The following is a 70319-nucleotide window of genomic DNA, read 5'->3' on the forward strand; positions in this document are numbered from 1 at the left end:
CCTAGGTTACGGGATTTGATAGCTTCCCAAATCTTCTTCGATGTATCATGTTCTCCAATCTGAAGTATTAGCGCCTCCGGGACTGATTGAAAGATTAGAGCAATCGCCATATTGTTCTTCTTTGCATCGTTAATCCCTGGATCAATTGTATCCCAAACTTCGTATAAACGAAGCATCACTTTCATTCGCATCGACCATACGGTGTAGTTGGTCGATGTTAGCATCGGACATCGTATGTCCTTCTTCATCTCAAGACCTTTATCACGTGCTTGAGAATCGTCTCCCATGTTTTGATCGAAGTTACAACTCCTCTTGTAAACGACCTTCCAAACCTGGAGCTCTGATACCAATTAAAGTTGCACAAACACAAAGATTATAAGAACTTCTCTTCTTATTAGATTTAGAAACTCTCTCAAAACTAAACATTTCAATGTGTTTCTCTTGATGGAACATCTCTCCATAAGAACTCTTTATATAGGAAGAAGCTACATCTTTTCCTAAGAGCGAAACTACATCTTTTCCTAATAATAATATGGAAACATTCCTAAGCTCGATATGTTTTCCTTTTTCCTTAACCCATCAAACTTCACTTTAATGAGTTAACTTGCTCCTCAAGTTAATTGGAATTATCCAACATAGATTTGGATTCGATTGTTTTTTTCTATGTCAAATTTTGGTTTACATTTGAAATTTATGTATCTTGATAATTGACACTGACATAATTAAGAACAGTATCTTTGTATATGATGAATATACAAGTTCTTGTTTGAAACGGCAACGTTTAAGTGTCAGCTTTTGTTCCTAAACTATGTGGAAGTAAGAAAATAATTGAGAGAAAGAGAAGAGCATTAGTAGTGCAATATTTGGCTCTCAGCTAAAGCTGGAAACAATTTATCAGCAAAAACACAAGAAATCATATCTTTTCAAAGATAAAGAGAACTTTATCACAACCAAATTTAAACCAACTTTAACCCCCAATGTGTTTCTTCTTCTTAAAAATTCACTAGAGAATGGCAGAGAGAGAGAGAGAGAGAGAGAGAGAGAGAGAGAGATTACAAAATGGAGCAGGCCTTTTGTACTTTGCCCTTCTTTTTCTTCTGCTTTGGAGGTTGAAGTACCACTCTAATCGCTGCATCAAACACCCCCTTCACGTTCTGCATTTCATTAACATACAAAAGAACAGTCTCGAGCTTAAGTAAAATACCAAACTCATATTCAATCTAATAGTATTCATCAAAAGGGAAAGTTTTTTTTCTTTTTGTTTCTTGCCTCCTGTGATTTTGAACTGCACTCGATGTACGAAGGAGCTCCAATTAGCTTCATCAGTTCCTCTCCCTTTGATTGTCCAAAGTGAGGGATGGTTAAGATGGGTTCCTTTAAATTAAAATAGATTTGAAGAGTATGTGTATACCTGAGCAGTGGTAATAGGTACAGCACCAGGGTGGTCAACGAAGAACTGTTTGTCATCCCTAAGATCTGCCACATTTGATGAACACACAAAACCATAAGCACAAGATGAAAAGCCAATTAATCAAAAGGGGGCTTAAATAGTAAGAAACAGAATCTGCTACATGGACTGTGCCAATCCTGTATACCCCTTTTCTAAAGGTTAAAAATTGCAATATCTAGAAATTGAACGGCTGCTTACATGCATATGATTGTTTCTTACAGTGGAGGTGGCAGGTTAACTATCAAGACAAAGTGTGAGATCATACAAGAAACCATTTGACCAATAACAAAGCCCAAACTTCCGAAAAAAGAAACATAAGGGACGAGCTTCTAAACCTAATAACTACCAAACCAATATAGACATGAAAAAAATAAAATAAAAAAAGACTCGATGAATGCAAGAGAATGCCCACTAGTGTCACAAATATCCAGAGAAGCTTGAGAGCTTATGTTCAAAAAAGGAATATGCAGCCCACATATGCATCAAGAAGACAAATGCAAAGAAGGGAAGGGAAAAAAACCTAGTTTGGTACCAACAAGAACAATTGGGACACCAGGGGCATAGTGAGTCAGCTCAGGGATCCACTGCAAACAGAACCGATGAAGACTTTCAATTCAAGAAACTTTGTAAAGCAAAAAGTAGTTAGCGACGCACCTTCTTGGAGACATTCTCATAACTAGCCTTACTGATGAGGGAAAAGGCTAAGATGAAAACATCAGCACCGCGGTAACTCAAGGGTCTTAACCTGTTATAATCCTCCTGCCCTGTTTCACAGACAAAAACAAAGTTCAGAAAGAAAAAAAGGGCTATAGCTTGCTGCTACTAAGATAGACCAAGCTTGAGAGAGGAGTACCAGCGGTATCCCACAAGCCAAGGTTGACAGTGGCTCCGTTAACAACCACATTAGCGCTAAAGTTATCGAAAACAGTGGGAACGTAGTCCTGTTCCATCAGAAAAAAAAAAAAAAAAAATCACAAGACTGAGTAAAGATCCATTCATATATAATAACTTTGTGCTCAGTGAATATCAAACAAAGCAAATTTAAATAGAGAAGACAATGTTACTCAAAGCTATGAGATAAGATAATACCGTAGGGAAAGTGTTGCTGGTGTACGAAATGAGGAGACATGTTTTACCCACAGCTCCGTCACCAACGGTCACACACTTTATGAACCTCGATGCGCTCATTTTTTCCTCCGAGTATCAAAAACCTCAGATCTACTACTACTACTACACCTGTGGAAACAATCTTCTACACAAACCAAATTTTTCCCTTTCAATCCGCCATCCTCCTCAACCAAGTAAAACCCTAAGATTGTTGTTTACAATTGGAAACCCTAAGCGAAAATCGGAAAAAAATGTGAGAACAAGTGTGATCAAATGAAAGGTGAAAGATGATGAATAGTATTGAGAGCCAAGTGATTGCCGGAATTTTATGCCATTGAATCGTTCACCATCCATCAACTCCCCGATTCTTTTGCATTTTTTTTTTCATGCCAAGTAATTTTATAATCCTTCACTTTGCAATGTTAAATTACTGTTTTTCTAATATTTTTCAGTGTCATTTGTAAATAGTATTCCACTGGGTGATTATCCGTGCACATGCACCAGATGAAATGTATATACTAATAACTGTTGAATATTAACTTTGGTCATTCAACCATTGTTATATCATGTCATAAGCCTTATATATTAATCTGAATATCTATTAAATGTGATTTTACTCGTATTGTTTTATGATCATTTGTATTTTATATAAAATTGATTACAAAATTTTTAATGTGAAACTTTTAGCACATTTCATAATTTATAATATTTTTAAAAATTCAAATATAACATATACGAAGAATAAATTCTTATTATATGGTTAGTATGATTTTTTAATTTATTTTAATAATATAACATAAAAAGAGTATATGTAAATTTTGATCATATCTTTATTATTAAAATCATTAATTGTCAAATACATATTGTATTCAGTTTTGGTAAATTTGTACCTTTTATTTAAGGAAAGAAAGAAAAACGTTAATTGTAGATTGTTAATTAATTTTATGGTTAATTTAATAAAAAAATATATAATATATATTTATTTAGTGGACTAACATATTTTTCTAGAAACTTTAATAAACATTTTAGCGATGACACGTGTCATAGTTAGAATGTTCTAATGCTTCTTTTTTTAATATATATAAGAAATAAAATTCGACCACAGTTCTATAAGTCCTTGAATTAGAGCTGTGTTGCGGGTTAAACTCACTCCGCTTAAACCCGCGGGTGATCCGCTAGACCCGTGGAATATTAATAATAATAAAAAATTATTAATTCAAAATATTTTTATTAAAAATAATAATAATATTTAATATTTTAAATTTTTTTATTAAAAATAAGGGTAATTCTTCTAAATAGACAATTTTAAAGTTTTGATCACAAAAATAGACCACAAGGAAAAAAAAGAAAAAAATGTTTCATTTAATAGGTAAAAAGAACCTAATACCCTAGATATATATAAGAAAAAAATAATAATAAAAAAAATATTTTTTTATAGTTTTAGATTATATGTTTTCAAATTCGAACTTTTTTATAAATTTTTTTTATAATTTTTTTCGAAATTATTTTTTTATTTTTTTTTCGAATTTTCTTTTTGTAATTCGAAAATACTTTTTGAAACTATTTTTAAAATTTTTATTTTTAAATTTTTAATTTTTATTTTATAAAATTATAAATCTCAATCCCCAATCCCAAATCTCCACCCTTCAACTCTAAATCCTAAGGTTTGGATTAGTTAACCCTAGGGGTATAAGTAGGCCTGGACATAAAATCCGGAACCCGAAATCCGAACCGAACCCGAACCAAAAAACCTGACCCGTTATCCGACCCGAAATGTAAAAATACTCGAACGGGTCTTGTAGGATGGTACAAAAAATATCGGAACCCGAAGTGTTATTAACCGAACCTGAACGAGTAACCCGAAAAATCCGAAATTAATAGTCAATAAATATATATAAGTATTTCAATTATTAAATTCAATATTTGTGGTAATATGATATATAATAATAAATATTAAAATGTTAATAAATACTTTAAATACACAATTAGTTTTTTTTTTTGACAACATAAGAAACTACACTAAGAGGAAACCATCGGTTCATGTAGCCAAACCGGTGGTGTGGAATCAACATATAACATAGCTGAGGGATTCTCCGTGCACCACGTGCAAGCTTGTCCGCTATAGTGTTTTGTGCCCTTGGAATATGTGTGATCTTGAAACTAGGGAAGAAAGTCTTATTGCGGCTGAATTCTTCCATATGTGTAGCAAACGCTGGCCAATCCTCAGGTGACGACACCATCTTCACCAGTTGAGAACAATCTGTCGCGAAAACTACGTCTGAAAACTGCAGGGTTTTCATGCACTCCATAGCCCAAATCAGAGCCTCACATTCTGCATATAGAGGTGATAGACTTCGTCGGAGATTCATTGCCCCCATCATCACGTCTGATGTCCCCCTCATTCGACAGTACCAGCCATGTCCAGTGAAGACATCTTGCTACCGCCAAGCCCCATCGACATAGCACACTCTTGTATGCTCCACTATTTGTCCGGTGACCCCTGTTTGGGCATTTGCATACTGGTTTGGCACCAATACTTGTGCCTCAGCCCAAAGGGTACTCTCAACTTTCGCTCTCCGTAAAATTTCCTGAGGATTCCCATCCTTATTCTGATAAATCTTATCATTTCTATTCTTCCATATATACCACATAATCCACGGGAAGCAATCAGAATCAAATTCCTTTGGAATTCTCCAAAAGAGATAATCTAAACTGGTGTAAATCGAAGAAGATGGGAATATTCCGCGAGGCGAGGGGATCCTAGATAACGCCCAGGTTTGTAATGCTGGTGGACATTCAAAGAGAACATGATTTATAGATTCCTCATCTGCTCCACAAATACTACATCTTAAATCACAATCTATACCCCGTGCCTTCAAATTCTTAAATACCGGTAGAGTCCCAGATAAAACCTGCCAAACGAAATGCCTCAGTTTCGGGGAGCATCTAAGTTTCCATGTAAACACCAACAGTGGTTTAACGTTTGGTCCATAAATAATTGTCCTTGGTTCCCTGTCTGGATATAATGACTCTGTCCTGAAACCTGATTTAACCGAGTACTTACCGGACTCTGTATACAACCAACCAGACAAATCTGGCCTCTGTGTCCTACTAACTGCTATCCCACGAATGATCTTCACTTCATCTGGATGAAAATATTCATTGAGCAAATCTACATTCCAGGATTTATCAACCGGGTTGATGAGATCTTCCACCGTAAGAGATGGATTTAAAAATTGAGATTGGTTTTTTAGTAATGCTGACCTCGGGCGAGGAGCAGGAATCCAGGGATCATTCCAAACAAAAATTGAGTGCCCAGACCCTACTCTTTTGATTAGCCCTTTTTTAACCAGAGATCGAACTGAACAGATACTTCTCCATCCATAAAAAGAGGAGTAAGATCTGTGATCATCCAAAGGATGAGAATTCCGAAAATATCATCCTTTGAAAACCTTGGAAAATAAACAATCAGGTTTATCTATCAAACGCCATAATTGTTTGGCCAATAAAGCTGTATTAAAATCTTGGAGATCTCTAAAACTTAGGCCACCTTCTTCTTTATGTATGCAAACTTTATCCCAAGAAAACCAATGTAAACCTTTTTTGTTTCCCCCTCTACTCCACCAGAAGTGCGGTAAAGCACTAGTAATTTTCTTGTAACCCGTTTAGGCAGTCTGAAACATGACATCACATATGTTGGCATAGGTGCGGCTGAAGATTTTATCAGCACCTCTTTACCCCCCCCCCCCCCCCCCCCCCCCCCCCCCTTGTAAGGAATCGAACTGTCCAACTATTTACTTTATTATTTACCCTCTCATTTAGAAAGCCAAAAATCTGTATTTTTGAACCCCCTAGACTCTCGGGTATACCCAAATACGCTCCCATCCCTCCCAGATTCGTAATGTTCAGTAGATTATGAATAACCAATCTCACTTCCTCGGGAACCTTATGACCAAAAAGAATCGATGATTTCGAAAAATTAATTTGTTGGCCTGACACTAACTCATAGTCTTTGAGTAGTTTTAGGATAACCCCGCATTCCTGCACTGTAGCCTTACAAAAGAAAAGACTGTCATCCGCAAACAGTAAATGTGAAATTTGGTGGACTTGCCCATGCTATTTTTAGGCATGTTAACTGTTTCCTCCTTTCCTCCTTCCGAATGTTAGCAATAAGAGCTTTTGTACATAGGATGAATAAATATGGGGACAACGGATTCCCTTGTCGTAGGCCCCTCTCCGGGACTATATGCCCTTTCGGTTGCCCGTTTAATAAGACCATGTAATTGACCGATGATATACATTGCATTATCAAAGCTACCCAGTCAATAGAAAAACCCATTTTCAAAAGAAGACTCTTGAGAAAAGGCCATTCAACTCTGTCATACGCCTTGCTCATATCCGTTTAGATCGCTAAAAATTCATCCTTACACGCCTTATTTGTATGTAACCCATGAAACATCTCCTGAGCAATGAGAATGTTTTCAAATTAGCCTGCCGGAAATAAATGCCGATTGAGTCTCCAAAATTAACATTGGTAATAAACCTTTCAACCTCTGGCATAATATCTTTGAAATAATTTTATAACCCACATTGCACAAGCTTATGGGTCGAAGCTCTGTCATCCTACTTGGTCTCTCCGTCTTCGGAATAAGACATATATTTGTCAAATTAAGTCTCGTATCAAAAATTCCTGTCCTTAGAAAGTCATTAACCATGGAGACCACATCATCCTTAATTATTGACCAAGACTGTTGATAAAATAGTGCAGTCATCCCATCTGGGTCAGGGGCTTTTTCCGGGTGCATCATAAATAAAGCGGCCCTAACCTCTTCTTCCGTAGCCATAGCCATCAGCCTTAGAATCTGGGCATCCGTAACCAATGTCGGTACTTCCTCTAAAAAAACCTCTGGGTCCGCTGGGGAGGATGTACTGAACACATCCGTAAAAAATCTTACCGCTACACCTTCCACATCCTGTTCTGAGTTCACCAATTTCCACCTTCATTATGTAGGCCAATAATCATATTTTGAATACGTCTTTGTTTTGTTAAAGCGTGATAAAATTTTGTATTCATGTCCCCGAGAACATGCCAATTAGTCCTACTTTTTTGTTCCCAATATTGTTCCTCGTCACGATATGCCTCTTGTAATTTCCTTGATACCTCCAGCACCTCTTCATTAAATTTTGTAAAATCATTTTGAATTTCCTCAAGTCCTCTTTGGTTCATCATAAACAAAGGATATAAGCTTGCCATTATATTCCGTTTCAACATCTATAATTCTATTACTAGATGATATAATATTAACCTTGTAACTAGAGTTATAAAATAAAGCCAGCCCCCCCCCCACCCCCACTTCTACCTTGGGGATCAACCGTATGGAGATGACTAAACCCAAAATGAAACTGAAAAGATCGTACAAACTCAAAATTTTGTTTCTTCTCCAATAAAAACAAAAACTCTGGTCTGTGTTTGTAATATATTTCTCGCAAATAACTAATAGTCCAACTAGTTCCAAGCCCTCGACAATTCCAACTTAAGATCTTCATATTAACAAATGTTGTAGTACCACACCGGCCTTTTAAATCCTTTCCAATAAAAATTATCCGCATATTTACATTCCACTAAGACCCTAGTGCACGATTCCTCATACCAATTCCAATCCATACAAGACCAAATTAAATAGCACTGAACTTGTCCCAAAAACACCCGAACTACTTTCAACCGTAATACTTTATAAACCTTTACAAAAACCGCATTTGGTAACAAAGCCGCATGCATTACTGGAGAAATTAATAACCAGCATCTATATCCTTGATCCCCACCAGCACCGAATGTTAAGATCATAAAAACTTGCTCACTGTTTAACCTTCTCACCAAGACCATGCAACCTCGCCTTTGATAGCAAAACGCCACCCACCCAAAATTAAACCGCATAAGGCACTTTGAACCATAGAAAGCCGAGTAGTTATCGTCATACCAAGACATCAACCAGCACCTTCCCACATCTATCAATACCACATGTGTCTGTGTATCAAAGAAACCTTTAAATTCATAGTGCATAGGAACATCTACAGCAGATTCCCCGCAGCTATCACCAGTCACTTTCATCTGGTTTAGAAGCAAAACATACCTAAATATAGGCAAAGCTAAACTGAGATCAGTAACATCTGCATCACCACTGATCGTGGGAACTAATAAGACATCCTTAGCAAATCCAATAAGACCACATGACACCAATGAAACAGAGCCACAGATATAAGCACTCCAATCTATAAACCACAACCTCACAAGATTTCTCATAAAATAGACAACATTCCTACAGGCAACTGCTATCGACTCCTCCCCACTTAATAAAATTTTGAGAACACCCCAAACTTCTAGTACTAACCCGTAGTAATACCCACGACAACAAATACCAGAGGAACGTAATCTTAAGCTCACTACAACCCAAGAATTAAATTCCTTTCTATCAGCCAAAAAGACCCGCAACTGACCCACACAATGACTGTGATGCATCTCCTCAATAGTAAGAAAAAGTGTTCCAACATCACCTCCAAACTCTATACACCAAAACCGCAGATAAATAAATATAAGAGCACTCAGTTCCTCCTGCTTATAGCTACTCTCTAACCAGCAACCAAGCAAAAGACACCATGAACACACTTTTCTACTTAAACGTAAGACCCTGTTACCTTGTATCCCATTTCCTAACCAATATTCTCTGTAAAAAAGAAAAACTAAGCAAGCATACCTTGCATTCAAGTGCATAAACACGCTGATTCCTATGTCTCCCCTCCCGTCCAACAACATCACCAAAGAAAAGACATAAATGAACTTCGTTACTTCACCGCATCTCCTCGGCTCATGGTTTGATGAGACAAATCTAGATTTATCCATCCATGAGAGGAGAATGCTCCAAATACTCCGAGACCTTAACGAAAGCCACCACAAACACCTGAGATCTGGACCATAGACTTTGAACCCGCGCCCAAATTATTTTTGCCAAGTAAAGATCGCATTGAGAAACCAAATACAAAGCCAAAACAAAGACCGAAACAAAAACATCTTATTAAAACCAATAGCCCATTGAAGAACCAGCCACAAAGGCTTACACCACAGACTGAGATCACCAACAAAAAAGCAAAACAAAGAAACCAAACCACTAGGACCAGACTCGATTCTACATGATTTTATCAGTGAATCCATCATTATTCAAAGCATAAATTAATAGCAAAGCCCAAAACCATTCATCCTGATGGATTCTTTGGCTTGGTGTAAGCCTTCTTGGCGCCTTTCTCCCCTGCCTTTGCCGCTGCCTTTGCCTGAAGCTTCTTGCGGGGAGAAACGAAAGTTGGTGCGAGACGCTTCTTGGCTGCTCCTCCCGCTGCATCGTCTCCAGTTTGAGCAATTTTCTTCTTGTTTGCTTCCTCACCGACACCATCTACCTGACCTTCCATCTCAATCTGAGCCTCCTTGATAGACTGAGTAGAGGTATCCCCTTGATCTCCTACTTCGTGTTTCCCCACATTCAAAACATCTTCCTCCGCAAAATCCATAATCTCTCCATGTTCACACTCCTCTCCTTCCTCCCCATCTTCCAGCAAGAGTTCAGAATCAGAGAGCATCACTCCTTCCACCATCAGATTAGCTTCATCCAAGGCCTGAGAGTGCAAAGTCTCCTCCGACACCTTTGCCTCCTCTACTTCCACTGCATTTTTCTCCTCTGCGTGTTCCTCCCTGCTCTGCTCCTCTCCTCTCACTTCCACCACTTGAACATGAGCAGCGTCTTGGACATCTATAGCCGGCTCATCAAACAACAACGCCTTTCGAGTCTTGGACGACTCAGTGGCTTCCAAAGTAGGCACACGGGAAATATCCCTGCCAGGAGACCTGGAAACTCCTTTGAAAGCATCCGCCAAAAGCTTTGGTTGGTTATTTTAGTGATACTCCCCAGCCCCATTGCGATGTTGCTGGTAACTTCTAGACTGCCCACCTTTCCTCCGATCACCATGACCTGACTGTCTTCTATTTACTGAAGAACCCTCACCATAGCCCTTTGAGAACCCCTCCCGGTAAGGATGGTAAGGACCCTCCTGTTTATAAGCGCGTGCCTATCTATCGCAATGCCCTTGCCTTTATCACCACCCCTAGTTCCCTGCTGATGACCTTGTTGTCCCTCTCTCCGATCATCTTGTGGCATGTTTCCAGTTGTAACCGCAACTTTATAGCTAGTTGCATTAGCACCATCAGGAACCCTCCCCCGGCCATACTACTCTCTGTATCACCTTTTTGGAGAGTCAAGCATCTCGATTGATCATGGGTGAGCCGAAAACACTGCCTACAGAAACCGAAAAGCTTCTCATACCTCAAAGTCACCATGATCTCCACACCTTCCTCGAGCTTAATAGTCACTGAGAAAATCAGAGGCTTGAAACCATCAAGTTCCACACGAACTCTTCCGCCAACAAGATCCACCTGCCCCTGGACCTGCCCAAGAGCCTCCCCCACACTTTGGAAAATTGGAGCCGCTCGAAACTGAAGAGGAATTCCATCACACGAACCCAGAAAGTTATTTTCGATGGATAGTTCGGCTCTAGCACCGGCTTCCACCTGACCATAGACAGCATCCAGTAGTCAAAATGGAACGGTTCCATCTTGAGGACCTCCACAATATCCTCCTCCAAATCAAAGTTAAACTGAAATCTTCCAAGCCCCAGATCAACACCAGCCACGCGACCCTCATCATTCCAAATCCTTGGAAGCAGGAAAAGAAGGATTTTCATGTCTTACTTTTGAGGATTCATGCACCGCCCAATAAGGGTCTTGGAATAGCTCGCAATGAGTTCCGAATTGTCAAACCGTGGAACCGTAATCCGTAAACCAGGTTTAGCCAGCTCCACCTTCTTACCGCCTGACTTAGCAATCCAGTTGCCTTGAGACATTGTGAAAACAAGGTGAATGAGCGATAGAAAAAAGCCGAGAGAAAGAGCCAAAAAGACAGTAAGAACACAAAAGCTTTGAGATGTGTTAACCCTCTTAGCACCTATCTCTATAAATACTATAGACTCGACATGCCTAGACTTTATGATCAAGCAAATCCGAAAATCCCAAACCGCATCAATAATATCAATCAGATTATATTTGAGAAAAAATTTTATTACAGAAACCTCTAATTCCTCTATTACATTTTCCAAAGATCGGGAAATGATCCATACAGAATCTGTGGGACTAAGGTTAAGTACTAGCTTCAGAATCACGACGATATTCCCTAATCTCACAAAAAAAGGAAACCGAGCCATTCCCAAGACCACCAATCTCACCATTAAAACCAAATCGAGAGAAAACTCCATACCTCCAATTTCCCAGACCATAACAAATCCAAACTCGATTGCCTTTGAAACCAATCACACCGTAACCTTTCCCAATCCACCCACATCGTATCTAAAAGCCCGGATCCTTATCAGATCTAAACATATAACGACCTTCCATCTGTGAATCCTTCTCGTAACTCCCCTCAATCGCGAAAATATCTAATTGGGATTCCGAAATCACCATTACAACACCGGAAGGATGAGAATCCTCATCAATCTTCACCAAATCAAACCGAATAACCTCACGAATCCACCGTAATTTCATCGCACTAGAATCTCCATTATCGTCGCCGTCGCCTTTCCGTCACAACTAGTTATAAATAAGTATTTTATAATTTGCTCATTGAAATAAAAAGTCTACTCTCTATAAAAAAAATATGTATTGTTTACAAATGATGTTTGTTTTCATTCTTGATTTAACATTTTATTGTTATTTTATCAATTTTATGTGTGATAGATTAATTTTTATTTAAATTAGATGTTTTTCTTTATGTTTTGCTTCAAAAATTTTGTTTTTACTTCGGTTATATCTGAACTGAGTCGGTACAACCCGAATCCGTACGATATATGGTTACTTTATGGGTTTTAAGACGCAATACAATTTTGAACCGAACCCGAAGTGTTATTATCCGAATCCGACTCGTACTAATAAAATTTTAGTATGGGACCTATGAGCGTAAAACCGAAAACCCGAAAAACCCGATCTGAACGCCAACGGGTACCCGAACGCTCAGGCCTAGGTATAAGTGTATATTTACATCTTTAATGAAACATTTTGGTCATTTTGATTCTTGCGGTCTATATTTGTGACAAAAACTTTTTTAGTGCTATCCTAGGGTATTTCCCTAAAAATAATAATAAAATTTAATATTTTAAATATTTTTTTTATTAAAAATAATAATATTAATCTATTTATATTTAAAATTAAATAAATTTTTAAATTTTTTTGTTTAAAAATAATATTTTTTTAGAAAAATCTTTTTTTTTGCGGGTTGGCGGGTACCCGCAGTTGAATTTTGGCCGACCCACACCCGTCCTACATAAAAATCACTCAATCCGCACCCGCACCTGCGAACCGAATTTTTCAAATCACTCGACCCGCACCCGCCACGCAGCGGATCAAACGGGACGGGCCCTCGGATAATGATTCATATTGAATGGTGAAATATTTTAAGGATTCTTTCTGATTATTATTATTATTATTTTGCCATTAATGTTTATTAAATTATTATATCGATTATGTCGCATTTTCTGCAACAACACTCATATCATTCATTATTCGCAAAAAAAAAAAGAAAAAAAAATCATATATCATGTCTTGCTTCCATACACATGATGAGTATTTGCCTATAAATTGATGTCTCATAAAGGTCGCTACTTGCAAGGGATCTTAATTTTGCATTGTACAACTTCTTGGTAACTAAATTATGAACTTAATTAAACAATGATATGATAACAGTTAAAAACAGCTATAATGGTAAAAGACACTCTTTCAATAGAAAACAATTATGTATTTTATGAGAACTTCATCCACTATCCCAACGCTGAACTCATATTATTCACCCCACCGGTGATCACGCAAGATTCTTATAAACACTGCAAATTCCACAAGTTACAAACCCTGAACCGCCTTCAAACTCCGAGGAATAATAAACCAGACCTAAACCGGGTATACATTTCGAGCAGCAATCAACACACACAAAGTGTCCTTTCATGATTCTGAAAAAGACCCAACCAAAATGGGTTTTAAACAAACTCTTGTTACCAGTATCATAGATCTTCTATACTTTTATCTGCTCGTATCTGTCACCAACAACACCGCCTTTCTGCTTTTGGAACTCCATAAACCGAAGCGTACTTGCAAAGAACGATTCGGCAGATGGGTCAGATGTCAACGATTCTTCGTTCTTGATCAGTTGGATCATGCTCTCCACTGATTCAACTGTGACCTGTGGAATCCCTTTCTCGTAGAAATAGAGGTACCTACACATTTTACATTTACATTAGCTTTACTTACACAGATAATGTTGCGCCCTAGGCAAGAGATGAAGAAAAAAAGCAAAACGAATTATACTTGTTTAATATCTCGATGAAGAGGGTAACAGATCCTGTACTACCCCGAGCTGCGCTGGTCATTTGTTGAGCCGAATTTGCAATTTTAAGCGCTCGTTTGAGACAACGCAGAACCCTGATTTCAAATGTACACAGAAATATATACAAATAAGATGGGGAGATGATAAAATACACATTGTGTTCTATTGCTCACGCGAAAATAATACCTTTCTCCATCTTGTATGGTCTCATGATCTTCTAGCCAAAACAGATGAGAGCAGGCATAAACAGCTCGACATTGGTCCGGTTTCTTCAGAAGTTTCGCAGAATACTGCAAGATGATAAGTTTGCCCTTATCAGCTATTTTAGCAGAGAACTGAATCTAGCATAGACAAATTAGTATATCATAAGGAAATACCCCCATGGCCTTATGTGTTAAAGTGTCTCTATTCTCAACACCAAATACGTGCATCCTTTGCAGCGTTCCAATTATCAGTTGTAAAGCAGTCACCTGGGCCTTTGAGTCCTGTTTAAAAGACAAATTTTGGGAGTATGAGTATAAAACTCACCCGCTTATTTTGGTTTAGACACCTTGGCAGGAAACAGTGATAGCAAGGAATTATAACTAACCGAAATTTCTTCTTCGTATAAGATGTATGCTTGGGTGAAAAATTCGTATGCAATTGGCTCTTCATCACACTTATTCGCAGCCTGATGAATATAAGAAAAATATGTGAGCATTTTACTGATGCAAGTTGCATACTAATGCGTACATAGGGAAACTGATTTACCTCAGCACATTGCAAGTACAATCGGAATGCCAAGTCAGGTGATGGAGCACTAGGTAGCGCTTCAATAATCTGCAACAACCAAAAAGACTCCAGCAGATCAAGACAACAACTGTAAAAAGACAAACAGAGTCGGAACAATACAATTGGTCCCCTTGCTAAATCTACAACAACTGTCGACTAAGAATTTTCAATGTCCTCAAACAGCTCGTATGAACTAGATTTAGCCAAGTTTGAGTAAGGAAATGTAGCTCTGAAACTAAGTTCCACTTAGAAAACCAGAAATGAAAACTTACCTGATTTAGAAATTGGAAGATTTTAGTAGCAGACACCGAAGCCTCTTTTCCAAAAGGATTGTCTCCTTCCTCTGGCAACCGCCTGATTAGCTACAATTAAAACAAAATAGAGGATCAAAAATATATTTTTAGGAAGATAAGTCCCACACACTACATCAGATACACTTTTATGCGGTATAACAGATAAGAGGAAACAACAAAACCATGTCATCGCAAGCCCAACTCAACACAGATTTCTGATGAGCTTTGAAGATTGGCATCACAACACTTAAACGCTATGCATTTTCAATAACTTCGTTTAAGAAATCAAACCTTCAGAGCAGACACAACAAGGGGTGGAATGGTGAACTTTAAGCGCTTTGGCCCTCCTGTCAGGAAATGGTTCTTGAGGACACTGATAATCTGAAATTCAGTTGAACAACTTCAAAGACTGAAACCTTAAAACAATGTTGAAGTACACTATATGACCAACTAGGTATATTCAAACAAGAATAGAACCAACTGGTAATGAATGCAATAAAACTGACACCCTGAAACATAAAAATTCTAAATACAAGCCAATAACTAGAATGCCTAATGTCAACATAAAGAGATGATAGTGAATCTAAATGTGCCAGAGATTCATGCACCTTAAACATCTCTTCCGGGTCATCACTATATAACATGTGAATGAGACGCGCAACAGAATTTTGCTCCTCCTCAAAGTCATCTTCATCAACCTAAAAGCGTAGAAACATATGTTAAAAGGTCAAAATTCAACTTTCTTTTGGGGTTCTGAATCTTTTTTTTTTTAAATCAACAAATAAATGAGAGAACAGGTCTCGAAGCACAAGATGGAAAGCATCACTAAATGCTTATAACAACCTCAAGACCTTGCGGCTCATCCAGGTCATTGATAAGTCCTTTGATCAGTTCAAGCAATGCTTCAACCTACCATAAGTAAACAAGACAAAGAAATTTAATTTTATCATACAAATGGTTCAACCAAAAGGCAAGTGCGCGAAGGTATCCTACCTTCTCTGCTGTAGCAATAATAGTCTTGTTTTTCATAATGCTTCGAATTATAACAGTAGCCATTACTCTCTTGTTCTCGCTATCAAGGTAATCCAGTACAAGGGGATAGTTTGTTAGTTTAAGGGCGATAACAACATCGTTATACTTCTCTAGAGGAGCACTTAAAAGGGTGACAAGCTCCTTTGTTGCACGGGTGTCATGAATCTTTCCTTTTCCAGACAGTTGTTTAATACATGATCCCTAGGGAGAGAAAATGGAGAACATCAAATTCACACTCTTCCATCCAGTTTATCTTATTCCAGTATAACATTTAGTATGAAATTTTCTGAAAATGTAACTTGTATATAAAGCACACACATATAATAGAACAATACAAGATTGGCTATCTTCTGACACAGCTATCATGAATTTGTCAATATTTGGCAATGATAGAAAGAAAAGTTTGTCTAAATACTGAAATTCTGAAAAGATAAGACGTATTTAAACTTGGCTTAAGAAGAGAAAAGAATACTGACCAAAACTTGGTCCGCATAATCAAGCCGATCAGGGTGAACATGAAGAGTAAACTTGAGAAGCGAAGAATATAGGGTTACTGCACTCAGAATTGGCATGTCTTCTTGTGCTTCTATCACCTGCAACATCATAGTATTTCGTTAAAGAAATGTTTACCATCGAATGAAAAAAGACATCAAAACCACGTAATTTAAGAAGGAACAAAAAAATGCGGAACGGGTCATGTTTTGAAGCGAATACATTCAACACATGAAGAACACTGCACGTTTCTAGAATCTACACGCTGATGGAATCATCTAAAGTGAAGAGTTTTAACTAAGAAAGGAATATCAAGCAACAAAATATTCGCGTCTTATCCATGCTTTGCTTGATACTAACAAGTCAGGTCATCAGGATTTCTAAGCTAGCATTACTTTCCTCCTCTTTTACGGAAACCAAAACTGCAACCGCACATACCCATAAAGTTGATCGCGGCCTAACATAAATGTTACCTTTCCAATTGCATTATTCAACTTTGAGAAAGCTTCCACTTGCAGGAAATAAGGCAAAACTTCAGTATTTAAGGCAGCATAACTTGACAATCTCTCCATTAAACGTGAAAGCACTGTCATAATGTCAACCGATGGCTGAGAAGAGAGAAAGTGAAAAACACAGGAGATTAGTATCTACTTACATGAAAAATCCAAAAATACAGTTGATACTAGTACATATCGAAGGAACATGCAGGATTTCTTGTCTAATACAGCCAAATTGCCAGCTATGATATTGAGAATTTGAGACTACCTGAAGTTGTGGACAAGCTCCAAGAAGCACATCAAGAGTTTGCAAGTGATACTCGTCGGGAAAAACTTGAATGATACAGTCCATTAGGTAATATTGGGCAATCTCATCTCGGCAGTTCACTATCTGAGAAATCGTCGGACAAAATCAGCTTTTACCTAAGGAATATGTTAACTTTTCATATGTATGTTCGTTTATAAGATATAATATTTACCTGCTCTAAGACTCTAGGAAGAACTGTATCTCTGTACATATCAAGGTCTACACCTTCCAACTGGCTCAGCACATGAAGGTTCTTTCCAACCTGATATGTGAGGAACGCACGCTTCCATCAGTACATATCGAATGGTAGGCACTTTCAGAACAATGTTACCAGCTGTAATAAAGTCATATTACAAGGTCACGAAGCTCACTCCTCTCTTTCTCCCGTTTCTCCTTATCCCGAGCAGGTCCCTGCAGACCAGAAAGCCCGAAAGCAAGCCTCGAATAAGCATCAAAGGGTAATGATTCACAATGCATGATCAGAATTATGACCTCATAGTACATATATTTCTCCATTAAGCGCAATCATTCTGGCAAGCTCGTTTTTAAATTAAGTAGAAGGGTGTATAACAGTCATGACTCACCTGGTGTTGCATTCTGACCCAGAGTTTATTCATCTCGGTAAAATTCAGTAGTACAAACTCCACCGCATCCGTGACTGTATCAGCATCTCTGCAGAAAGTAGCAAACGAGTTACCAACTAGATGAATCTAGATTTGAGTATGTAAGTAACAAAAGTTTCTTGACCGTAATAGATTGGACCATGATGCTTACAAATGGCTAACTGAGCAGAAAACATCCTAAATTACATCAAAACAAGCATATGAAAGAATCCCCCCCCCCCCCCCCCCCCCAATGCGACTCCCAGCTGCTAGGAAGATACAAACCAAACGAGTGTGTAAAAGAGCTTACCCTTCATATTCAGAACCAATATCAGGCAATTTATCTCGACTAATTTGCGCAAGGTAACTTCTCAAGAAGAGACCACGTAGAGGATGCTGAATCCCACGGCACATCTCAACGAGATCTTTAAGAATTTCCTTGGCAGGAGCTTCCTTGGTTTTGATGTAAACGGATCCTGCTGTACACAGGAGATACCTACACAAGGGAAAAACAAAATAAACAAACACGAAATGGTCTTAAAATGATCAACAAGCCATTTTCCAAAAGGCACTTCCCTAATACATAGAAACATACAAGAAAGGGATTGTATCCGTCACTTACAAACGTGGTAATATGTTACCAGCATGCTGGACAAGCTCATAGAGTTCAATGACTGAGCAGCCACGCCGAGTTTCTTCCATGAAGAAAATCTCAAGCTTCCTCAACTCATCAAAAGCTCTCATATCTAAAACCATCAAATCAAATCATCACAAACCACAGTTAAGTTGAATTTAGGGATTAAACGAACCATATGATCAAGAGACGGAGATCAACAACTCACAGAGGTCATAGTACTTGTGAGGTGAAAGCTTCGAAGTCCGCAACTCGCTAAGCATCTGAGCCGAATACTTGAGAGCATCTTTCAGATTATTCGAGTCCTAAGATTTCCCCAAAAAATCAAAATTAGGGTTTCTATCTAACTCCAAACATCGACGTCATGATATGAACAGTCCCAAACGAATTTTAGAAACTTCTCAATTTTCCCGGAGGAAAAAACGAACGGGAAGAAAGTAGAGAGAGAGAGAGAGAGAGCGGAATTACAATAGCGCGTTGCATGTAAAATGCGTTCTGCTTGAAAGCTGCAGCGCCGGCGGCGAGCCATTTCTCTTCATCTTCTCCTGCTCCGTCTGCGATCATTCTTCGCTCTAATCTCGATCTCCTCTCCGATGGGTTTCAGGTTTTTTTTTTCCTATTTGTCAAAGAACGACCTTGTGAAAGTCTTTTTTGATGGGGATTTATATCATGCTTCGCAATGTGTACGCTTCACTCGATATTCCCCGTTCGATGTTCTACTTAACTTTAGATCTAACGGTCAAAAGAAGCATTCAGAATCTACAATTGCGTGGTTAGGTTGGGAGAAAACACCAAACCAAACTAAACCGAAATTCGTTCCAAGAATTGGAAAACCGGAAGCCAGAAGCAAATCCAAACAAAAATCGTTTTTTTTTTCGTCCAAAACAAAAATCGGTTAACGGGGTTATTGGTAAAATATATATTTTGAGATTCCATTATTGATCTATGCACTTTTAATAATTAGTTAAACTAGATAATAATCTGCACCGTGCACGAGGTGAAATAATTGATTAGATTATTTATTTTACGTTGTAATAAGAGATTTGTTATATAATTATTTTAAAGGATTGGCATTCAGATATCCGTTCGGATTCAGTTAATCTATTTGGATTTTGATTTTTAGATTTAGAAATTTAAATATGATTCAGATATTTACAAATTTCGGTTTAAATTTGGATTGGATTTGGTTTGAATCATTGCAGGTTCGGTTCAGGTTTGAGTTCGGGAACTATTTTAATTATGTATTTTTTAACAAAAATCCAAATATACTTAATCCTCAAAATCCAAAAATAAAAATAATATAAAACATAAAAATTTAAATAATTTAAGACTAAATACTTAAATTTACATAAAATATTTCAATTTAAATATTTAGATGGAGAAAAAAGATATATTTTCAGTATTTTGAATATATTTTGTTATTTTAGATATTTTCATATTAATGAATATCTAATAGATATAAAATTTAAATTAACTAATATATTTAAGTATATAATTATGGTTTAGATATTTTTGGTATCCAAAATATTTCAGTTTGAATCGGATATGGATCTGGTTTTCCGGATATTAAAGTTTTAGATTCATTTGAGTACTTTATCGGTTTTAGTTTGTGTTTGGTATTACTTTCAAATCAAGTTCGGTTTGGTTTTTCGGATCCAAATATTTTACTCATATTTAATTTCTTCTACAAATATAAAGGAAAATAAATAAATGTAAAACTAATATGTTGATCTTATTTTACATACATAATTATTGGAATACCAATAAAATTGGTTGGGCGTCGTGTCAATATTGTTGGACATGTTAAAAATTTGACATAGTCTATACCCAATAACGTGTACTTTCTTATAAAAGTTCTTGGTAAATATGATAAAAACACGATACAATCAAGTGAAATGGATTAGAGTTGCGTCAAAAATAATGTAATCTATTCACTTGGTACATGAATTTTGTTTTTCGATTGATTTCGCGAAATTTTCTTTTCTTTTAAAGCTTTTATGATTTCTGATTTTTTCTAACAATCTGATTATGTTTCTAATTCTTGGTATGATATGAAAACTTTGTAAAAAAACAATATTTGGCTAAACTAAAGATCTAACTTTGTGTGTGAAGTTTTTCACCCCAGTTTCCTTAATTCATAACCAATCACAATTATTTGTGGATTTCGTATGCATAAACCTCAATCATGGCCAAGTTCGGCAAGATACGAAACTATCAATTTCTAAAAACATTCTTTTTTTTGTCAGTAACATAAGGAGACTCATATAGATTCTGCAAACCACACTGGTAGCTCTGCATCCATATGAACGACAAAATACCGTTGTTTCCTTGCACTGCGTGCGAGACTGCCCGCCCTTGAGTTATGTGTTCGTGGTATATGAATGATCTCTGAGCTGTTGAAACTTCTCTTCAAAAAATTATGTCCTCCAAATAGCTTGCAAAGGCTGGCCACTCCTCTGGTACCGAAACCATCTTCACCAATTGAGCACAATCCACAATCCGTTGCAAAAGTAACCCAGAACTGTCTAAGGTTCCTCATACATTCTATTGCCCATATGAGAGCCTCTATCTTCGAGTGTAGTGGCGATCTCCGAGTGTAGTGGCGACTGACTCGCTCTTGTATTCCTTGCTCCCATTAGTCCATCATAACCTTCTAGAGTACTACATCATCCTTGTCCTGAATATATATCCTGAATTTTCCAGGATCCGTCCGTAAAACACCATCTACCTGATATATTCGGTATTGACGATGGTACCGATAATTGAGTGTGGTCCATTCCCTGAGTCTGGGAGTTTTGTGCTTCCGCCGAGAGTAACGATTTTGTTTCTGCCAATTTGAGAGTATCTCTCGGGTCTATATCCAAAATTGCTAAAAACTTTCTTGTTTCTACCTTTCCATATATACCAGAGAATTCATGCAAAGTGATGATCCTCCATTTCGGAGGAGACTCTCCAAAATAGATGATCCATATTGGTAAACAATGATTGAGTGGAAAATATGTATGGATTTGTTGGGATCCGTGAAAGTGCCCATACTTGGATCGCCAGTGGACATTCAAAAAATACATGATTAATTGACTCCTCGGGAGCTCCGCATCGGTCGTAAATTGTATCTCCTTTCATTCCTCGTGACCTCAATTTTTTTCTTAAACGGTATACATCATGTCAGTAGTTGCCATAAAAAATGTTTCATCTTAGGTGGGCAGCGTACTTTCCAACAAAACGCCTTCAGCGGGGATACCGAAGGACCATATAGGGGTGGCATACTTTCTCTATCCAGATACACTTGTTCCACTTCATATCCATATTTAACCGTGTATTTCCCATTGTTTGTGAAATGTCAATCATTCCGATCTTCTGTATGAAATCTACTTAAATGAATACTTTTAATAATTTTCACATCTTGTGGATCCACCAGAGTCCTAATAACCTGTAAATTCCATTATCGCGATGTTCCATCGATGAGAGCATCCACTGTCAGTTCTGGGTAAAGATTGTGTTGATTTTTATTTGCTGGTCTCGAGCGTGTGGATGGAAGCCAAGGGTCATTCCATACTGAGATAGATGATCATGTTCCCACCCTTTTGATTAGTCTTTTGCTAACCAGAGATCTAGCAGAGACAATACTGTGTCATCCATAAGATGACGAGTACGATCTAATGGGTTCCAGGGGTGATGTATTCCTGAAATACCTCCCTTTAAAAACCCGAGAGAATAATGTATTCGGTTTATCCATTAATCTCCAAAATTGTTTCCCAAGCATAGCTGTGTTAAAATCTATGAGATCTTTGAATTCCAACCCTCCATCATCCTTAGAACTACACATTTTTTCCCACGATTTCCAATGCATGCCTCTCGTATTACCCCCTGTTCTCCACCAGAATTGTGCCACAAGAGTAGTTAACTTCTTCATTGCCGTTTTCAGAATTCGAAAACATTACATCACATGATTTAGCAGAACTGTAACCATAGACTTTATAATCACTTCCTTACCCCCTTTGGTGAAAAACTTAAAAGTCCAACCATTTACTCTGCTATTTAGACGATCCTGGACGAATCCAAAAACTTGTACTTTTGATCCCCCAGGTTTTCCGGGATGCCCAAATATGACCCCATTCCTCCTAAGTTTTGTGTGCCTAAAATATCTCGTAGTTCCTGTCTTGTGGCTTCTTCAATCTTGTGTCCAAATTGAACAGATGATTTTTTGAAATTTATTTGTTGTCCCGAAACCCATATTCCTTAAGAATCCTAAGAATTGTCTGACATTCCTGCTTTTGAGCTTTGCAAAAGAAAAGACTATCGTCTGCAAAGAGTAAATGAGATACTGGAGGGCAGGCCCTAGCAACCTCTAAAAACATTCACATTCCGACATTTTAGTTGATGTGAATCTTAATGATTTTGTAATTTATTTCTTTGAACAATGATATTATTCAGTACTTTCCCGGAGAGAACTTCATTTCACTAATACAAATTTAAAAATACGGAAACTAAAAATGAGCTGATTAAAAAAATAGTGTGTGAACACATTAAATTGTTTGCGATAAAGTTAAAAAAATTAGTGTGTGAACACATTAATTGCTAAATGACTGTGAGGCTGATACGTAAACATTATAAAGTTGAAATGATTGTGAGATTGACGCGTGTCAATGTGTGTGTTAACACATTTATTGTAAATGTTTCTCTTTTAATATATAAGTGATTTATTGGTAATGATTTAAAAAAACTCTATTAAAAATTAGTTATCATTGACTTTGTAATTCTATTATATTTTATAAACTTCTTATAATTTTACTTATACAACTCAACTATAGAAATATCATGTATATAACGAAAATCTTTATAACAAAAAAAACACATACACATAAAGATTGTAACACAATTTTAAACAACAAAATTTGAAATCAAGAAAACTACATAGGTCGATCATAAATAAATTATATTTATATGAACAAAAAATTAAAAAGTAAAAATAAATCAAGAAAACAACACAAGTGTAAATACAATAATTATTAAAAACAAAGAGCTATATTAATATCAAATAACCAGATTTTATGTAAAAGTGTTTTGAACGTTTTTTAGAAAACATATATATATATATATATATTAGAAAAAAAAACTTTTTGAGTAATGAAATATATGTAAAATAAGTAATAGTAAATAAACTAATGAAAATTCATACAAAAATTGATAAAAACTCATAAAATATTTGTTTAATTTAGTTAATCTTTATAGATCTCTTAATTTTTAAAATCATCAAAAACTTCACGCAAATTCTGGTTTCAATAATCTTCTTAATATTATCCAAAACTAAATTTAAAATTTAAATATTTAAATTAAATATGACAGGTTATAAATACCATCTAATTTATTTTTATTTTTATTCGTTTGTTTGAGCTAAACCAATTTTATAGTTTCGTTAAACCAACAAAACAAAAAAGAAGTTAAAGAAGAAAACTGGGAGAATTCTAACTTTACCTTAAATATGATATTGTTTTCAAATTTACTTTTAAAAGATAATAATTTCAAAAATACTTTAAATTTCTTATAAAAACAAAACTAACTCTTTTAAATCATTAATAAATATTTAAGAATTATTTGTAGAAGTTTATAAACCCAACTCTACCCCAAAATACTAAACCCTACAAATAAGAGAGTTGGTTACCAATTTTCAAAAATAATTTAACATTTGGGTTTAGAGTTTAGTGATTATTGTATATAATTTAGTAGTTAGAGTGGGAGGTTGAGTTTATATGCTTTTATAAATAGTTTATAAATTACTTTTAAACATTTATAAATAATTAAAAAAATTAATATAATCTTTTATCACAAAGTTAAAGTATTTTGAAAATGGTTATCTAAAGATAATTTGAAAAGTAGTTTCAAATTTGTGGTAAAATTGAAATTCTCTCAAACAATAATCACTTAACTTAAATGTTAAGATATTTTTGATTGAATATGTTTTTAAAAAATGGTATGCAAGTTAGCGTATTTTAAGAAATTTTTCAAAACTCGAACATACAAAAACCAAAACCAAAACCAAAACCAAATGGTTTTGTATGCTCTATAGTCTCTTTGTTACAAGCTATTCATTTATATTTCAAGTCCAGTTAGTCACTCTAGGAGCAAGGAGATTCGAGTGAGTCACCCTGATGTAAAATTAACTTTGATTTTTTTTTTATAACACTTGATTCTATTAGTCTTGATTCGAACATATAGTCCTTATGTGGTGCAGCTTGGGTATGGCTTCTGCTCCTGGATCACTTGAAGGGGAATGAAAGAGGGTTGTCCGTGGAGGCTACTAGCACTCTGCTGGACTATGGACGTCTCTCTGAAGCTATGGAATGGCGACAGAGATGGTTTGCTACTCAAAGACACAAGATTATCCTGTATTGTCTAAGATGGTTTTCACCAAGGAATTCCTTCCCTAAGGTGAGATCAATGTTCCTTTAGCTGAACAGAGAAAGCAGGAAACGAGACAACTCTTTGCTGTAAGTTTTTGATTGAAAAGTTGAATGACTTTCACAAAGTCTGCGTAGAAAGATAAATAGAAAACTCCCAGCAACCCTAATCATAAACCAAGATGGTTTAATCTAATTCGTAATCTAAACCCAATCGAAATTGGTTTTTAATAAATCTTAATCCTACCCGAAATTGGTTTAATTTAAATGAAATCGAATTACACTGAAATAAAATTAAACCAACAGGCTGGTTTATCTTGGTTTTCCTCTTCTGATTTAAGCCCATTGGATTTGGCTAAGTGTTGGAGGCTCTTCTCTTGTGCTCTCAGTCTTGATCTGGTTACTGGTCCACTCCACAAGCTGGCTAGCTCATTTGGTTCTTCTCTGCTCAAGTCTGGCTCTTCTCTGCTCAAGTCTGGCTCTCCCTCGTCAGGCTCACTCAGCTCTCCAATGTCTCTACTCATGGCTGCACCATCCCCTCCTCCTTTAAAAGGATTTGTCCTCAAATCCGAACCTTCTAAGATAAACGCATTCATATCATGCTTCTCATACACTGCTATGGCTGTAAAGATTCGTACCACACTTTAGTGGTCGTACTAATCCCATCTGACCAAGAATAAGCTAGTTCTGGTCATCTCTCAGCATAACTTGATCTAAAATCAAAGTGAATCGCCTGACATGATTCTCCTGATCAGGAGGTCGTGTACAATGATCCCCATACTCACTCTTGAGTCTAGGACCGTGCCTTGCCTCTCCTGGGCCATCCCTGGTCATTCCACACATTGATGGCGTGTGATACAAGCTCTCCATAGACCTCATATCAGCATGAATCACGTTTTGTCTTGGTCTAGGATGATGAGGCCAAAGCTGCAAGTCTTTATGTAGTTGATGCAATTCGACTTGCTTTCTTTTATCCTGTCTTTGCTGCTGATTTGAGCTACACTCCCCCCTCTTCCTTTAAAAGGATTTGACCTCAAATCCTGCTCATTGAAGATGAGTGTTTCGTGCATACTCAGATTTGATGTTGCTCTTTGCACCAGAATGTTGTTGTTGCTCTTAAACTCATATAGCTTTCCTCCTGGTTCAAAGATGAAGTTGTGCAGCTCTTTGACAAGTTTTAAGTGGTCCATGAGACTGAATTTCACACAAACAAGAGGCCTGATCAGTGAATAGTCAGAAGCATATCTAATGAATCCACCTTGTTCAATCAAAGTCGCAGATGACTCCTTATGAACTACAAGCACCGCATCAAGTTTTTCTTCCTCTTTATCCTCGGTTAGGTCAAGGGTATGACCACTCAAGGCTACTGGTACGTGCTCCTCTTGCTTCAGTGGAATTACTGAATGTTCTCCTCGAAAAGGAATGTTTAGGATTGATTCAATCTCAGGTACCTTCTCAGGTTCCTTCTCCGCCATTTGTGAGCATGGCTTAGAAGTTTGTTTTCCTGTTTTGCAAACCTTGCTTGTTGATAGCTCAGGAACTAGCTGGATATTCTCTCTTGTCTCTGGCGGAACCCTAGACCAGCGCCCAAACTGATCCAAAATAAGTAAATTTTTCTCCTTGGATGTTTTTAGGTCAGATCTCTCCCACCTTTGCTTGCTGCCACGTCCTCTCATGATCTGATTGAAGAATTCGGCTGCTAGGTCATCCAGTTGCTGTTCACTAAAGATCAAGGTCTGGTTTGCTGCAACTCTCTTCCTTGTTGCTGGTTGTATAGCCTGATCTCCCTGCTTCTCTCTGAAGCTATGGAATGGCGACAGAGATGGTTTGCTACTCAAACACACAAGATTACCCTGTATTGTCTAAGATGGTTTTCACTAAGGAATTCCTTCCCTAAGGTGAGATCAATGTTCCTTTAGCTGAACAGAGAAAGCAGGAAACGAGACAACTCTTTGCTGTAAATTTTTGATTGAAAAGTTGAATGACTTTCACAAAGTCTGCGTAGAAAGATAAATAGAAAACCCCTAGCAACCCTAATCATAAACCAAGCTGGTTTAATCTAATTCCTAATCTAAACCCAATCGAAATTGGTTTTTAATAAATCATAATCCTACCTGAAATTGGTTTAATTTAAATGAAATCAAATTACACTAAAATAAAATTAAACCAACAAGCTGGTTTATCTTGGTTCTCCTATTCTGATTTAAGCCCCTTGGATTTGGCTAAGTGTTGGAGGCTCTTCTCTTGTGCTCTCAGTCTTGATCTGGTTACTGGTCCACTCCACAAACTGGCTAGCTCATTTGATTCTTCTCTGCTCAAGTCTTGTTCTTCTCTTCTCAAGTCCGGCTCTTCTCTGCTCAAGTCTGGCTTTCCTTCGTCAAACTCACTCAGCTCTCCAATGTCTCTACTCATGGCGGCACCATTACGGATTTTATGAGTAGTACACAGAGGCACATAATGATGAAAATGATTTACTATTATATATCTGTTTTTTTTTTGTCGACTATATATAACTGTGCATCTGCAAAGAATCACATATATATCTCCAAGTTTTAATGCTATCTAAAAATACATATAGGGAAACAATTTGCTGGTCATGTCAACTCCTCTATGAACCAAAGCTTTGAGAAAATCAGAACGGAACAGTGAATGGCAATGCGTGTAGTTCGGCTTCTGGAAGAAACCGAGCAGTTGGCCACACTATCGAACTTCTTCCATTGCTTGTTGTCTGATTGTTAACTTGATGATGATGTCTTTTAGCACCAACCTTCATGACCAGCCACAATTCTTGATCTTCAGTGTCAATGAGCTTGCTCTCGACAAGATCAGGAGCCCAGTTCTCGATGAGATCCAAGAACCGCACAGCCGTGGAAGAAGGGCATTTTCTGCATAGCTTCGAAGCTCCAACAGTTTCTTGATGAGTCTCTTTACCTAGTGGCTTACTGATTTGTCTGTCTGATTCTAGAGGAACTGCGTTCTTCTCTTTACTGAGCTTTGTTGTGATTTCTCTCTTTCTCTTCTCTTGGCAGACAATTAAAGGGTCTAGTGGAGCTTCATTTGCAGAAGTATGAGCAAGGGACTCGCTATGATCCTTGTTGGTAAGCATCACCTCAGCATCTTGATGTTCATGCTCTTTGCCATGTAACAAGACCCGTATGCTGGTTTCTTCAAATCCAATAATTTGAAGAAAGAGTGTCATCATCATCACGTGAAGCAAAACAGACCCAACAACAAGTAAACAAACAAACTCACCAGAGCCGTACTGCCTACCATCGGGGAGGAGCGGACTCTGAATATGATTCGGTCTGCTATCACAAGAATTCTGAGACGACGTTTGATGCTCAAGTTCCACTGTAAGGGAGCTCTTCTCCAAGCACTCAAGCTCATTGTTTGTTACTAATCCGCGACCATCATCAAACTTCTTGCTACTGTTGTCAGCCTCAGTATCTCTCTCCTTCCTCTTTTTGTCCTTCTTGTGTTTTCTATCTCTCTTAACTTCCTCCTTTGTCCCCTGCGTTTTCAAAACCAATGGAACAACAACAGTTAGTGTCCATAACTTTCAAAACCATTGGGAAGGACAAAAGAAAGAGACACAATAACATACTCTAATGCCTTAAGTTTCCTTCACAAAGTCATCTACTTTGACTTGTTTATCTTAACCCAACCCATTTAAAGAGTTGCAGTTAATCAAAGTTTCAAGCTTTTACAGTTTTTAAGTAAGTGAACTTTCATGCTTTCTCTTTCTTTCAAGCCAAATCAAGTTTTTCAATTTTCAGACAAGATCGAACAATGAACCAAAACTCGTGAAACAGGAAGCTGAGCATTCAGAAATCACATGAGCTAAGGACATTCAAAGCAGTAAAAACCAAAGCCATGGTTTTTTTTTCTAATTGCTCAACAAACCTTGATCGATCCGATCAGAGACTCATCCCGAGTTTCGTTTCGTACATAACCAGGTGGTGGGAACGGGTAACACCGAGACATTCTCTCCCACGATCACAGACCAAAACTCAGAGCGAAACCCTAGATTGGTTACGAGAGAATCCGAAAGTGTGAACTTTTCTCTTATCCCGCTACAGAATTGGAGAACCCAATCGAGAGAGACATGATTTTGTCACAAAGAAGTCGAAGATCAGAGAAGAACGACCAAGGGCGGTCACGACAATTCCCAGGCTTCGCAGCTCTCCGATCCACAATTTTTGTCTGTTATTTTCTTTGCCTTTGTTTTATTTATAGACGCACGGGCTGCCTTATAACGAACAAAAGGTGTGTTTGGTTGCACGAATAGTAGTTCTAAGACTCAAAAGCAAGCCTATATATAATGTCAGAAAGGCCCATAGAAGAACCTTTTGTTTTTGAATCAGGTTCGGTTATATCGGCAGTTAACTAAATTCATTTGGTTATGGTTTGATTCGATAATTGGTTAGTTCAGTTTCTTAACCAAAATATCTTTGACCAAATCTATATAATTTACAAGATACGAGCCCGTTATCTTGTTTGATGTTTTAATTTAATAAAACCATAAAATAATAAATCATTTTATTATAGTTTGATGATTGTTTTTACATATTTTGTTTGAGATTTATTTTATAATAAAAACCGTTTTCATATATAAGTTCAAGTAAATATTTGTATTTTATAATCATTGTGCATAGATTAATTGTTATAAACTTTGTAGTTAGGATTAGAGAAAATATTATACCTAAACTTTTAAACTAAACACAACCCGAAATAAAAAATTGAATGAAAAGTAAAAAAAAGAAAGTCAAATACACCAATCGAGTCAATGACAACATTATACATGTTCTTATGTACTAAAATTTAATATTTCATTAAATAAGTCTTTAAAATTTTATTTTTCTAGGACTTTTTAATAAAAGGAAAACAATATATTTTATAAATATCCTTTTTATTTACAATTAAAAATATATAAAAAATAATATTAAATACTCTTCTACCATTTTTATTAAGATTTTAGACAAGAAAAATTGCTGTCATATAACCTATTACAATTATCTTCTCTTTAGAATTTCAGAAAAAAAAATTGCTATGAAATAGCTATTTTAGTTATTAATAAATAATTTTAAAATTATTATTCGTATCAATACTAATTTTACACTTCTTTTTAACTAATAAATTTTAGGATCATGTCCATCATCAAATACTCTCTTAATAATATTATCAAATAAATTTTTACAATTCTCGTTTGGTTACGACTTAAAAATATGATACAAATTTCTTTTGTTTAGAATTTTATTTATAAAAAAAGAGAGCAATTATCAAATATCCTTTTACAGTTTTTAAGGATTTTTAAAAAGGAAGTTATATTACATAATCTTTTACAATTATATTTTGTTTAGGATTTAGAAAAATAAAATTTCTATTAAATAATTATTTCCAGTTAATATTAAGTATTTTTAAAAGTTGCATTTTCAAAATTAATTTTTTTCAATATCACTAATATTTTTACAATTTTTCTTATTAATTAAATAATTATTACTATCATGTTTATCATTAACTTTTTTAGTAAAAAAATACTATTAAATAAAATTTTACATTCTCTCTAGTCAAGATTTTTTTTTTTTTAAAGAAAAAAGAATCTTAATTGGTTAAGATTAGAAAAGAAATTTGTTTTTAGAAATCTCTTTTTTTTAGGATTTTAGGAAAATAAGAAGTTTGTATTTACACATTCACAATCTATTTTTTTTAATTGACACATGTCACAATCATATCAGGTGAAATGTTTGAAGTTAATTCTTGTTTTTATTTTTTTAACACAAAATTATTAAAAGTAAAGTTAGTTAATTATAAATAAAGTAAGATAATTTTTCTAATTTTTATTTTATTTAGACTTTTAAAAAGAAATTAGTTATTTTATAATTAGTTTTTCTTTTAGATTTTTATACAACTATTTTATTTTTATTAGAAAAAAAATTATGTTTAATTATTTATTTATTTTGTCTTATACATACAAACACATATCCATCATATTCACACATACTCATGTACAACAACAATATCAAAATTAAAAATTATGTTGTATCAAAAACTTAAAAGATGTAATAAGGACAATAAAAAGTTGAGTTGCATCAAGAAATTAAAGAAAATCAGAGGTAATACTTTTCTTGTAAATACTATTGTGTTTTGTAGAAATAATATGTGGAACCTTAAACCTAAATGTAGATGTGAAATATAAATGTAGTTTTTTCAAAAAAGAAATTTATTATCTTATTATATATATTTTTAATCATTATATATTTAAACACATGTCACAATATTAGAAAGAAAATTATTATCAAATAATCACTACAAGAAAATAGCGGCATACCGAGGGAAAAAATCGTCGGTGTGTCGTCGGAATAACGTTATTCCGACGACATACGGACGAAACAAGTCCTCGGAAATTCATTTTTCCTCGGAAATCCCTCGGAAATTTCCGACGGAATTCCGAGGAAATGAATTTCCGAGGAAACTCCGAGGACCACCAGTTCGTCGGAAAGGTCCTCGGAATATACCGAGGGAGAACTTCCTCGGGATATTTCGATGGACTTTCCGATGGTCCAATCCTCGGAAGTTCCGACGAAATGTTCCTCGGAATTTTAATCGGGAATTTCCGAGGAACGGAGCCCTCAGAAAATTCCGAGGAATGAGTCCCTCGGTATATTCCGAGGAAGGAGTCCCTCGGTATATTTCGAGGAAATGTTCGTCGGAAATTTCCAAGGGTTCATTTCCTCGGAATTTCAAAAAAAATTAATTTTTTTTTAAAAAAAAAAATTTTTGAAATTTAAATTCGAAAATATAAAATTAAAATTAAAATTGAAAACATATTAGATAATATTCAAAGTTGTACAAATAAAAAATAAAACATTCCGAGTTTTTGAAAAGAAAAAAAAATTACGGGTCTTGCACGTTCAGGAACACTTCGTTCGGATACATCCTCTGCATCATCTCCATCATTTGCTGGTTCAGCCTCTTTTGTGCCTCATAGCCCGCCTGTTGAGCCGCCATCTGGGTCTCCAACAAAGATATGCGATCATCCTTGTCCTTCAACTGAGCCGTAAGTATTTCTGGATCAACAAAGGGCGGTGGTGCAGAAGAAGGAGGAACCGACCGGGTGCGACGACCCAAACCGACCAAACGTCCATTCTTCTTTGGAACCGACTGAAATAGAAAATAGCCAAATTTAAATAATATAAAAAGATGATAAAATAAAAATCAAGAAATAAATGAATTGAACTTTAAAAAAAGAACTTACCGATTCAACGATTTCGTTGATTCGAAACCGGGACAAGTTGGTCGAAGCCGTCGAATCGTCATCCTCGGTTTGAAGCTGAGACACTTCGTCTTGCACCTGAGTTTGGACCAGGGTGACCACTTCCCTCACAAGACCGTCATCAATCTGGCCGGTCTTCTTGTTGGTATACGCCGTCTTCATTGGGGCGAGATCATCAACCGGCTCGCCATCATTTTCTTCCGCTTTGAAAAAAACATAAATTAAACAAACATTAGAAATTAGAAGAAATGCACAAAAAATAAAATTTCAAAACTTAAATAATTTAAGAAAAAACGGCTGAACTTACCATGCGATCCCCCAGAGTGGCAATAGATTGAGCACCCAAGTTATGCTTGAAGACGCCCTTCCCTTTACGGTCGCTCCTGCGGTTGGTGGAGTTGGTGGAAGAAGTTTATTTCGTCTTTTCCTTATCCCAATGCGCACACAACTCCGTCCAGACCGTGTTGTTTATCGACTTTGGGACCTTTTAATTAAAAAAAAAAATAATTTAATAAATTAAAAAATTGTTTAATAAATTAAAAACAACATTGTTGATTTCCCACTTCTTATTCCACTCGTGGATCTGCTTCCCATAGTTGTCCATAACTTTATGGACGAAGTGGTGATAGATAAAGAGCGTCTCATCGGAATTCCAGTTGAATTCTTGTTGGAAAAAAAAACACAATTAATAGAAAATTTATATTAAGATTAAAAATATAAGTAAAAAATTAGAATACTTACCGCAAACTGACGAAACCACAGATGCTGCTTCTCGGTAGGGAAGTCAGTGAAACTCGGATGTCCCTTGTCGAGGGCCGAGTACATCATACGGTTGATCCATGCGCTGATCTCGTTCCCGGATCGGTTGAACCTAATAAAAAGAACAAATTATTAATAATGAGTCAAATTTTAATGAAAAAAATACGTTTAATTACCATGTTTGACCCCGTCCATGTGGATACGGAGTGAGATAGGGAAGATGGTCACGACCGGGCTGTCGAACCAACTCCGCAACACTCATCAGTCCCGGAGGAGCAGGAGCGGGTGCAACAGGGGGAGCGAGAGGAGCAGAAGCGGGTGCAGCAGGGGGAGCGAGAGGAGCAGAAGCGGGAAATGGAGAGGGAGATGTATGGTAGGAGCTGTGGGACGAAGCGGAATCCTGAATCTGGCTGGAATCCCGAGACTTGCTCCCCGTACCACCACGACCACGACGCTGTCGAGGCTGGGTCTGATCATCATTAGACTTGTAAATTAAAAAAAACATATTTAAAAATTAGTTCTAATAATTTTAATAAATAAAAAAAAACATATTTAAAAAATAGTTTTTAATCAAAAATAAATAAATAGTTTTACAAAAAATAGTTTTAATAAATAAAAAATAGTTTAATAATTACAAAAAATAGTTTTAATAAATAAAAAATAGTTTAATAATTACAAAAAATAGTTTTAATAAATAAAAAATAGTTTAATAATTACAAAAAATAGTTTTAATAATATTAAAAATGTTTAATAATTACAAAAAATAGTTTTAATAAATAAAAAATAGTTTAATAATTACAAAAAATAGTTTTAATCACAAAAAAAGTTTTATAGATATTAAAAATGTTTAATAAATATATAAATGATTTTATAATGCAAAAATAGATTTTATATAAAAAAACGTTTTCATATTATATATACATAATTATCAATTAGATTTTTATAACCACAAAATTAATAAAAACAAAAAAAAAATCCAAATCAAGTGAATACCATAATCAAACTCGATTTTACATAATACTACCATTCACCCTAACAAAAATCTATAAATATAATTCCAAAATCATCAAATCTACTTAAAAACCTAACAAATCTAACCTAAGAGAGTGGGATAAGGTTCATACATGATCAGTGACAGAAATTGAGGAGGATTAGGGCGGAAATCGCGAGAGAGAAGAGAGTGTTCGCCGGAAATCGCGAGAGAGCTTCGGCGTTCGGCGGAGAGAAGAAGAGAGAAATGGGGAAGAAGATCTGGTTCGACCTAATAAATGGAGGCGTCCGACGGAAAATATCCGTCGGAATTTCCTCGGACTAGTTAAATATTTCCATCGGAATTTCCTCGGAAATCATTAATTCAATTTTCGCGAAATATTTGGCGGCTTGGTTTACCCGGTGAAAAACCCCTACTTCCTCGGAATTTCCTCGGAATATTCCGAGGGAATTCCGAGGAAATCCTTATCTTCCTCGGAATTCCGTAGGAATATTCCGAGGAAATTTCGAGGAAAAAGGGTTTGGGGTTTCAAAACATCGGTTTTTTTTTGCCGTATTTCATTTCTTATACAATTTTAATGCATACCATTGAGGATTCTTTGTATAGATGATCATAAACCATGAAATAACAAAATTTCAAAAATAATTGTAAGTATTCCTTTTACCGTTTATTAAAGTGTATTAGTATTTCTCTTATGTTGTGTGGTTTTCGTTCATGCAATCGTAAAAGTGTTTGTTATTGGGTAAAACACCAAAGTTTGACTTCATAATCTGGTTAAGACATTTAATGAAAGTTATATACGTGTTATTCAATCCGCAAAATGTTGTTTTCGGTTAAAAACCCCTTGTTCCTCGGAATTTCCTCGGAATATTCCGAGGGAATTGCGAGGAAACCCTTATCTTCCTCGGAATTCCGTCGGAATATTCCGAGGAAAAAGACTCTATAATCAAATCCCTAAATCGACAAGGTCTATTCCGAGGAAATTCCGAGGAAAACCTATCTTCCCTCAGAATTTCCTCGGTATTTCTATTAAAAAAAAATGTCGATGCTAGTCTGTTTCCGAGTCATCATCACCAGATGAATCTGAATCTGAATCTTGGTGAAACTCTCCAATCACTGGTTCATCCTCTACGTGAACGACGACTTCTTCTCCGAAGTCGGTTAAATCGACTACAAGGCCAACTCCAGCTAAATCTTCTGCTGCACTTAAGTTGCCGGATGTGCTTGGTTGTAGTGGGTCTTCCAGCTTAGAACTTCTCTGAACTCGGCCTCTCGGGTTGAGTCTTGTAACAGTAACCCATGAATTATCTCTGTTCCTTACCCGGGGGTACTTGATATAACAAACCTGTAACATTTTAAAAATTATTAGTAAAATTATAAATTAATACACATGATGATGAATCATTCTGAATAATTAACATTTAATTACCTGATCGGCCTGAGAAGCAAGAATGAAAGGATCATAATATTGCAGCTTTCGCCTCGAATTTACTGATGTATCACCAAATGCATCTGTTCTCACACCTCGATCTAGAATGTTGTCGTGCCAATCAGAATAGAAAACAGTACAGCGCAATCCAACCATGCCCAAATACTTGATTTCCAAAATCTCATGTATGTGTCCGTAGTATACATCATCTCCTGATGCAGAACAAACGCCAGCATCATAAGTCGTACTCGAACGTCCCTTCTTCTGAGTTGTGAATGCATATCCTCGAGTACAAAATCTCGGATATGACTTCACAACAAAGTTTGGTCCAACGACCATCTCGCGTATCCAATCGTCAAATGTTTCACCTCTGGCCAAACCAGCAGACACCTATTAATAGCACATATATATGTTATATCAATAAATATGAATTATTATAAATATGTGATAAATGATATTTTAATTTGTTTAAAGCACTCACATAAGTAAACATTCATCGAACAAATTCTCTCTGCTTCATTTCTTCTAGTTCGTCATCTGCGGCGTATCTATATTCGAACCGCTTTTCTGCCATGAAAATCATGTACATATGATGACAATAATGTAATTAATTAAGATTTAAATTTCAACTTGTTAAAATAAAAATTTGTAAGCTAATTTATTTACCTCTCATATTGAAGAACATCTTCGCAGTTGGTGAGCAAATATGTTTGCAAATTACTGCGCTCCTGCTCAGTAAGTCGACGGTCCTTTGGTTTTCCGCTAAGTCGTCCAACGTCTGTGAAAATGTCTGGAACCGTAACATGATATGTTGCCCGTTCGCCTCTATCATCATGCCGAGCAGGTCTTCTGTTTTTGGTCTGAACTTCTGCTGGAAAGTAGTACTCGGCAAAGTTTGAAGTTTCTTCATTGATCATCTGTGTGACTATAGAACCTTCCACCCTACTTAAATTTTTCACCATCTTCTTCAAATGGAACATATACCGCTCATACAGATACATCCATCTATACTACACAGGACCACCAAGTTCCAATTCTCTTGCCAGGTGAATAACAAGATGCTCCATAACATCAAAAAAAGAGGGAGGAAATATCTTCTCAAGGTTGCACTGAATCACGGCTATGTTAGTCTTCAAATTTTCAATACCTTCAAGAGTCACTGATCTCGTGCATAAATCGCGGAAGAAACCACTTATCCCTGCAATTGCTTCATGAACATTTCGTGGTAATAGTTCCTTGCAGGCAAACGGAAGGAGGCGCTGCATCATTACATGGCAATCGTGGCTTTTCAAGCCAGTAAACTTTCCTTCCTTTCTGTCGATACAGTTACGCAAATTAGATGCGTAACCGTCTGGAAATTCCACATCGTTTGAAATCCAATCAAAGAACGCATCGTTTCCCTCTGCATCAAGTCGGTATATGGGAAAAGAAGCCCTACCATTCTCATCAACATGAAGTTCTGAACGAGCATATATATCAACTAAATCCAGTCTTGACTTCAAATTATCCTTTGTTTTACCTTGAACATTAAGGATCGTGTTCATTAGATTGTCAAAAAAGTTCTTCTCAATATGCATGACATCTAAATTATGCCTTAGCAGATGATCCTCCCAGTATGGCAGATCCCAGAAAATACTTTTTTGTGCCAGTTATGTAGGTCTCCAACAGCATCTACCGGAAAACGCTCATGTCCACCGACGTCTGGCGTCTTTTCTATACCAAAATCTCTTAGTTGTGTCTTCAAATCTTTCCCACAAATTTCCGGAGGTGGACTGTCAAACACCCTCTTGTTCTTCGTAAACAAATTCCTACTCCTACGATATGGATGATCAGGTGGTAGGAATCTCCTGTGACAGTCAAACCAACACGTTTTCCTTCCGTGTTTTAGTTGGAAAGCATCAGTGTTATCTTGACAATATGGACATGATAGCCTTCCATGCATTGTCCATCCAGATAACATACCATATGCTGGAAAATCACTTATTGTCCACATTAGTACTGCCCGCATTTGAAAGTTTTCTTTACACGAAACATCGTATGTTTCAGCAACTTGAGCCCATAGTTGTTGCAACTCATATATTAGTGGCTGAAGAAACACATAAAGTGATCTCTTAGGATGCTCTGGTCCGGGAACGAGAATCGAGAGAAACAAAAACTCTCGTCGCAAGCACAAGTTTGGGGGTAGGTTGTATGGTGTAAGAATGACTGGTCATAGAGAATACTGTCTTCCACTCTTGCCAAACGTGCTGAAACCATCAGTACATAATCCAAGGTAGACATTTCTTCTCTCATACGCAAAGTCGAGATACTTTGATTGGAAATGCTTCCACGCTTTTGCATATGAAGGATGTCAAATCTCACCATCTGTTGAGTGATCCGTATGCCATCTCATTGGTTGCGCTGTGCGTTCAGACAGATACAACCTCTGCAACCTTTCCGTCAAAGGCAAATACCACATCCTTTTATATGGCACTAGAACTCTTCCACTCGTATCTTTATAACGAGGCTTCCCACAAAATTTGCATGTAACCCGCTGTTCATCCGCCCTCCAATAAATCATGCAGTTGTCGCTGTATACATCTATTACTTGATACGATAAACCAAGACCAGCTACGAGTTTCTGAACCTCGTAGTATGAACCAGGAGCTACATTATCCTCAGGTAGAATACCTTTTACAAAATCAGCAATCGCATCCACACAGTCTTCAGCCAAATTATAATCTGTTTTAATGCCCATCAATCTTGTAGCAGATGATAAAACTGAATGACCATCTCTGCAACCTTCGTACAATGGTTGCTTTCCAGCAGCCAACATATCATAAAATCTCATAGCTTGTGCATTGGGTAAATCTTCCCCTCTAAAATGATCATTTACCATCTGCTCAGTACCTACACCATAATCTACATCCGTTCTAATTGGTTCTTCTAATCTAACCGCTGGCTGAGGTTCGCTAGTACTACCATGTTCATAATCAGTTTCCCCATGATGATACCAAATTTTGTAACTTCGTGTAAACCCACTCAAATATAGATGAGTCCAAACATCCCACTCTTCCTTTCTATTTTTACAATTAGAGCAAGGACATCTTAACATACCTGTTTTTGCTTACGGTTGTTGGTGAACTAACCCCATGAATTCGGTTATACCTCGTTGGTATTCTTCCGTAAGCAATCTCGTGTTCGGATCCAAATGAGGTCGATCGATCCAAGAACGAAAATAATTTGAAGAAGACATGTTTTTTATGAATCAAATTCGTGTGTAAAGAGAGTAAGAGGGAGGATGAAGATATGAAGTGAATGAAGACAAAGAGGGATGCTTGTATTTATAGTTGAAATCCTGCCGACAGACCGAGGAAATTCCGATGGAATTCTGACGCCAACGGCTAGTTCGTCGAAATTTCCTCGGAATTTTTAAAATCCCCCAACGGCTCTCCAACGGCTATAATATATCCTCAGAATTCATCGGTTTTTTTCCGAGGAATACATTTCTCCTCGGTATTCCATAAGAATATTCCGACGGAATGATATTTCCTCGGAATTCCGTCGGTATATTCCGAGGAAATTCTGAGGAAACCAAATTTTGTGTTTCCTCGGAATATCCTTGGAAATTCCTCGGGATATTCTGAGGATTTCATTTTCCGTCGGAATGTCCGTCAGAATACCGCTGTTTTCTTGTAGTGAATCTTTTGCAATTATCTTTTGATTAAGATTTTAAAAAGGAAAATTACTATTAAATAATATTGATAATTATTTTTTAATAAAATTAGTTTTGTTAATAGCTTATTATATTTTTTTTTTAATTATGAGATAGATTAACACATGTCACAATCTTAAATATATAATTGACATGTGCCGCGATCATGTTAATTATCAAATTTGAAGAACCAAGCTTTATATAATAAGATACGCTTCTTATATCGTTGATGGGTAATGTATAAATGGCTGAAACGTTGGAGTACAAAATAATACTTACCAAATTATTTTTTATGGTTCAACATAAATCTCATACCTATGATAAAGTCTATACTAATTTATGCGGAACTACATTCTACAGATAAACCCTTTTTCAGAAACATGCAAATGAATTGTAAGTAAATATTCATATCTAGTGTAAGTGTTCATGAACAATGCGTTGTAGTTTCGAATTGCAGGTGGATCGAATTCGTAATTGGTTGGTGTTCCAAGTCTGTCTCCTTGTCACTAGATCAAAAGGTCCCAGACATCAAACTATTTTATTTAATGTTAAAGGATGGAAACGTGTTGGATTGAGCTTGAAGTATGCCATTAAAAGAAAAGATGAAGCAAATATGGTCTAGTGAAACAATATGCATAGATATAACAGTTCAAGTCAAATGTAAACGTTGGAATATAAAACCCTACTTAGCAAACTATTTGATTTAATGTAAAAAGGATGAAAAAGTGTTGGGTTGGTCTCGAAGTATGCCAAGAAAAAAGTATACAACCAAAATGAAGATGAAGCAAACTCATTGGGTACAGTGTTTCCAACTTTCGGTAAACATTAGCATCATTATCCTGGTCTTTTAAGAGCGTCTCTTAAATTTATTATTAGGATAAAAAAAAATACTAGAAAATAGCAATAAACCTAAGCGACGTCTCTTAATGAGGGACAAGAAAAGGAACGAGAAGAGACATCTCTTGTGATTCCTCTTCCTCCCTCTTCACCTTCTCCAGAACTTGATCTCACTTCATCGCAGATCCTGATCAATTAAAGTACACGATCTTGCTGGAGAGGCTTCCGCTCAGACATTTGAAGGAATCGGCGGCGAAACCACAACCAAGGCCGAGCAGCGTCGTTGGCATAGAGGAAGAGAAAGGCATTAAGAGTAAGAAGAAGAAGATGGCTGAAAGTTTCGAGGAGCTAGGGCTAAGCGAGGAAGTGATGGGAGCTTTGAAAGAGATGAGCATTGAGGCTCCTACTGAGATTCAATGTATCGGAATACCTGCTGTTATGGATCGCAAGAGCGTCGTCTTGGGATCTCACACCGGCTCCGGCAAGACTCTTGCCTACTTGCTTCCTATTGTTCAGGTCACTCTTCTTCTTCCTGAGCTCCGATGTTAAACTCTTGCTGCATATACAGTGCTTGGTTCATGGACTGATTGTTAGCTAAATTGATAAAGTTATGTTTCTGTGGATTTGCTGGTGTATTCTTATGTAACAGTAGATGATTTGATTTGTTTCTTTAGTGTCATTTCATGATATCTTTAGATATGAAGATAGGTTGGTTGATGTTCTTGAAAACATGGCGTTTTAAGGTGTATTGGTTTGATTTTTTGCAGCTGATGAGAGAAGATGAGGCAACCCTTGGTAAAATGACTAAGCCTAGGCGTCCCAGGACTGTTGTTTTAGTTCGTTGATGGTGTTGCTATGAGTTTGTGGCGTTTGTGAAAATTCAAATCTGGGAGCTTTGTTGAATTGGTGGATGTTAATTTTTTTTTGTTTTGTTTTCTGTTTTTGTTGTTGTGAAGAGTCTCAAGTCGATGAGAAAGCTCGCGAGGTTAAGGGCAAAGACGAGTTGGTAGCAGAGGAGGAGAAGCTGCTCAAAGAAAAAGAAGACAAGATTGTTTCCTTGCAGACTGAAGTCTCATCGTTACAAGTATGGATCTTTATATTGTTTTGGTTTCATCTTCTCGTTTGGAACTTGTCGTAAACTGTTTTGAATTTGAACACTTTTCCAAAAAATAGGGATCATCAGATTCTGCAAAACAGTTGGGAAAGGTTCAAGCACGAGTTGTTGAGTTAGAGAAGCAGGTTAGACTTTTAAGTTCTAGAAAATCAAATCTGTTTATATGGCTAGATTTAATTTTGTGATGCTACTTCTTTTATTCAGGTGGAGGTACTGGGAACTTCTTGGAGCAAAAGAACAAGGAGAAAACTTCCACAGAAGCTCGGACTAAAGAGGCTGAGAAAAAACTAACCGAACTAAACTCGAGCCTAGACAAAGTATGTATCTTTCCCCTTGTTTCACTTTCTATTTTAGGGACGTGGTGAATGCTTGTTTTACGTTCTTTATTTCAGCTCTAGCTAGACTTCGTTTAGGCTGAGTTTTTGTATCTTCATGATCTAGGCTCCTCATTTATGCAATAGACATGGTTGTTGGAACCCCTGGTAGAATCCTTCAGCATATCGAAGAAGGAAACATGGTCTATGGAGATATCGCATATTTGGTATGCTCTTATTCTGGTATCTTGACATTATATGTTCCATGATTTTGGAAGTAAACAAAGCTCAATGATGATGTGTTTTTTATACAGGTGCTGGATGAGGCAGACACTATGTTTGATCGTGGCTTCGGTCCTGACATTCGTAAGTTTCTTGCCCCACTGAAACAGCGTGCGTTGAAAACAAATGACCATGGGTTTCAAACCGTCTTAGTCACTGACACCAGAATAAGCACATGGGCTTCCTCTTGATACTCAACAGTTTACAATGTGAGTGATTGGTGTTGTTCTGTTTCATGTTACATGTTCTTCTTTTGTTGTTCTTGTTATTGATTATGGTGTGTTATTACTTGAATTGTGAAGATATACAAAGCTTATTCTCATTGATGTGTTGTTTTATCATAAATTTTTTTAAGAACCCTTAAATAAGAGATTTGCAATGTCCTAAAGTTTTTAACTAAGTCTCTTAACCAAATTTACTACTTAAATAGTATTAAAAATTAATTAAGAGACCTTTAAGGGCCTCTAGGATAACGATGCTCTTAGATACCACCATATTTGCTCTTATGTGTTTTATCTGTCTCTCTATTTTTGGTTCCCCGTTTAAGTATTCACAAGAAGAAGTCAACAATAAACTTCTTGAGCATCATGGCCAAGATTTTTATCCCTTAAGGTAATTGAGTGAACCAGAGTAGTCGGCGAGAACTACAGTGCTCTTAAACAGTGAAAAAGTAGGCATATGTTAAGTAGAAAAATAGTACACAAGTCAAAAAGGTTTGATAGAAAAACGACACAAGACGAATGAAAGTTCGTTACTACACTCCCCAAAACTACTACATCCACAGATTTACCTTAAGCTAAGAATGTACATATTATCCATGCTTCTCTTCTCCATGACGTGAGTTGGATGTTTTTTTTCTCAAAATGGAGTTGTCCAAGACCGTTGAAGCTTTCTCTTTGTTTGGTGTTGAGTTGCTTCCGCCATTTTCAACTGCATTTTCCCATAACATACAAAACAAAGAAAAACTTGACATCAGTCTAGCAGCAATCTTACACTCACAATCTCCTTAAGAGTTAATACACGAAAAAGTTACTGCATATAGTAATGTAACATTTTAGAATTGGACTTCAAAAGATTGTACCTGCTCTTCTTGTCTCTTGAGTCTTGCATTTTCCTTCTGCAAGTGAGATATTGCAAGCTCCAGCTCGTTTGTATATGCCTGAAATAGAAGAAAAAAATATATACCATTTTTTTAAATACAGAGAAGAAACTGTAGATTCAACACTAGATTCAGTTTCTGTTTCCTTCAATTGATAAGGCGGAGAAAAGTAAGGAGAGAGGCATTCCTGTTTCCTAGCCCTCGAACGAGCAGCAGATTCTCTGTTCTTGATCATACGCTTATGCCTTCTGTCTCCTCTGCTTTCATCAGATTCTTGGCCTCCTCTTTTCATCCCAAAACAACCAAACCTCGCAGATTCATCAAAGTGGGTGTTAATGGAGTGAGGGTTTAAACTGAGAACAGTTTCAGGAGGAGGAGGAGGAAGAGAGCGGTGGAGAGTGGATGAAGAAGAAGAAGGTGGTAGTGGTTGTGGTTCTTGATTCAAAGGCTTCTTGAGGAAATCTTTGAAGATGGAGTTATTAGGGTTTTGGTTGCTCAACACTGGCTCATGATCAATGTTTAGCTGGCGATGTTGGTGTAGGGAAGCAAGGTTGATATCTTTCCATACCTCTTCCATGGTGACTTGAGTCATGTTCTTGGCTTGTGAATATGAATGAGGTAATGAAGATGAAGATGAGGAAACAGAAAAAGCACTATGGTTGATTTTATGTTTTGCTGATGACAACATTGGAGATCAGAACAACACCAAAAGCTTTGTATCTTTGAGTGAGAGAGAGCAGAGAGAAGCTGAGAGAGAGAGAGAGTTTCTTCTCTTTCAATCTCTCTCCATAGTCATTTCTGGTATTATGATGGTTGTTGGGTCCAGCACAAGAGACAAAGATGTAACTGTTCTTGAACAAAATAAAAATAAGTTAATGTGATGACTTTTCTCGCTTTATCCAAAAGTTGATAGTGATAAATATACAGTTGTGACGTCAAACTTTTTCTCATAAGATAATCATTTCAACATTTTACATGATTTGATTATATTAGCAAATAGCATGATCCTTAAATCCGGAGTTGGTGGGAAATAGATTCTTTTGATTTTAGAAAAGTGGCCAATAAGCCATGGTTTTGGTCTCACTTTAATACCACAATTCAACACTCTTTAGTTCGCTTTCAAATGTCACATTTGCTATAGTTTTTACTTTTTAACCAAATTTTCTGTTTTTTTTTAATTTACTTTTAGGTAAATATATTTTGAAAACGTTCATAGTGTTATAGTGTTGCTTACATAATGCATCTGTAAAGAGTGGAATTGATCGTCAATGTAACGAACCCCCGGCGTAAGACCGGGGTTACCGAAAGGGTGTTAAAGACATGTGTCTATTCGTTTAGACAATCCTACGTGTCCCGTTACTGGTCATAAGAGTCGACGGACACATAACCTTCTGTGAAATACTATCACCCGTATCCATTTACTTCTACTTACAGTCCTGCGCACAGGAAAATGGAAAGGGAGGGAATGAGCAAACGAGGTACTCAGTTAAGTGACTCTAGACCAGCATGCCCACATGACACTCTACACTATCTTATGCGGGAACCAGGGCTGGCTAGCCACTACAATCAATTAGTGCAAGTTAACATTTCATAACATCATCATTCTATGCATTTCTACCAACCTAGCTATCAACCAACACAACGATCTCAGTCATTGCTACACACATGAATCAATAGACTCGACCGAGTCGACTCCAAGCAACCTAGACGTATGGACCTATAGCCATTTACGGATGTCCCTACGCGTTCCGACCTGACCTGGAAGAGTGCCCCTCTTGGGAATCCATCCCCCTCCAGCTTCCTACATGGCTATCCGAGTTGCAGCACATTGGCCTACACCTGGCACTGTCCGCCACCCCGGTCGTAATAGCCATACTTATGCCACAACTCGGCATTGACTCGATCTTAAGCGCCTCGAACATTTTATATCCCGCCTTTCGCGGTCACCGTACTTTCACGGTCTTTCTCACCTCGCCCACGAGTACCTCATGTTAGGATACTGTCCCATGGGCTCCTGCGGGTACCTCATGTTAGGCTACTGTCCCGCAGGTTCAAACATCCTAGTCTAGACGCACACCCGTTCTCGGTGTTCCAAACAGGACAACAAACAAGTTCATTGACATGTTCACATTCTCATTCTCATTCTCATTCACTTTCTCATTCACTTTCTCATTCTCGTTCTCATTCAGTTACACTTAGACTCAACTCCATTCACTGGACGCCACCCATTATCGGTGTCTCACACAATACACTTCACATTCTCAACCATACAACAGATACCAATTCTACATATCTATCACCTTAGGCATTCACTTCTTTCTAGCAACATAGCTCTCATTCAAGGATCCACATAGGAATCACAACAACCAATCATCCAAGCGATCATCATAAACAATCATCCACATCAACACAAGGCAGTTCATTAAGTTCTTTAAACAAGATGAGGGTTCTTATGCAACATGATCTATTCATCTAGCAACCTAGCAGTCTTCATGAGCTATCAACCTAACTTTCAAACATGGTCTAATCAAACCTAACTCCAACATGGGAACAAGATGGGTTCGAATCATCTCACCTAAGTCTAGATCTGGATCTAGAACAAGAGGCAAGGGAGATGAGATCTGGTCACCACCATACCACATGACTGCAACCACCACTACCACCACAACTCGGCCACCGACGATGAGAGAGCGGCAATGGCAAAGAGAGAGCTAAGGGAGAGCCGCCGGGAGAGAGAGAGAGGGAGAGAGAGAGAGGAGAGAGAGAGAGAAAGAGAGAGAGAGAGAGAGGACAGAGAGAGGATAGAGAGAGAGAGAGACGTGAGAGAAGAAGATAGAAAAGGAAAAGAGGAGCTTGACGGCTAGGGTTTCCTAGTCTCTCTAAATCTCTGCAGAGCTCCGCTTCAAGTTTCTGGTGAGGAAAAAGAAGAATGGAGACTCTCTATTTATAAGAAAAGCCCATCTCCCTTAAAAAAAATGGGCCAGGTATCGGGATGTTACAATTTTCTCCCACTTAATGGAATTCGTCCCCGAATTCCGCGTGTCGATACTCCAACTCTAAACATCTCGAACCCAAATGGGTAAACAACTCGTCATTTAAAATCTAATGGAACCTGCAACAAACCCGGTTCCCTATTCCTCACGGAGATCCAACGTCCTCTTAAATCCGAAATCGATTCTCCAAAAGCGTTCTCATCCTCAGATTCCTTTCATCTCATATGCATTTCCATAACACAAACCCTCTTGTCGGTGTAATCCTCTGATGAGCATGTACCTCTTATATCCTTTCATAAAGCAGCTCATCATCAAAAATTATATCTGCTAAGCGGTTTCCTGGATCATCTCAGGCTCTAGATTCTTATCTCCCCCACTTTGGTTCAACATAAGGGGTCCAACATGGTTGCTCATACAATTCTCATAGGGGATATCCATTTGCTTGAGTCATAGCTAATGTCTTGCATGGATTCAACTAATATCAGATCCATTAACCAACTTCCCCTCTAAGATCAACACACATGTACACCACATAGGTTGATTGCCATGTCCTTGGCGACCCAACAACAAAAATCTATTGTTATCATATTCCATTTCCATTCTGACACAGATAACTCTTGCATCAATCATATACAGACTCACACCCCACCGTTCTCAACTAACAAATCTCAACTGCGAAACTCCATTAAAAACCATCTTTATCCTTATCCATGGCAGTTCCTCTTCGAATTCTGATAAACTGTTTGCTGCCCACTATAATGACCATTGCAACCAATAAACTTGTCTCATGATCTCTTCCTTCACCGTCACGTGGTACCCAACCACATCTCTGTTAATTAACTTAGTGAACACTTCATCTCACGAAACTTAACAAGCTACTCCCAAGTACCATTATACTCCTCCTGTGGAATAGAATATTGTGTATTCGATCATCCCTACCGCATGCTTATCTTAGTACTCTTGAAGCATCGTACATCCACTTCACAGGAACATGTTGTGCATCAGTTGATCCAAAGACACACTTCTACAACTGGTAATGTCCATTACCAGTTCGTAATGTTGTCTTCTGTATATTTTTATTTGATATCAGAATTTGGCAATACCGTAATGTCAAATCGCTCTTAGTGAACTCCAAAGCTACTTGCAGTAGGTTCCAATAACTCAACGTACTATATGGTGCTAACCGATATGGTTTCTTTGACTAGCTGATGTTCTGTATTTCCGCTCTATGGCGTATGCACTATCTCAGTTCAGTGGGTCCTTAAAAATGCTTAAAAGCGTCCGCATACTCGACTACTACAGGAATGGTATCCAATACTCAGAGCTTCTGCTTCCAAATACAAATCATTCCCCTTTCCACCTAACTCTTCAGCTTTCAACATCAAGATTATATCCATATCCTAATCTTTATTCCATTAAGGACTACTCTCCTCTCCTATCGAGGGTTATGAGTACATGCCAATACAATACATTAACTCCACATGCTTGGTCTCAGGTTTGTTTTTCCTGGATCTCCTCATATTCATTAATCTCTGACTTCCGTATAGTTTCTCGCTAAGCCCCGATGCTATCACTAACACACTGCAACATCCCCGAACACTAGTACACCTCTAAATACGCATCCCAAAATTCTGTCATTTCATATCATTCCAAACTCCAACCCCATCAGGTCTCCAATCCATGCAGGTTCACACCGATGAGAGATATTAACACTACCACATACCCTCCCATGGCCATCATTCTCTATACTCCCTCGGTCCCAACCCAGGTAGCCTCGATTGAAATTTCCCTTAAAATTCTACCAACGGGTGTCGCACCAGTGTCAAAGAGAGTGTACGCTGCCGCTCCTCTGATCTCGACAGATCCTGAAAATATTTTTGCTCCTTCATGGTCACCCATGACGAAAACCCTCAATCTTTTCTCTGACCTCCTTGTCGGGACGGGTAGTTAGGATAGCACTTCAACCGCAGATCCTACTAGTTGAGTCCAGCAGCCCCGGCCTGGTGTTTAGGTACTCAACACCGAACATATCCTCGTCCCCGGAGTCCCTCGGTCTGACCATGTCTTCCTTGATGAACGAACCTCCTATCATAGCCCTGCTGGTTGTACTGGTAGTACGCTCCCGTACACTATACCCTAGTGTGGTTCTTCTCGCACTTCCACTCTTGTTGCAGCGAAACCGCCTTTTGTCAATGGCGATATCGCAAGTTCTCATTGGGCCATGAGTATGTGATGCTTGGTTCGCATATGATCTTCTTACAACCCAAACTATAGATCTACAGCCTTTTAGACCAGCTCATAAATATCCCAGTAATCTTGCACGTTACAACTATTCTTCAGTTTGGTCCTCATTTCCTTCGGGAAGCAATGACTTAGTTCTCGCCCCCTTAGATAGTGCCCGACAAAACCTCCTCAGGAGATTACATCCTTATTGTATTCCCTTACATTCATGTCTCCTTGACGGATATTCTGGAACTGGCTATCCATTAGATATATGTCCTTCCTCGGGAAATACCTTCATTGACATATGACCTCAACTTGTCTCATTGAACCTCCAAACCCATGATATCTGCCACAACATTCACACTCTCGGTAGTTACATAAGTTGGGTTTCCATCTCTGGCTTTTCCTCCATCCGCTGAAACTCATGTGTCTGGCGATGAAACTTTGTCAATGGGTGTCACCGATGGGGTACCACCTATCTCCTTATGGTGCGCTGAGTCTGAGTGTAGATCGGATTCCACCATGCTTGTCATGTCCCCGATCCGAGATAAGATCATTTGGGACGAGCCATGGTGCAAGGAGACGCACCAGTCACGTCACTAGACCAAGGGACAAGCGTATCATGGCTCAGGTAAAGGGTTAAGGGTATCAAAGGGTTGAGACTTAACCAGAATGAAGTAAGGATGAGTTTTATGGAGTTGGACGAGTAATGTGGGAGCTGGGCGAGGCGATGGTCAAGCTCAGGCAGATCGGGCAAGCTCAATGGGAGCTCAGTCACTGTGCATCAGCTGGTGGAGCTGGAAGGACTAGCTCACTCAGCTGGGGCCAGCTAGCAATCAGCTCAACTCAGCTGGGGCCAGCTAGCAATCAGCTCAACTCAGCTGGGCTGAGTGTTCATGTCCGGGACGGTTGAGCGGTTACATGGGCGGTTGTGGTGGTTCGGTTAGATGGTGAGGCTATGGCATGGACGATCAGACTAAAGTCCAGGCCTTAGAGCCAAGATTGAAATCGATTGAGACAGGATCAGTTGGAGGCAGTTGGGGCCGGTTTTGGAGCAGTTGAGGCGAAAGGATGCAAGAGGAGAGAGAGACACATTTTCGGCCACAACTCCCACCCCTTTGCCCCCTTGGCAATTCCGACTCCCTCTCTCTATAAATACAAGGCCATGGGGTCAGATTTGGAGACACAATTACCTTAGGGGAACCCCTGCCAAATTCGAGAGAGACAAACCCTAAGAAAGAGAGAGAGAACCGGCGATCCAAGGAGAGAACCAGCAAGAGGCTTGGCTGTTCCAGTGGAGACTTGATCGTGGAAGGCAAGGCTTGAAGAGATGGATACCAGACAGAGAGAGAAGGACAAGGACAAGGAGAAGGAGATGGCGCCTGGGGAAAGAACGCCTAAGGTCAGTGGTGTGGACAGCAAGCAATCGGCCCTAGCCGGCTGATGATCTGATCGGGCTTGTGGCCGGTTTGCTATGCGCCTACATCTACTCTCCCTATCTCTTTGGATTTGCCTGTATAATAAGTTTATTGTGTTGGATTGGCTTGGTCAGACAGGGAATATTGAATCCAGGCCTTGGCTGGTTCAGTAACTAAGCCCTTGGCCTTTGGTCGGGCTGTTCATGATCGGATCTGACATTTCTAGAGTGATTTATTGGATTCTGATTATGGGAATCTCTTAGTTGAGATTTATCATGGATTATCATGAATTTTAATTATTTTTTGGGAATTTATTTGAGTATGTTGATTTTTGGACATAACCTAGATTCTAAGTATCCGAACCATGCTAATCTAGACTTGATGTTAGGATATCGGCCTTATGAGTATGTAATATGATTTGTGTGGTTTCAGGATCAGACATGGACCGTGGTAAAGGAAAGGCACCGTGAGGATTCAGGCCATGAGAAGATGTGTGGTGAATGGGTCATTGTAGATAGATGTGAAGTATTGATAGCCTATTGTGCAACTTGTGAACTTATGATAGACTAAGTGTGTAACTTATTAGTATGAACCTATGAATGATGTATGGATCTCATTTTATATATATACAATCGATTTGCCCCTTATGTTCTTTTGTTTAGATTGATTGTCTTGAACCTCAACTGAATTGAGTGGAACTTAGAAATTATAAGACTTAGAATCGGAATCAATTGGACTTAGACTGAGTATTAAGGCCCCGGATCAGTTTGGGCTTAAGAGCCGGGATCGGGTCTTACAAGTTGGTATCAGAGCATGCTTGATTCTAGGATTTGTTTGGGGTTATGTGTTCACCACACGTCCGGCTGTTGAGTCTCACGATTTGTTTGTTTTGATCTGATGTTTTGCTTAGTTCTAATAATTTCATGAGGTTTATACGTTTGACTAACCTCGTGTGTTTTTGGCCTAAGGGAACTAAGAGGACCAAGTTCCGGAAAGGAAAGGAGGCAGCAGGCGCATCCGGACCAGAGGTGGCGGATGGTACTAATCCGACCCAAGTGGTGTTACCAACTCAGATGGGGTTGGTTAACAATGTAACCGGAGAGCCTATGGTGCCTATCATTCCTACCGAGGTTCAGGTTGATGGTGTTGATAACCAGCAAGAGCTGGGAGATGAGGATGGAGCGGAGTCTTCCCATGCTGGGGAATGGGCTGGGCTGAACACGGGTGCGGAAACAGTGGTCGAACCATCCATGAGGGATGTGTTAGTCGCGGTTCACGCGATGGGCACCCAAGTGCTGGCTTTGACTAGGGCGTTCACTCCTTTGGTGAATTCCTCAGTAGGCCAGGTCACGCCAGTTCAGACCACAGCTCGGGCAGCTCAGAGGACAGTTGGGACGGCCGCTCGTGTAGCTCAGACGGCTACCCAGGTAGCTCAGACGGCTGCTCGGACAGTCGAGGACCGTAGCACGGTCCTCGATGCAGAGGTTATGGAGATCGACCCGCCAGCTCGGCCAGTAAGGAGATTTGATTACTTGAGCGTGTTAGCTCACATTTCCAAGCTGGGCACGAAGCAGTTTGCTGGTAGTGTTGATCCCATTGAGGCATACGAGTGGAGGAGCAGGTTGGCTCGGAACTTCAGCTCAACTCGTTGCCCAGAAGAGTACAAGAAAGATATTACGGTTCACTTCCTGGAAGGTGACGCACACAATTGGTGGTTGGCTCTTGACAAACGCACCAATGGGTCTATTGAGCGTTTATCAGAATTTGAGGTTGACTTCAACCACAAGTACTTTCCGGCTGAAGCCTGGGATCGTCTGGAGTCTCAGTTCCTAGACCTGACCCAGGGACGTATGATAGTGCGTGAGTATGAAGAGAAGTTTAACCGGCTCAGACGTTATATGGGCAAGGAGTTGGAAGATGAGACGGTGCAGATTCGTCGGTTCGTCCGTGGCTTGAGGGTTGAACTGCGAACCTACTGCTATGTTGGTCATTTCCAGACCGTGTCTGAGTTGGTGGAACGGATGGCTATGGTGGAGACCAACTTGGCCGAGGAGGCCAAACTAAAGTCTAGGGGCCACATGGCTTCTAGTGGATCCGGAGGTGACCAGAAGAGAAAGAGGGACTCGGCTGATGGGGGTAAAGCCTCGAGTGATAGGCCAGAGTGTCCTTCATGTGGGAGGCACCATGATGGGGAGTGCTGGAAGGCAAAAGGAGCATGTACCCGCTGTGGCAAGATGGGCCACTTTGCTCGGGACTGTCCTGGACGGTCAGAGAACCATGACAGGGTTCGGGAAGTGATCCCAGGAGCTGTCATTACTGTGGAAAAACGGGACATCTACGGTGGGATTGTCCCAAGATGCAAGCTGAGGCTAAGGGCCATGGGGAGGCAAGCAAGCCAAGCCAGAGCCGAGGACAGACTTCAGCACCGCGAGTGTACAAACTGTCCAAGGACGCAGCCGAGGTTGGACCGTTCCTAGCGATCACTGGTAAATACTCTAGATCCATTCTTTTTCAATTCAGTAGAATTGCATGGTACGAAATTTAGAATGGATTAGATAATTGGAAAGGGGGGGGGGGGGGTCTTAGGCAGGGACCCTATGTATTGGTGGTGTGGAAACACACATACTGTTTGATACTGGAGCTACACACAGTTTTGTGAGTCCAGATATGATCGGAAAAGAGTTGTTCCAGATGGGAACGGAGGATGATCCTTGCATAGTGAATGCATCCGGTGGGAAAGTGATGCATTCGCTAGGGCGAGTAAAGGATATCCCTATAGTGATCCAGGATAGAGTTATGCCTCTAGATTTGGTTGTGGTCCGCCTTAAGAATCACGAGGTGAAATTAGGCATGGACTGGCTTGGAAAGAACCGGGCCACTCTAGACTGTCACAGAGGAAGGGTGCAGTTTGAGAGTGGGTGTGGACCCCCGATCAGGTTCCAAGGTATTCGTCCGACCTCTGGATGCTTAGTGATATCAGCAGTCCAAGTAGAAAGGATGCTTGAGAAGGGTTGTGAGGCCTATTTGGTCACAATCGCCACTAAGGAGGTTGTAGGGCTGGTGACCCGGACGGGATTCCGCTGCTTAAAGAGTTCGAGGATGTGTTTCGGGCACTACAGGGCGTTCCCCCTGATAGGGCTGACCCGTTCATAATAGAACTAGAACAAGGGACGGTCCCAATGTCCAAAATTCCATATCGTATGGCTCCTACCGAGATGGCCGAGCTAAAGAAACAACTAGAAGGGTTGTTGGACAAAGGGTTTATACGACCAAGTGTTTTGCCTTGGGGAGCACCAGTTCTTTTTTGTGAAAAAGAAGGATGGTAGCTTCAGGCTGTGTACCGAGGGTTGAATAGGGTTACTGTGAAGAACAAGTACCCATTGCCCAGGATTGATGAGTTGTTGGATCAGCTTAAGGGAGCCAAATGGTTTTCCAAGATTGATTTAGCCTCAGGGTATCATCAGATCCCAATTGAGCCAAATGATATCAGGAAGACGGCATTCCGGACCAGGTATGGCCACTATGAGTTTGTGGTTATGCCATTTGGTCTAACCAATGCACCAGCTGCGTTCATGAAGATGATGAATGGTATCTTCCGAGACTTTCTGGATGAATTTGTAATTATCTTCATAGATGACATACTAGTATATTTCAGAAGCAAGGAAGACCATGAGAAGCATCTCAGGGCCGTGTTGGGACGGCTGAGAGGACATAAACTCTTTGCCAAGTTAAGCAAGTGTAGCTTCTGGCAGAAGAGTATTGGGTTCCTTGGACACATTGTGTCTGATCAGGGCGTATCAGTAGATCCGGAAAAGATTCAGACTATACGAGATTGGCCAAAGCCTAGGAACGCCACGGAGGTTAGAAGTTTTCTAGGGCTGGCCGGCTACTATAGGAAGTTTGTAAAAGGGTTTGCGAGTTTGGCTCAACCCATGACACAACTTACAGGCAAGGACGTGAAGTTTGCCTGGAACGAGGGGTGTGAGAAGTGCTTCTCAGCCCTAAAGGATATGCTGACCAGTGCACCAATCTTGGTACTGCCCGAGGCAGATCAACCTTATGTGGTATATACGGACGCATCCATCACTGGGTTGGGGTGTGCCCTGACTCAGCATGGGAAGGTGATTGCGTATGCTTCGAGACAATTAAGGAAGCATGAAGGAAATTATCCGACTCGTGATTTAGAGATGGCGGCCGTGGTGTTTGCACTGAAGATATGGAGATCATATATGTATGGAGCCAAAGTCCAGATCCTTACCGACCATAAGAGTTTGAAGTACATTTTCACTCAACCTGAGCTAAATTTGAGACAAAGGAGGTGGATGGAGTTCGTGGCTGACTATGATCTGGACATAGCATACCATCTAGGTAAAGCTAACCTGGTGGCTGATGCATTAAGCCGGAGGCGAGCAGAGGTCTCGATCGAGAGAGAAGCAGATGATCTGGAAGGGATGGTTCGGTCCCTGCATCTCAATACCTTGGTTAGACGTGATGAGCCATTGGGATTAGAGGCAGTGGATCAGGCCGATCTACTTACCAGGATACAACAAGCTCAGTCGCTGGACGAGAACTTGCAGAAGGTAGCTCTTAATGACAAAACGGAGTATCAGATCACGAGCAACGGAACAATCTAGGTAAATGGCCGAGTTAGTGTTCCTAGCAATAGGGAGCTTAAAGAGGAGATTATGAGTTAGGCTCATAAGTCGAACTTCTCGGTTCACCCCGGGCTGAACAAGATGTATAGGGATTTGAAAAGGTATTATCATTGGGTAAGGATGAAAACGGATATGGCCGAGTGGGTGGCGAAGTATCCTACTTGCCAGCTCGTGAAGGCCGAGCATCAAGTGCCCAGTGGTATGCTTCAGAACCTCCCTATACCAGAGTGGAAATTGGATCACATCACGATGGATTTCGTGACCGGATTTCCTACGACTAGGAACCGTAAGGATGCGGTGTGGGTTGTGGTCGATCGGCTAACCAAGTCGGCTCACTTCTTACCGATCCGGAAGGGGGATGGAGTGGATCAGATCGTAAGGATTTACTTGGATGAGATAGTACGTCTGCATGGAGTGCCGGCTAGTATTGTCTCAGATAGAGATCCTAGGTTCACCTCTTATTTCTGGCAGACTTTTCAAAAAGCCTTAGGAACAAGAGTGAACATGAGCACAGCTTATCACCCTCAGACGGATGGGCAGTCAGAGAGGACGATCCAGACGTTGGAGGACATGCTGAGGGCCGTGGTATTGGATTGGGGCGACTCATGGGAGAAACATTTACCCTTGGTCGAGTTTGCCTACAACAACAGTTTCCATACCAGAATTGGTATGTCACCATATGAAGCTTTGTATGGACGGCCTTGCAGGACACAATTATGCTTGACCCAAGTGGGGGAGAAAAGCATGTTGGGTCCTGAGATTGTGGAAGAAACTACTGAAAAGATAAGGTTCTTAAAAGAGAAGATGAAGGAGGCTCAGGATCGCCAAAAGAGTTATGCAGATAGACGGAGGAAACATCTTGAGTTTGAGGTTGATGACTTGGTCTATCTCAAGATGATCACGTTCAAGGGAAGAACTATGGTTTCAGGAAGAAGGAAACTAGATCCTAGGTACTTGGGTCCGTTCAAGGTCGTGTGGGATTATAATGGCAAGGATGTAATCACTTGGGAGACAGAGGCAAGGATGAAGGCCGAGTATCCTGAGTGGTATGGTCAGTTTGTCCAAGATGAAACACTTATTATAGATTCGAGGACGAATCCATCTCAAGTGGGGGAGACTTGTCATGTCCGAGGTAGGATCGTTTGGGACGAGCCATGGTGCGAGGAGACGCACCAGTCAGGTCATTAGACTAAGGGACAAGCGTATCATGGCTCAGGTAAAGGTTTAAGGGTATCAAAGGGTTGAGACTTAACCAGAATGAAGTAAGGATAAGTTTTATGGAGCTGGACGTGTAATGTGGGAGCTGGGAGAGGCGATGGTCAAGATCTGGCAGCTCGGGGAAGCTCAATGGGAGCTCAGTCAGTGTGCATCAGCTAGTGGAGCTGGAAGGACTAGCTCACTCAGCTGGGGCCAGCTAGCAATCAGCTCAACTCAGCTGGGCTGAGTGTTCATGTCCGGGATGGTTGAGCGGTTACATGGGCGGTTGTGGTGGTTCAGTTAGATGGTGAGGCTATGGCATGGACGATCAGACTAAGGTCCAGGCCTTAGAGCCAAGATTGAAATCGACAGAGACAGGAGCAGTTGGAGGCAGTTGGGGCCGGTTTTTGAGCAGTTGAGGCGAAAGGATGCAAGAGGAGAGAGAGACACCTATTCGGCCACAACTCCCACCCCTTTGCTTCCTTGGCAATTCCGACTCCCTCTCTCTATAAATACAAGGCCATGGGGTCAGATTTGGAGACACAATTACCTTAGAGGAACCCCTGCCAAATTCGAGAGAGACAAACCCTAAGAAAGAGAGAGAGAACCGGCGATCCAAGGAGAGAACCGGCAAGAGGCTTAGCTATGTGGGAACCGAAATTCGCACTGTCGATTTCCGTTTAAATAAGGAAACTAGGAAAACCCTAATTTCCCAGAGGTCCCGGATATCTGCTAATACCACACGCCAAGCAATCAGAACGCAAGAATAACAACGATAAAGTATAAGAAATCGAAAAGAGAGCAAAGTAGATCTTATTCCGAATTCACGTTTGAGCGTTACAACAAGGTAAGAGCCTGGGCTACAAGAGCTGTCGGCAAGATTCCTAGTTCTAAAACCCTAAGACGGCAATAACCTAGTTGAGTCGCAGCTCGAATAACAAAAACGGAAATATGACTAATTGCTCTAAGTGCTAAGTTTGCTCTGAGAAAAGTCCTCCCCATGCCTCTCGCCTAGGACTCCTTATATACTGGCTCCTAGGTCGGTTTACGCTTTTCCCCTTCTGCCCTTAAGCCGCCATAGCATAAAAATGGAGATATTCCATTTTTTCCGATCTTCGTAATTATCTTCAAAATTTCGTATTTATCCGCGGAAACTTGAGTTTTATCTTTCCTTGCGAACCAAGCGTAAACCGTCATGCGGCTTATGGGCTGTTGGTTAAGAAATCGTAAGTTGGGCCTCGAGTCATGTCTTAGGTCCCTTTGGGCCGTTTTCTGACTCAAAGTGTTTATTACGGCTTCTTTCGATAAAGAACGAACTTTCTGCGGTTTTTACGGTAAAGTTTGATCGATAACTTAGAATTGCGGGGAACATGAAATGGGTTCGCTACGTAGTGACCGAGCGGAACGAACGCTCAGTCGCTACGTAGCGACCGAGCGGAACACGCGTTCGGTCGCTGCGTAGCGACCGAGCGGAACACGCGTTCGGTCGCTGCGTAGCGACCGAGCTTTGGCTCGAGCTCTGTCGCTACGTAGCGACCGAGCGGAACACGCATTCAGTCGCTGCGTAGCGACCCTTTTGAGCTCTTGTCCGATGTCTCGTGTTTCCTCCGCAAAGCTTTTCGTAAGGAAGAATCTATTTCGAAAAAGTATTTGTCGAAGAAGGTTTTTCATTTTCTTCTTCGGACGTTTTGATCGTTAACTTTGTCGTATCCATAACCGGTCTGGGCATGTTTCCGATGGCTTATGATTGATCTAGATAGAATTCGAACGAAGCTTTATCTCGGGAACATACGTTGTGACGTTCTCTTTACCGAGCATGATTTGTTGCGAAAAGATATACTTGTATTTTGCGGGGATTTGGACGTTAACTTCGTCGCAACCGTTTTCGACCCCAACAAGCTGTTCCAATGGAGACTTGATCGTGGAAGGCAAGGCCTGAAGAGAAGGACAAGGACAAGGAGAAGGAGATGGCTCCTGGGGAAAGAACGCCTAAGGTCAGTGGTGTGGACAGCAAGCAATCGGCCTTAGCCGTCTGATGATCTGATCGGGCTTGTGGCCGTTTTGCTATGCGCCTACATCTACTCTCCCTATCTCTTTTGATTCGCCTCTACTATAAGTTTATTGTGTTGGATTGGCTTGGTCAGACAGGGAATACTGAACCCAGGCCTTGGCCGGTTCAGTAACTAAGCCCTTGGCCTTTGGCCGGGCTGTTCATGATCGGATCTGACATTTCTAGAGTGATTTGTTGGATTCTGATTATGAGAATCTCTTAGTTGGGATTTATCAGGGATTATCATGAATTTTAATTAGTTTTTGGGAATTTATTTGAGTATGTTGATTTTTGGACAGAACCTAGATTCTAAGTATCCGAACCATGCTAATCTAGACTTGATGTTAGGATATCGGCCTTATGAGTATGTAATATGATTTGTGTGGTTTCAGGATCAGACATGGACCGTGGTAAAGGAAAGGCACCGTGAGGATTCAGGCCATGGGAAGATGTGTGGTGAATGGGTCATTGTAGATAGATGTGAAGTATTGATAGCCTATTGTGCAACTTGTGAACTTATGATAGACTAAGTGTGTAACTTATTAGTATGAACCTATGAATGATGTATGGATCTCATTTTATATATATACAATCGATTTGCCCCTTATGTTCTTTTGTTTAGATTGATTTTCTTGAACCTCAACTGAATTGAATGGAACTTAGAAATTATAAGACTTAGAATCGGAATTAATTAGACTTAGACTGAGTATTAAGGCCGCGGATCAGTTTAGGCTTAAGAGCCGGGATCGGGTCTTACAATGCTGGTCCACGATACCCGTAACCGTCACCCTGGTCATCATCAACTATCGAAGACATCCTTCAAGTAGACATCCGATCAGAACCATAATAGAAGTATAGATATATGGGGTGGTTTGAAATCGTTTCACAACTTTTAGAAGAATCAAAATTTTCACAAACTCTTTTCTTTTAATGAAACAAGATTTTTGAACATGTCGGAAATGCGTATCCCTTAGGATAGTACTAAGGGATCTTAACCCCCACTCTGATACCAATTGTAGTGATCCGATCACCTGGCGTCAGACCAGGGTTACCGAAAGGGTGTTATGGATACGTGTCTACTCGTTTAGACAACCCTACGTGTCCGCATAACCTTCTGTGAAATACTGTCACACCCATATCCATTTACTTCTACTTACAGTCCTGCGCAAAGGAAAATGGAAAGGGAGGGAATGAGCAAACGGGTTACTTAGTGAAGTGACTCTAGACCAGGATGCCCGCATGACACTCTACACTACCTTATGCGGGAACCATGACTGGCTAGCTACTACAATCAATTAGTGCAACTTAACATTTCATAACATCATCATTCTATGCATTTCTACCAACCTAGCGATCAACCAACACAATGATCTCAGTCATTGCTACACACATGAATCAATAGACTCAACCGACTTGACTCCAAGAAACCTAGACGTATGGACCTATAGCCGTTTACGGATGTCCCTACGCGTTCCGGCTTGACCTGGAAAGGTGCCCCTCTCAGGAATCTGTCCCCCTCCAGCTTCCTACATGGCTATCCGAGTTGCAGCACGTTGGCCTACACCTGGCATTGTCTGCCACCCCGGTCGTAATAGCCATACTTATGCCACAACTCGACATTGACTCGATCTTAAGGCGCCTAACACATTTTCTATCCCGCCTTTCGAGGTCACTGTCCTTTCACGGTCTTTCTCACCTCTCCCATGAGTACCTCATGTTAGGCTACTGTCCCGTGGGCTCCTGCGGGTACCTCATGTTAGGCTACTGTCCCGTAGGTTCACACATCCTAGTCTAGACGCACACCCGTTCTCGGTGTTCCAAACAGAACAACAAACAAGTTTATTGACAAGTTCACATTCTCATTCTCATTCTCATTCACTTTCTCATTCTCGTTCTCATTCACTTACACTTAAACTCACACGCATTCACTGGACGCCACCCATTATCGGTGTCTCACACAATACACTTCACATTCTCAATCATAACAACAGATACCAATTCTACATATCTATCACCTTAGGCATTCACTTCTTTCTAGCAACCTAGCTCTCATTCAAGGATCCTCATAGGAATCACAACAACCAATCACCCAAGCGATCATCATAAACAATCATCCACATAAACATAAGGCAGTTCATTAAGTCCTTTAAACAAGATGAGAGTTCTTATGCAGCATGATCCATTCATCTAGCAACCTAGCAGTTTTCATGAGCTATCAACCTAACTTTCAAACATGGTCTAATCAAACCTAACTCCAACATAAAGGAGTATAGAGTACATGGGAACAAGATGGGTTAGAATCATCTCACCTTAGTCTAGATCTGGACCTGGATCTGGGACAAGAGGCAAGGGAGATAAGATCTGGTCACCACCATACCACACGACTACAACCACCACCACTCGGCCGCCGGCTATGAGAGAGAAGGCGCCGGCAAGGAGAGAGCTACGGGAGAGCCGCCGGGAGAGAGAGAGAAGAATAGAGAAAAAGGAAAAGAGGAGCTTGACGGCTAGGGTTTCCTAGTCTCTCTAAATCTCTCCCGAGATCCGCTTCAAGTTTCTGGTGAGGAAAAAAAAAGAAGGGAGACTCTCTATTTATAAGAAAAAGGAAGGAAAATCCTAGGTTTTATCTAATGGGCCGTAGAAAGTCCATCTCCCTTTTAAAAAACTGGGCCATGTATCAGGATGTTACAGTCAAACTGGATCAAGTTGACAAAATTAATGCAATACATCCACTTTAGTTACGTATATTATTAGTTGTGTTTTCTTTGGTTTTTACACCTGCACGAAACAAAAACGAAAGGATAATGGTAATTAATTTTTTTTTCTTTTAACTCATACTAGAAGGTTTGTCCGGGCGTAATTTTTTCCTATAATATTATTATGTTGAATTAAACTTGCGATGCTAATTTCTAGTTAAAGTGTATTGTAACTCTTGTTATATATATAGATAAGAGGTTTCCATTTTTAAAGAAGGGTTATGGTTGATGTTATTGGTTTCAACTGTTGTTATATTATTTTTGTTAATGATGCTATGAGCGGTTTGTATATCTGAATTTTCAGTTTTTATCTTATTACACTATATATTATCTTCTTGTTATTTTATTCTCATGTCACCTATTTTGATCTTATATATGGTATGTTGTGATTTTTGTATTTTTTCCATTTCCGTTTGAATCTTGGAGTAGTATATATTTTTACGAATTAGTTTAAATATTTTGAATGGTATTTTGACCACCAATACTAATTCACTACATTGTTTGATTAGTTTTGAAATTACTCGTCGAAACGGATTTGGAGAGAAGAGAAATGGAAGAGGTGGAAGTCGAAAGGTGGGTGAAGAACGAATTAGGGTTACGACAGTAATATACATATATTGAGTATGGTTTTAGTATTATTACTGTGAATCGTTGACCTCTTTGGTTGCTCATCATAGATTTATTAGCAACACAACATGCTTGTTAACAGGTACCTACGTTAATGCAATGTTGACATCAGAGCTGAACATTCATAAAGCTACGGACAATCAAAGACACGTCAACGTTACTTTAATTATTTAATTAAGAGAAATTTTCAGAAAATCCAAAAACCAAAGTTCAAAGTAGGGAAAATATATGGATATAATAAATTAAAATGAGACAAAAGCTAAGTGAAGTTGACGGTTTGATAGCCTTGATACTATCAGTCACGTGGGCGTTTGCGGGTTTTGTCGTTACCTGCAGTCTGCAGAACCTGGCTGATTTGCTCCATCATTTCCTAGTGCTATCTTCGCCGCATCACCAGCGGAGCTGGCAAATGCTGTTGGTTGTCCAGATTTGAGATCCACGACTGGAGCTTTGTTGCTGTTCCCACTTTACAAAACAGTGGGACATTAAATCAGAAAAAAGAGCTTTGTTGTTGTTGCCACTCTACAAAACAGTGGGACATTAAATCAGAAAAAAGAGTGTGAAACGTAGATTACCACACCTCTACCTGAGGGCCAAAGAAGAGGTTGTCACTAATGGCAGAGACGGTGAATGTGTGGTGGTTGGAGGTGAAATTATATGGAGTTACACGTAGCTGAAAAGGTATCCATTACCAGCTAGCTCCTCAAGGCATTTTGGTAGCTCCATTCCTCCCACTGCCACTAATCTGTAGTAGGCTTGGCGTTTGTGGGGGCATTTAGAGTAAGGGAAAAAAATTTAAAACCAATCTGAAAAGTTAAAACGTATCTACGCAGGAGCCAGACTTTGCCTCTTTCTTGATGAGTTTTATCATCTCCCTGTCAAAGACAACAAAAGTTGCACTTTCCTTTCCGTCATCAACAGCTAGTTCACACAGAACAGCAGAGAAAGTACGTCAAACGTGCACATATATTGAAATTAGGGTGTTCCTTTAAATATGGATCGGGAAGAACAGTACATACCCGATGACCCCGGTGCGTTAGGAGAAACACATCTGTTGCACCAGAGAGATTTTGCGAGCTTCCTGTTGCAACCTGTGCAAGATACAAACGACAAGCCATTTTCCTGGACGACTCGTACAGAGAAAATCAGCTTATTCTGTCTTCATGGGGAGAAAAGTCCTAACATTACTTGTTACTATTTTGAAGCCACATAGGAGTACTAAAGATTGTTGAAAGCGTGAGTTTTACCTGTTCACTGGAGTTGGCAATGAACGTGTGAAGTTCTCCAATTGATACGAACTCTTTTTTTTTCTTCCTTCCATGGTATCAACTCGGGAAAGACCTCCGCTGCAGCACCACAAAGCTGCATGGAGGAAGTATGTTTCGAAAAGATTAACAGATATTGAAATATGAGTTGTAGTGAAGGCAGTATGTGGGAAAGATTAGCACATTTAAGCGTGGCCAAGACATGATCTTAATATGGCTGGTAAGACTTGATTTACCTGTTTGTAAACTCTTTGGTAGCATGAATGGTGTTGTCAAAGTAAAATTTTGTTGCTGGTGTTGAGTTTAGATAGAGTCATAGAGATTACCTGTGAAGCCCAAGTGTTTCTTAGATGATGTTATTAAGTAAAATATAATATATAAGTAAGAAAAATACGTTTTTGGCAGGAAAATATAACTATGAACATATTTTATTCTTTAAAGTAGATAACCATACCTCCAAATATTGTTGGATTCACCGTGGTGAATTCCATTCCATTACACCACAACGGAATTATTTGAAAGAAAGAACTAAATGAGATAAGGATCAAAACTATTTAAAGATGAATTCATGGCTTACGGGTCAGTGAGGAAACGGACGGCAAGTCGAGTTGTTGCTGCAGAGTTGTTCAGATCAGAGCCTTGAACGGAAAGGATTTGGCCAACTACATCTGGAAGTGGATGAATTGTTCAGCGAATCAATACGTAATATAAGTAGATTTAGTTGAATTTTCATATGCAAACGTCAATTTAAAGCTATACAGGGAGTTCTAAGGTTGATCACAGTACTGAGCGTGAAGTTGTTAACCGATTATTGAGTATTGATTAGACAGAGATTGAATATATTATTCCAGAGAAAGAGAAGATGTCGATACCTGTTCATATAGTAAGAGGAGGCTGATTCCCATATATTCATCATTCTTCTTGATGTTATGCGAATCCCAGAGGCAGAGGAGGCGACCGACTGTAACAATGTTTATTGTATTTAACTTTATGCCTGAAAATTTCAAATTTAATAGAACATGTAACGAAAATAGAGATACAAATGAACATTATACTACTACATGAGGAAACAAAATTAGCTCCATAGACCTCGGCTCTCCTTTCTCCACCGCCTTCGAAAACTAGTGCAACGCCTTGGTGTGATCATGCCTTAACCCTCGCAGACCAAAGTAGTAGAACAGTCCAATCTTGTACATAGCCGCAGCATTGCCTTTCTGCGCTTGATACTCCAATATCTGAAAATCCTCATCCTCCTCCCCTCGTGATTTCCTTAGAGCGCCTTTGTTTTCTTCAGTCCCGCTGTGGATCCTAGTTGGTTCCACCACGGGAGAGTCCTTTGAGATCAGGAAGCTATTCACATCGGTTTCTGCTAGTTCAGCATATAGTTTCACAGCCTTATCATGCATCTGCAAACACAAGGGAGAATCAAATAACAAATTCTAAAGCTTAAACTCAAATAGTAATAATAATAATCTTTTAGCTTACATCTTGTTGCAGATACGTGAAGGCAAGTGTCATCTTTGACTGCATGTTCCCACCTTCAGCAGCAAAGTTATGGTGAAGGAAGAATTTGCTTTTGCTTTTCTCCCTCATCATCCCCGTCCCGTAGACGAAGCCCATCAGCGACTGCGAGTGCGGATCTCCGGATGAAGAAGCCGCCTCTATCTCCTCCACCGCTTCCTCCGTCAACCTATCGAAAGTTCTGTCGCCACGAGCCAGGATCGAGCTCCTCTTCGGATTTGGGTTCGGATTCGCCGAATTCGTCGAAGTTAGAGGAGTCTCCGACTCCGGGATCGTCGCCGCCGCTGTTGAGATCGTCGATGGAGAGGACGAGGACGACGGGACGCGCGTGAACGCTACGATCGACGCAATAGAATACAGTTACAGATAGAACAACGATTACATAGCCTGAGATTCTCATTCTTCCTCTTCCTCCTCCACCTTCTTCGTCGTCGTAGATTCTCAGTGATCAGATCGAGTTTCAGAAAGAGATGACTCGGGAGAGAAAGAAAGAATATGAAAGGGGTAGTTTTTTTTTTTTTTGAAACACGAAAGGGGTAGTTACATAGTGAATTGGAAGAGTCGGAGTAGAAGGGTAAAATGTTCGAGGAATAGATGGGTTGTTCTTTACAGGGCCACTTTCAATTTTGTCAAATTAGCTGTATTGTATTGTCGACAGAACAAAGGTGTGACGTGGCAAAAACGCAGTTTTTCATTGGTTGATTTTTTATGCATACGTGGACACTCTAAGAGAAGCTCATATCCTCCTTTTAGTATTGTATATATATATATATATATATATATATTGATCTTAGGATTTTTATCATACTTATTATTTAAACCATTAGAGTTCCGTAACTAAATTTGTGATTTTTGTGATTTTTTCCGCAACCACAATGATATCTACAGCCCTAAATCTACATCAATCTTGATTTGTATTTTTTTTTAAAGTTCACAGACACTTTTATAAAATCACAACGCTTCTTTAAAGTCATGTCTTTATAATTGTTCTACAGAGACGAATATTTATAGCTCAAATTTAGCCAAAGCAAAAAAAATCACAACAATATTTTTACATCCAAAAAATAAAATCACCGTTCTTACAAATCAAACCCTAAACCGTAAGCAACTTAATGACTTTATCATAACTTGGGATTGGCCTAACTTCAAGTATTCCAGTTAAATATGGTCTAGTGAAAGTAACAATATGCATAGATATAATAGCCAAAGTACTCCAGTTAAATATGGTCCGTGAAACAGTATGCACAGGCCCGTCTCATTGTCTTGATAGGCCCTGTGTATATTTTATCTGAATAACAAAAAAATTGTCTGAAAAATGGTCTTAGATTATTTAAAGAGACCCTTTTTTTTTTTTTGGTCAACTTGAACTTTCATTAAAAATAAAACTTGAGAGGTGTTCATGGCTTCAAGCCCAAAGAAAATAGACAAGACTTTGCTAAAGAGTCCGCTGGGCCGTTTTGGGCTCTAGGGATAAACTGAAAAGAATATTTCGAGAAGGATGAGGACGGAGAGAACGCCAGGGAGTCGATATCGGAAAGGACTCCGTGAAGATCCATCGTTCTACTTCTCGAGGAGATTGCTCGTACGAGCACTTGGGAATCTGTTCTGAGACAGATTTGATTGATGTTAAGGGAGGAGGCGTGCAGGAGTGCTTCTCTGATGGCTAGCGCTTCAGCCATGCAGGCGGAGGAGACATGATGTTGAAGTCGTGATGCTCGATTTAGTTCCACTGAGTCCTGATCACTGAAAATCCAACCTAGACCCGCCGCTTTCTGATCTGATCGCCACGCCGCGTCTGTGTTGCAGATGACTGTTAAGGAATCGATCACCGGTGATTGGAGAGGCGAGCTGTGCGTATGTGGAGCTGATCTCTCTGGAGTCTGTGCATTCTCCCACTCTCTACACAGACTAATGGCTTTTGTCACCACATCTTGCGGCGTACAAGTTCTATTCTCGAAAAGAAGCTGGTTTCTTGAGGTCCAAAGGGTCCAACAGAGCCAAGGGAGGAAGTTTCCTGAGATCCCATACGGTGGGAGGTTTACCCAAGTGTGGGATGCTTGTAGAAGTTCTTTGAAGTTGACGAAGTGCAGTGGGTTGAGCTGATGGAGCCACGGTCCCACCTCCCAAACCTCCTTTGCAAAGGTACAGTGAACAAGGATATGATAAATAGATTCAGTCCCTCCACAGCGAGCACAATTGGTGTTGATAAGAAGTCCCCTTTTTTGCAGATTGTCACCAGTAGGAAGTGCATTAAGAGCTACCTTCCAGAGGAAAAACTTTAGCTTCGGTAGCAGGGGAGGGGACCAGATGTTCTTCTTCCAGTTCCATGTATCTGGTCCCAGTACAGGGGAGCTCATCGAGGTGTCACCTTGTGTATGCATTGAGAAGTAACCCGACTTTGCTGTGTACTGGCCTGATTTTTGTAGAGGCCAGACATATGTGTCTTGGATTCCAAGGATACTTGGTCGGATAGAGAGGATCTGTGACGATAGTTCTGGGAGCAAGCAGTCGATCTTAGCCTTATTCCATTCCCGTGTCTCTCGAAACAGGAGGTCTGAGACTATTAGATCCACATCTTGGGCGAGTACAGGGCCAATTGGTTTTATGTTGCTCACTGGCTCAATCCAGTTGTCTGACCAGACGTTAATAGAGTCTCCATTCCCCACTGCTTTGCCTAAATGCTTGATCAGAAGATCTCTGCCCAGAAGGATGCCTCTCCATCCATGCGATATGGAAGAAGAGGGATTAGTCTTGAGGAAAGAGACTTTGTGGCAGTACTTCCCCAACAGAACACGAGCTAAAAGGCAATTGGTTTGGTTATGATTCTCCACGAGATCTTTGCCAAGAGGGTGATTCAAAGTTTGGATGTCTCTAAAGCCCAAGCCGCCGATGCTCTTAGGTTGCGTTAGTTTGTCCCAGGATATCCAGCAAATTTTTCTTTCTCCCTCCTTTGAGTCCCACCAAAACCTAGTGAGCACAGACTGTATGCGCTTACATAGGCTCACCAGTAATTGGAAACATGTCATCGCAAAATTCGGGATGGGAGATAGAACAGACTGCAACATGGTGGCCTTACCCGCTGTAGACAAGAACTGGGTAGTCCAGCTCAGAGACTTCTGCTTCATTCTGTCGACTATGGAAGAGAAGAGATCATTCTTCCTTCTGCCAAAGTGCTCTGGCAGGCCCAGGTACTTCCCTACACCTCCTTCTCTTTCTATACCAAGATACAGTTTGACTCTCGCTCTGACTTCTGGTGTCGTTTTTGATGAGAAGGTTATTGATGACTTTTGTGCATTTATCATATGGCATGAGACTCGCTCGTAGCTATGCAAAATCTCTAACAGGACGGAGCAGCTGTGGGGGTCAGATTTAGTGAATATCATCGTGTCATCAGCGAAAAGGAGGTGATTTATCTTTGGGCTGTTTCTGGAAACTCGGATTCCTGGTAGAGATCCAACTGCTTGTGCTCTCTTGCAGAGCCTGGAGAGGACTTCCCCACAGATGATGAAGATATAAGGTGAGAGAGGATCCCCCTGTCGAATGCCTCTCTGTGGCGTGACTCTCCCCACAGCTTCATTGTTTAGGAGAAAAGTGTAGGACACGGTGGAAACGCATTGCAAAATCCAGCCGATCCAGGTATCGCTAAACCCCATTTTTTCCAAAACCGCCCTTATGAAAGACCATTCAAGTCTGTCATAAGCTTTACTAATGTCTGTCTTTACTGCCATTGAACAGTTCTTTATAGATCCAGATATTTTCAGATAGTGCAAGACTTCATGGGTAATGAGAACGTTATCCGAGATGGCTCTTCCAGGTATAAAGGCGGATTGATTCTCAGAGACAATGTCTTGTAGCACCGGTTTGAGTCGTAGAGCAAGGATCTTCGAAATGATTTTGTAATAGACATTACAAAGCGCTATAGGTCTGTAGTCGGAGACAAGCTTAGGACTTTGAATCTTTGGGATGAGTCGTATATGAGTCTCATTTATGGAGCATGGTAGATCGCCTGAAATAAAGAACTCTTGTATTTCCTTGGTGATCGCAGGGCCGAAAGAATCCCAATTGGATTGAAAGAAACTAGCGGAGAAACCATCCGGGCCTGGGGCCTTATCGGGATGGATGGCAAAGACTGCATTTTTGATCTCAGTAGAGGTGGGAGCAGCCGTTAGCCTTTCGTTTGCTGCAGCCGAGATACAAGGAGTGATAGCTTTGTTCACTATCTCGGTTGCAGAGGGATTAGTGGAGGTGAAAATCTGTTTAAAGTAACCCGAGATAACCTCTGCAATCTGTGTGTCTTCATAAACAGGTAATCCCGCGTCATCCTCAATAACTGATATTATGTTCCTAGCTCTTCTGCTTTTCGTTGAGGCGTGAAAGTAGGAAGTGTTCTTATCCCCTAGGTTTAGCCATAACTGTCTGGACCGTTGTTTCCAAAACTCTTCTTCTAACTTGTATGCCTTTAGCAGGTCCTGGTTGATCAAAGAGATGGTCACAGAGTTCGAAGCGTTGCTAGCCATAGCTGCTTCGAGGGCATTCTTTAACCCCACTATATTCTTCTGGCTGTTGAGGTGAGTATCCCTGCTCCACTTTGCAATTTCTCTCCTGCAGTTACTGATTCTCTCCATAACGGATATGTTTTGTCTAGCGTTCCAGGTTTTATCCACCAAAATCTTTACTTCCTCATTGTTGCGTAAGCTTCGATCATATCTAAACATACCAGAAGGTTTTTTGAAGGTTGAATCAAAAGTGGAGAGGATAGGTCTATGGTCAGAGCCTTCAAAATCTAGATAGTGCGCTCTCCCGTACGGATATCTATCAGACCAGGTACTATTTGCGAGAGCCATGTCCAGTCTGCAGTGGACCAGGTGTGTGTGCCTTTGTCCCCGCCAAGAAAGAAAATCCCCCCTATGCTTCAGATCAAAGAGGTCGCAGACAGAAAGGAACGAGCGGAAGGCGCTAAAGGAGGTTTCAGGTCTCTCTCTACCTCCTGATTTTTCCGCATTGCCAATGATATCATTAAAATCCCCTGTGAGAAAGCAGGGGAAGTCTCTTGAGGATGCGATATCTATCAGTTGATCCCAAACTGCTTGTTTCTCTGCTATGACAGGAGCACCATATACGAAGGTTCCATTGAAAGAGGATCCCTTAAAGGATATCAAAGTATCAATGAAATTCCTGTTCGAGGTGAGAACCTGTAGATCAATATCCTTCCTCCATAATAGAGCTAAACCTCCTGATCCCGGATTGTCAGGTGAAACGAGGAAGAGAGAATCAAAGTTCAGGGGTTCCAGCTCTGTACGTACCATATCGTCTTGGTTCTTTGTTTCAGAGAAGAAGATAATATCAGGGGAACATTTTTTGTTGAGTTCCTTGAGCCTTTGGACTGTTATGTCGTTCCCTAGACCACAACAGTTCCAGCTCAAAACTACTAAGGAAGACGACGATGGTGGGTGTGAAAATCCTCTTGAGATCTTCTAGAAGACTGCGCCAGCGGGGGAGGGAGTTGATTGGAAGCCCCATTGCTTGACATTGTCTCTCTCTGGATTGGTCTGACAGGGTATGAGTGAGGAAAACCATGCCTGGTTGAGGACTGGATTCGAGACATGATACGCCTCCTGGAACTTGCACCAACGAAAGTACGAGGACTCGCTGAGATTCTCCTTGATTTTGTGATTTTTCCACTACTCCTTCTGACAGATAACCGTGAAGAGGTTTCAATTGGTGCGATGGGAGTAGATTGGACGGGAGGTTCCAGGAGTTGAAAGTTTTCCCTTTCGATGTTCCGCTGAGCTGCCTCGATGATTCTAGCTGCTGTAGATTCCATCAACCCCGATTCCTCACTATTGATGACTCTTTGTTTCCTAGCTGCACTCTCGGTGGGATCAGAACAGCTGGTATATTGGAACGTAACCTCTCGCAACTCGTTCATAACCTCTTCAGTAGTTGGACCTCCTGGAAGCGGTGGGTAATCACTTATGGCGAGATTTCTCTCTAAAGGGGGCGTTCCTCAGGCGCTACAGAGGTGATCCCATTTGGTTGGAGTTGAGAAGTGCCATCCAATTTTGCAGTTGGTGGGGTTAATCTTTTTTCCCTCCAAACTTGTTGAAGGGGTCTAGTGAACTGCTGCCTATCAGAGGTTGCCCCCCCCCCCCCTCTGTGGTGCTTCGGTTCGAAGCTGGGGTGAGATCCTCCTCACTGACCCATCAAAGATTCGTTCGGTTTGTACAAGGTGGGTCTGCATAGTTGAGCGGGGAGTGATCTTATTTGTTAGAGGAGGTCCTCGTGAGGGTGGGAGAGGGAGCCTCTCTCCAAACGGGTTGCCATGTCGATCAACTCTCTATTTGAAGGCTGTATCTGGTAGTGAACTCACTGGGACCAGCGTAGACTCATGTAGCGGAGCTCTGTCTCTGGGCCCCTGTGGTTCTCCATAGTTGTTTCTTCTACTAGGGGACAATCTGGCTGAGGGAGGGTCCCTTCTGGGTGCTGGTTGGTTCCTGTCGGGACAGGTTCTGGCTAGATGCGTCAGTCTGTTGCAGTTGGAGCAATGGTATTCCAGAGCCTCGTATTCCAGCGAGATGGGTAGATCTTCTCCTTGGTCGAACTCAATGAGAGCTTTTTTAGTTAGAGGTTCAAGTCCATTTATGATAACTTGGATTCTTACTGAAGATTTGGTTATCTTGTAGTCCGCTAGAGTTCCCAAGTCTTGGCCCACATTGTAGATCATCTTCTCATGCCAGAAGTGGAGGGGAATCCCGTGGAGTCTGATCCAAAAAG

The 70319-nt window shown here is 39.6% G+C and overlaps 6 protein-coding genes across 31 annotated transcripts; 1 reads left to right on the forward strand and 5 right to left on the reverse strand.

Annotated features, from left to right (window-relative positions):
* Positions 1 to 825: 825 nt before the first annotated feature.
* LOC106427996 (rac-like GTP-binding protein ARAC1) lies at positions 826 to 2981 on the reverse strand. Of its 2 annotated transcripts, none has more exons than XM_048763559.1 (8): positions 2877 to 2981; positions 2540 to 2787; positions 2304 to 2391; positions 2105 to 2214; positions 1971 to 2034; positions 1412 to 1476; positions 1270 to 1335; positions 826 to 1154 (listed from the first exon to the last, which is right to left on the reverse strand). In XM_048763559.1, exons 2-8 carry the CDS (start codon positions 2636 to 2638, stop codon positions 1053 to 1055), a joined length of 594 nt encoding a protein of 197 aa, XP_048619516.1. In that variant the 5' UTR covers positions 2639 to 2787; positions 2877 to 2981; the 3' UTR covers positions 826 to 1052. The 2 variants fall into 2 exon arrangements, with proteins under 2 accessions (XP_048619516.1, XP_048619517.1); XM_048763560.1 differs by having other exon boundaries at positions 826 to 1022; positions 1053 to 1154; positions 2540 to 2943.
* A 10420-nt stretch (positions 2982 to 13401) lies between these two features.
* Positions 13402 to 19306, reverse strand: LOC106418243 (vacuolar protein sorting-associated protein 35A). Its single transcript, XM_013858905.3, has 21 exons — positions 19119 to 19306; positions 18859 to 18955; positions 18639 to 18762; positions 18327 to 18512; positions 17999 to 18086; positions 17769 to 17825; positions 17587 to 17676; positions 17376 to 17498; positions 17084 to 17218; positions 16595 to 16711; positions 16080 to 16319; positions 15930 to 15995; positions 15695 to 15784; positions 15378 to 15467; positions 15066 to 15155; positions 14773 to 14841; positions 14612 to 14692; positions 14400 to 14507; positions 14209 to 14312; positions 14004 to 14117; positions 13402 to 13912 (listed from the first exon to the last, which is right to left on the reverse strand). Exons 1-21 carry the CDS (start codon positions 19212 to 19214, stop codon positions 13711 to 13713), a joined length of 2367 nt encoding a protein of 788 aa, XP_013714359.1. The 5' UTR covers positions 19215 to 19306; the 3' UTR covers positions 13402 to 13710.
* Positions 19307 to 27506: 8200 nt separating this feature from the next.
* Positions 27507 to 29277, reverse strand: LOC106416501. Of its 2 annotated transcripts, XM_013857396.3 has the most exons (3): positions 28952 to 29275; positions 28301 to 28559; positions 27507 to 28213 (listed from the first exon to the last, which is right to left on the reverse strand). In XM_013857396.3, exons 1-3 carry the CDS (start codon positions 29030 to 29032, stop codon positions 27681 to 27683), a joined length of 873 nt encoding a protein of 290 aa, XP_013712850.2. In that variant the 5' UTR covers positions 29033 to 29275; the 3' UTR covers positions 27507 to 27680. The 2 variants fall into 2 exon arrangements, with proteins under 2 accessions (XP_013712850.2, XP_013712849.2); XM_013857395.3 differs by having other exon boundaries at positions 27507 to 28559; positions 28952 to 29277.
* A 10814-nt stretch (positions 29278 to 40091) lies between these two features.
* LOC106416672 (DEAD-box ATP-dependent RNA helicase 47A) lies at positions 40092 to 42090 on the forward strand. Its single transcript, XM_013857588.3, has 7 exons — positions 40092 to 40547; positions 40799 to 40826; positions 40988 to 41115; positions 41205 to 41270; positions 41350 to 41462; positions 41587 to 41686; positions 41774 to 42090. Exons 1-5 carry the CDS (start codon positions 40359 to 40361, stop codon positions 41434 to 41436), a joined length of 498 nt encoding a protein of 165 aa, XP_013713042.1. The 5' UTR covers positions 40092 to 40358; the 3' UTR covers positions 41437 to 41462; positions 41587 to 41686; positions 41774 to 42090.
* A 314-nt stretch (positions 42091 to 42404) lies between these two features.
* On the reverse strand, positions 42405 to 43748 carry LOC106449886 (bZIP transcription factor 27). 2 transcript variants are annotated; one of them, XM_013891554.3, is made up of 3 exons: positions 43028 to 43722; positions 42823 to 42900; positions 42405 to 42671 (listed from the first exon to the last, which is right to left on the reverse strand). In XM_013891554.3, exons 1-3 carry the CDS (start codon positions 43526 to 43528, stop codon positions 42600 to 42602), a joined length of 651 nt encoding a protein of 216 aa, XP_013747008.1. In that variant the 5' UTR covers positions 43529 to 43722; the 3' UTR covers positions 42405 to 42599. The 2 variants fall into 2 exon arrangements, with proteins under 2 accessions (XP_013747008.1, XP_048617820.1); XM_048761863.1 differs by having other exon boundaries at positions 42823 to 43748.
* A 16956-nt stretch (positions 43749 to 60704) lies between these two features.
* Positions 60705 to 64272, reverse strand: LOC106446578 (ERAD-associated E3 ubiquitin-protein ligase component HRD3A-like). 23 transcript variants are annotated; one of them, XR_007326660.1, is made up of 10 exons: positions 63510 to 64271; positions 63114 to 63430; positions 62897 to 63018; positions 62479 to 62692; positions 62261 to 62350; positions 62007 to 62121; positions 61779 to 61850; positions 61602 to 61680; positions 61340 to 61504; positions 60905 to 61224 (listed from the first exon to the last, which is right to left on the reverse strand). XR_007326660.1 is itself a non-coding variant. In XM_048763812.1 (2 exons), exons 1-2 carry the CDS (start codon positions 63642 to 63644, stop codon positions 63146 to 63148), a joined length of 420 nt encoding a protein of 139 aa, XP_048619769.1. In that variant the 5' UTR covers positions 63645 to 64256; the 3' UTR covers positions 63072 to 63145. The 23 variants fall into 23 exon arrangements, 1 of the variants encoding a protein (XP_048619769.1); XR_007326662.1 differs by having other exon boundaries at positions 61602 to 61634; positions 63510 to 64270; XR_007326653.1 differs by adding an exon at positions 60705 to 60845 and having other exon boundaries at positions 61090 to 61224; positions 61340 to 61680; positions 61779 to 62121; positions 63510 to 64268.
* Positions 64273 to 70319: the final 6047 nt, after the last annotated feature.

Source organism: Brassica napus, chromosome C7, assembly GCF_020379485.1.
Source record: "Brassica napus cultivar Da-Ae chromosome C7, Da-Ae, whole genome shotgun sequence".
Classification (NCBI taxonomy): domain Eukaryota; kingdom Viridiplantae; phylum Streptophyta; class Magnoliopsida; order Brassicales; family Brassicaceae; genus Brassica; species Brassica napus.

Coding starts and splice junctions, on each gene's coding strand:
- LOC106446578 (XM_048763812.1), bottom strand. CDS start 63,644: ATGGGCTTCGTCTACGGGACGGGGATGATGAGGGAGAAAAGCAAAAGC. Junction 63,431..63,509: donor TCACGTATCTGCAACAAGAT/GTAAGCTAAAAG, acceptor TTGTGTTTGCAG/ATGCATGATAAGGCTGTGAA.
- LOC106416672 (XM_013857588.3), top strand. CDS start 40,359: ATGGCTGAAAGTTTCGAGGAGCTAGGGCTAAGCGAGGAAGTGATGGGA. Junction 40,827..40,987: donor AGAAGATGAGGCAACCCTTG/GTAAAATGACTA, acceptor GTTGTTGTGAAG/AGTCTCAAGTCGATGAGAAA. Junction 41,116..41,204: donor CTGAAGTCTCATCGTTACAA/GTATGGATCTTT, acceptor TCCAAAAAATAG/GGATCATCAGATTCTGCAAA.
- LOC106416501 (XM_013857395.3), bottom strand. CDS start 29,032: ATGTCTCGGTGTTACCCGTTCCCACCACCTGGTTATGTACGAAACGAA. Junction 28,560..28,951: donor CTCTGATCGGATCGATCAAG/GTTTGTTGAGCA, acceptor TTGAAAACGCAG/GGGACAAAGGAGGAAGTTAA.
- LOC106418243 (XM_013858905.3), bottom strand. CDS start 19,214: ATGATCGCAGACGGAGCAGGAGAAGATGAAGAGAAATGGCTCGCCGCC. Junction 16,320..16,594: donor ATTATGCGGACCAAGTTTTG/GTCAGTATTCTT, acceptor TTCTCTCCCTAG/GGATCATGTATTAAACAACT. Junction 13,913..14,003: donor TTCATCGAGATATTAAACAA/GTATAATTCGTT, acceptor TAAAATGTGTAG/GTACCTCTATTTCTACGAGA.
- LOC106449886 (XM_048761863.1), bottom strand. CDS start 43,528: ATGTTGTCATCAGCAAAACATAAAATCAACCATAGTGCTTTTTCTGTT. Junction 42,672..42,822: donor TCAAGAGACAAGAAGAGCAG/GTACAATCTTTT, acceptor GGGAAAATGCAG/TTGAAAATGGCGGAAGCAAC.
- LOC106427996 (XM_048763559.1), bottom strand. CDS start 2,638: ATGAGCGCATCGAGGTTCATAAAGTGTGTGACCGTTGGTGACGGAGCT. Junction 2,392..2,539: donor CCAGCAACACTTTCCCTACG/GTATTATCTTAT, acceptor CTGATGGAACAG/GACTACGTTCCCACTGTTTT. Junction 1,336..1,411: donor TACCTATTACCACTGCTCAG/GTATACACATAC, acceptor GGACAATCAAAG/GGAGAGGAACTGATGAAGCT.